Here is a 71,120-nt window from a genome sequence, read left to right as displayed (position 1 = left end):
TTAATCTGTTCCGTAAGTCCGTTCCAAAACCAAAGCGTTCCAAAACCAAGGCGCACTTTCCCATAGAAAGTAATGCAAAACAGATCAATCCGTTCCAGACTTTTATAAACAACACCAAAACAGCAATCTAACATGAATTTTACTATCTAACGAGATCATTGATCCATAAAATGGGCCCTGCTAAAGCAAATAGTCTAATTGGCCAACGTCTAAAAGATATCGAACATCAGAACAACCTGGCCACTATAAGGAAATTCTGCCCTTGGTATGTTCATATTCCACCTCTCCATTTTGATTCTCTGGCCCCATATCTGCACAAACTTATTATCCCAAAATACAGATGTGCTTTCACACTTGAACCATAGAATTGTAGGGCTGGAATGCCCCCCCCCCCGAGGGTCATCTAACGCAAACCCGAATCAGTCATTTTTGACTTAACAGTAAAAACTACTCTGAAAATTTATCATCCTGTAAGATGGCGTCTGAGACAGCAGCCTAGTCAGAGCTCCCGCCTTCCGTTAAGCTTTTAAGTAGTTGTTAGCCACTTCCTAATTCTAATTTTATATTTTTAACGTTTTACTGGCTGCCTCATCACCTCTCCTTGTTTTTTAGTTTATTGTTTTATTGTTTATATCATCCCCAAAATGAAACCTCCATCTGGTTGTAAAATTAAGATTATACTAGCAAGAACGAGTCTTTCTGTAAAAAAAAAAAAAAGATTTAAATCAAGTCTTACTGACTAGTGATTTAAATTGTGATTTAAATCAAATCTGTCAACCTGCTCAATGAGGGAGACTGCCAGTGAAAAAATCAAAAGCTTCTGGAACACAGTGTATAACGAGCTTAAGTGTAACTTTATGAAAAATACAGAAGCTTTTCTACTAGGGATAACGAACACAGGTATAGCAAAGAAGATGAGAAGGTATTCCTCTATGCCACAGGAGCGGCAATAATCCTAATTGCTAAAAACTGGAAAAAAGAAATTGTGCCAACAAAAATGGAATGGCAAGACAAACTGTTAGAGTATATTGAACTGGCTAGTTAACGGAGGCAATTAGCGATCACACTAGACAAGAGTTTCAAAAAGCATGGGGGAAATTCAGAGAATACGTCACAAAACAGTGCCCTAAAATACATACCTGGACTTGTTTCAATTAATGTCTGCAGGAGACTTTGTGGATATTTAAGTTATAGTTAGAAAAATCTTAATAATTATCCATAAAGGAAACAGTTTATAAGAAGTAAATAAGGAGGCCAAGTACAAGATAAAGGAAGTCTTTTAGTTGGTTCTTTGTACTGTTGTATGTTATGCTCATTGTATTTCTGTATTGGGGGTGGTGGTGGGTTTATGTCATGTTGTAAATAAAATTTTCAATAAGAATTAAATTAAAAAACAAAAACAAATCCACCCTGCTTCCAAGTGACCCGTTTTCTGCACATCCATCCTGATTCGCTTGCAGGTTGGTTGCATAACGTTGCATTGAGCAACCGTCTCGCCAGAGTGGTGCATGCTCTAGTTATCTCCCGCTTGGACTACTGCAATGCGCTCTACATGGGGCTACCTTTGAAGGTGACCCAGAAACTACAACTAATCCAGAATGCAGCAGCTGGACTGGTGACTGGGAGCGGCCGCCGAGACCACATAACACTGGTCTTGAAAGACGTACACTGGCTCCCAGTATGTTTCCAAGCACAATTCAAAGTGTTGGTGTTGACCTGTAAAGCCCTAAACGGCCTCCGCTCAGTAGACCTGAAGGAGCGTCTCCACCCCCATCGTTCTGCCCGGACACTGAGATCCACCTCCGAGGGCCTTCTGGCGGTTCCCTCATTGCAAGAAGCAAAGCTACAGGGAACTAGGCAGAGGGCCTTCTCGGTGGTGGTGCCTGCCCTGTGGAACGCCCTCCCACCAGATGTCAAAGAGATAAACAACTACCTGACATTCAGAAGACATCTTAAGGCAGCCCTGTTCAGGGAAGTTTTAAAAGTATGACATATTAGTGTATTTTTGGTCTTTGTGGAAGCCGCCCAGAGTGGCTGGGGAAACCCAGCCAGATGGGTGGGGTACAAATAATAAATTATTATTATAAATTATTATCGAGCAAGTCTACGAGGCGGCTGTGTTTGTATTACAGTGGTGCCTCGCAAGACGAAATTGATTCGTTCCGCAAGTTTTTTCTTCTTGCGAGTTTTTCGTCTTGCGAAGCACGGTTTCCCATAGGAATGCATTGAAAATCAATCAATGCGTTCCTATGGAGACCGTCCGGGGACAGAGGGGAAGCGCCGCGAGCCTTCCCCTCTGTCCCCGGACCTGTTTTAAAGCAAGGGAAGGGGCAGCGGGGAGAATCGCTTCTCCCCGTTGCCGCCCCTTGGTTCAAAAGGGGTCCGGGGACAGAGGGGAAGGCGCGCGTGCGCCTTCCCCTCTGTCCCCGGAGATTGCGGGGCTGGCAACGGGGAGAAGCGATCTTCTCCCCGCCGCCCCTTGCTTCAAAAGAGGCCCGGGGTGCGGGGGCAAGCTTCGTTTTGCGAAGCAAGCCCATAGGGAAATTCGTCTTGCGAAGCAACTCGAAAACGAAAAAACCTTTCGTCTTGCGAGTTTTTTGTCTTGCGAGGCGTTCGTCTTGCGGGGCACCACTGTACTGCGTACTGTTCTGGTTGCCTCACTGCAAAAAGGATAACGTAGAGTTGGAGAAGGTGAAGAAAAGGGCCGCCAAAATGATCCACAGGGTGTTGCAACTCCCCCCGTGAGAAAAGGACGCAGCATTTGGGACATTTTCATTTAGAGAAAGTGTGAGCAGGAGCCGACATGATAGAAGTTTATGAAATTATGCCTGGCATGGGGAGAGTGGATGAGAAAATATTTTCTCCCTCTCTCATCAGCCAGCTGGAGAAAGGCGGGAATAAATGGAAGAGTGCTGCCCCCTGTGGCCAATAGATGACAAGCCTCCAATGTGTGGTTTTCTTATACAGTGGTCCCTTGGTTCTCAAACTTAATCCGTTCCGGAAGTCCGTTCCAAAACCAAAGCGTTCCAAAACCAAGGCACACTTTCCCATAGAAGGTAATGCAAAATGGATTAATCCATTCCAGACTTTTATAAACAACCCCTAAAACAGCAATTTAACATGAATTTTACTATCTAACAAGATCATTGATCCATAAAATGAAAGCAATAATCAATGTAAAAAGGTAAAGGGACCCCTGACCATTAGGTCCAGTCATGGCCGACTCTGGGGGTGTGGCGCTCATTTCGCTTTACTGACCGAGGGAGCCGGTGTACAGCTTCCGGGTCATGTGGCCAGCATGACTAAGCCTCTTCTGGCGAACCAGAGCAGCGCACGGAAACTCCGTTTACCTTCCCGCCGGAGTGGTACCTATTTATCTACTTGCACTTTGACGTGTTTTCGAACTGCTAGGTTGGCAGGAGAATAATCAATGTACTGTACTATAAAATAAACAAGACAGCATTGTAGATGATAAAAATTAAAATTGTTATTATTTTCTTACCGACCTGATGATAGTCATTGTTTGGATGGGGGGCTTTTATCCATTTCTGTAGTCACACAATCAATCAATCAATCAATCAATCAATCAATCAGTAGCTGAACTGGGCTTGCTAATTCATAGACTCATAGAATCATAGAGTTGGAAGAGACCACAAGGGCCATCGAGTCCAACCCCCTGCCAAGCAGGAAACACCATCAGAGCACTCCTGACATATGGTTGTCAAGCCTCTGCTTAAAGACCTCCAAAGTAGGAGACTCCACCACACTCCTTGGCAGCAAATTCCACTGTCAAACAGCTCTTACTGTCAGGAGGTTCTTCCTAATGTTTAGGTGGAATCTTCTTTCTTGTAGTTTGGATCCATTGCTCCGTGCCCGCTTCTCTGGAGCAGCAGAAAACAACCTTTCTCCCTCCTCTATGTGACATCCTTTTATATATTTGAACATGGCTATCATATCACCCCTTAACCTGCTCTTCTCCAGGCTAAACATGCCCAGCTCCCTTAGCCGTTCCTCATAAGGCATCGTTTCCAGGCCTTTGACCATTTTGGTTGCCCTCCTCTGGACACGTTCCAGTTTGTCAGTGTCCTTCTTGAACTGTGGTGCCCAGAACTGGACACAGTACTCCAGGTGAGGTCTGACCAGAGCAGAATACAGTGGCACTATTACTTCCCTTGATCTAGATGCTATACTCCTATTGATGCAGCCCAGAATTGCATTGGCTTTTTTAGCTGCCGCGTCACACTGTTGGCTCATGTTGACTGATGCTGTTCCATGGGAGACCGGTGATCGTCCGGAGCCAGCTGGGGGCCTGCCTGATGCCCCCGTCTCCCTGGCAGTATCCCAACAAAAACGTCCCTTCCTCCTTTGCAGCTGATCACCCTTGTACAGTGGCCGCTGGTGTCCTCTGGGGCTGGTGGGGGTGTAATGGTGGAGGCCAACAGTAGGGGGCGCCAGAGCCACTTCACTTCACCCTCCTCTTCCCTTCTGAGTCCTGTGAAAAGGCAGCACTGAGACTAAGCAGGAAGAAGCCGACGGCCAGGGCACCCCTAGGACGTAGGCAGGTGGGGGCTGGCCGAGGTTGGTGGGGCAGCGCCCCATTCACTCTCATGGACCAGCCCCCACTACCTTTGCAAACAGGCCTTATTACAGACTGTGTGGGGGTCTGTGGGCAGAATTCCTGCAATGTGGGGGGTTGGACTACAGGACCCATGGGGGTCCCGTAAAACTCTTTGATTCTAGGTGTCTGTGTAACTTCTCTGCAGTGCTGGATTTACGTATAATAATACAGTGGTGCCTCGCAAGACGAAAAGAATCCGTTCTGCGATTCTCTTCGTCTAGCGGTTTTTTCGTCTTGCGAAGCAAGCCCATTGAAGGATTAGCAGATTAGCGCTATTAGCGGCTTTTAGCGGCTTATTGGCTTATCGGATCAGCTGATAAACGGATTAGCGGCTTAGAAAAAGGGGGGGGAAGGAAAAAAACCCCACAGGAACTCGCAAGACATTTTCGTCTTGCGAAGCAAGCCCATAGGAGATTTGTTTTGCGAAGCACCTCCAAAACGGAAAACTCTTTCGTCTGGTGAGTTTTCTGTCTTGCGAGGCATTCGTCTTGCGGGGCACCACTGTAATAATAATAATAATAATAATAATAATAATAATAATAACAACAACAACAATAATTTATACCCCGCCCATCTGGCTGGGTTTCCCCAGCCACTCTGGGCGGCTTCCAACAAAATATTAAAGTACAATAACCTATTAAACATTAAAAGTTTCCCTAAACAGGGCTGCCTTCAGATGTCTTCTAAAAGTTTGGTAGTTATTTTTCTCTTTGACATCTTGTGGGAGGGAGTTCCACAGGGCGGGTGCCACTACCGAGAAGGCCCTCTGCCTGGTTCCCTGTAACTTGGCTTCTCGCAGTGAGGGAACGGCCAGAAGGCCCTTGGCGCTGGACCTCACTGTCCGGGCAGAACGATGGAGGTGGAGACGCTCCTTCAGGTATACTGGACCTGAAGCTAAACAAGCAATAGCTTAGGGCCCCAGTCTCTTGGGCCCCCCAAAAAATTTAAAGGGAAAAAAACAACTGGGTGTACATTTCCAAAACATAAGATAAAAAACAAATAAAATAAAGCCTACATACAGCAACAGTGTTTTGTGCCATGTAGGCTCCTATGATGTAAGTCATGGGCCTCGCCTGCTAGCCTGCTCCCTAAAATATCACTGGTTTGCTCCTTTCTATATATAGGGTGCCTACATTCTGCTGTTTATGATTATTAGTAGTTTGCACCATATATTTGCACCTATTATTATCTCAAGTTTCTAGAGACTAGATTATGAGTCTTTGTAAATTGTGTTTCTAAAGGGACTTTTGTTACTGCCAGCCGCCAATGTGTTTGCATTATTACAAACTACTTTATGTTAGAGCTTAATAAATATTTCACTATTAATATACTTCTTAATTGCATTTCAGTTCAACAATCACTTTGATAAAATATGTATTTTGTTATGTGTGAATGGCTTTAGTTACCTATTAGGTCTATAAATTACCATCTAGCATATATTCAACGCAAAAAACAGCAACAATTTGTCGTTGACAAAGGACCATAGCTGTCAACTTTCAGATTTGAAAATAAGGGATCAGCAGCCTCGAAAATAAGGGATCAGCAGCCTCACCTGTCCCGGGGACAGTCTACGGGATATCTAACAATCCGGGATAGCTGCGGGAAGCAGCGGGAAACAGCACTGGAATACGGGAATTTCCTGCAAAAAAAGGGAAGGCTGACAGCTATGCAAAGGACAGCTGGACATATAAAGGGCCCCATTATCTTCAAACCTAAATCCAGCCCTGATTCTGTGCTTCATGTCCTCCTAGTGCCCAGCTTGACAGACCCTTCAAAACAGAGCCAAGCAGATTTGCGGAGCCCCTGTATTCTCCGTCACCGTCTGCGGTGACAGTCTAGATGCCGACTCCCAAATACAAGAGAGTCCCAATTTGTTCCCCTTCATGGATCACTGCCTTGCCGTGGCGAAGGGGCTTGAATAACTCAGAGAAGCTATGAGCTATGCCGTGCAGGGCACACAGTGGAGAGTTTTGACCAAACGTGATCCACCTGGAGCAGGAACCAGCAAGCCACTCCAGTATCCCTGCCAAGAAAACTCCATGGACAAAGACAACAGACATATAAAAGTTATGACGCTGGAAGATGAGCCCCTCAGGTGGGAAGGCGTCCAACATGCTACTGAGGAAGAGCGGAGGACAAGTCCAAGTAGATTCAAAGCTGATGAAGCGGCTGGGCCAAAGCCGAAAGGACGCTCAGTTGCGGATATGCCTGGAAGTGAAAGGAAAGTCCAATGCTGTAAAAAAAAATATTGCATAGCAACCTGGAATGTAAGAACCACGAACCTTGGTAAGCTGGATGTGGTCAAAAATGAGATGGCAAGAATAAATATTGACATCCTGGGCATCAGTGAACTAAAATGGACGGGAATGGGCGAATTCAGTTCGGATGACCATCGTATCTACTACTGTGGGCAAGGGAATCTTTTTCTGTTAGCAGCGTGGCGGCTTTGACATCAAATGCCCACTAGGGGGAGCTTTAGAACAAAGGCTGTGGCTACATGGGAAAATATTATAGTCAAATGAAATAATAATAATAATAGCAGCCAGGATTGGAAATAAAAGCAAAGGAATCATAGAGTCATAAAGGAATATAATGTAGGATGCATGTTACAGAAATAAGTATTACATTTAAGGCAGTAGATCAATTTGAACATGGTAGTAAGGATGAAAATTCAACACGTTAAGCGAATATTGCACTGAATCTGAATCGAATTTGTTATATGAATATCAATTAAAAATTATGGGGGGAAAGAACAAGTTGTCCTCTTGCTCTCTTGCACAACTGCAATGCAGAGATTGCAAGTGGGAGCTGCAGCCATGAGTGTATGCAGCAGATTTTAAAGGTTAATATCCAACTGAAGGTGGGACGCGGGTGGCGCTGTGGGTTAAACCACAGAGCCTAGGAGTGGCGGATCAGAAGGTAGGCAGTTCGAATCCCCGTGACGGGGTGAGCTCCCGTTGCTCGGTCCCTGCTCCTGCCAACCTAGCAGTTCAAAAGCACGTCAAAGTGCAAGTAGATAAATAGGTACCGCTCCGGCGGAAAGGTAAACGGCGTTTCCGTGTGCTGCTCTGGTTCGCCAGAAGCGGCTTAGTCATGCTGGCCACATGACCCGGAAGCTGTACGCCGGCTCCCTTGGCCAATAAAGCGAGATGAGCGCCGCAACCCCAGAGTCGGCCACGACTGGACCTAATGTTCAGGGGTCCCTTTACCTTTACTATCCAATTGAAGCGAGAACGTTTTCCTTTTAGGAGTGGAAACACACTTGGAAAAGGACTTGGAAAAGACTATGGGAGATTATTTCAATACATGATTGCAGCGGCGAGATTCTTATGGGCCCCACAAGCAGTCAAACACTCCCTCTTGTTCTTCCAGCATGACGTTCTGGTGAGCTTATTTCATTCACCTCCCAAACAGTCCTGCAAGGTAGATTAAGCAGAGATGATGAGTGGCCTTCATTTAGCAGCGCCTCCGCCCCCAACTAAACTTCGTAGCTGAGTAGGAATTTGAACCCAGGCCAGCTTGGCAAGTCCAACATTACATCTATTCTCCCATACATGGTAGTTGGCGTGACATGAGAGTGTTGTGTTCTGGCTTTGGCATGCTATGAGATTTGCTTGCTGGGATGCTAACATTGTAATCGCGACCATTTTGCTTCCTTCTTTCCCTGTCTCTCAAGTTTCGGAAAGGGCCACCAAAACAGTTAAGCAGATGGAGGAAGAAAGGCTGCAGCGTTTGGAGAAAAGGTGAAAAAGAAGAGACACGACAGGAATTTATAAAATTATGACCAGCATGGAGAACGCGGATAGAGGAACAATTAATCCCTCTCTCATAACATGAGAATTCACGGACATTTGATGCAGCTGAATGTCGGATGATTCGTGACAGAGAAAATGAAGTTTTTTTCTGTTCAGCACAGTTAGACTGCGGAACTCCTTCCCACAGGATGGCCACCAACTTGGATGCCTATATTTATTCAGTTTTAAATTCAGTTTTACAATATACATTTGAATTTAAACATTAATCATAAACATATAGGATTATCTGAACCCTTAGAATTTCCTCCACCCCTCCATGGTTTCCATTGTCAAACTTTTTCTACTGCATCTGATCGTTTCTCCATTTATCTTAAAAAATTCATGATTTTTTTAACCTTGGTTTTTCATACATTACAAGTGTTGCTATGATCCTACCAAAGTTTTTAGTTGTTTACAGTGTTCTCTTGGATAACTTATAATTGTTCCCTATTCCTTGTTAAATGTTTTATCTTCCTGGTTTCTGATTTTCCCGGTCTTTTTCGCCATTTCGGATGTAATCCATCATCTTGATCAGCCATTCGTCTCTGGTTGGGACTTTATCGTCTTCCCATCTGCTCTGCTGTCCCAACTTGGATGGTTTTAAAAGGTGACAAGGCAAATCTTTTTCTTTCTTTCTTTTTTAATAATAATTTTAATTGAGTTTTCCATATTTATCCTAATCACATTTTGTTACGTACAACAATAACCTTAAACATTGCTCGACTGAGCACCGACCTCCTTCGTTCCCTCTTTCTGACTTCCAAACATCTTTACTTCTTAGCATCTCTATAACCCCCTTTTTACTTTCTATCTTCCTTTTACATTTCACCTCATTATATGTAAATCAGCTCCTTATATGCACGTTACAAACATTTCAACTCAAACCTACAAATGTTTTCAAACTTTTGCAATTTTCTGCATTTTAATGTTTCATTGTTTCAATGTTGTATTTTAATCTTGTTTTTAAGTTGTATTCATTCAACTTGTTTTTATTATTGCTTGCTAGCCACCCAGAGCCTGGCCTTGGCTGGGGAGGGCAGGGTATAAATAAAATTTATTATTATTATTATTATTATTATTATTATTATTATTATTATTATTAAAAATATAAATTTGCTCCAGTCCTTTTCAAACAGTTCGTCAAGCCGATTCCGTATCTTCCCCGTCAGCTTTGCCAACTCTACATATTCCACCATCTTTATCTGCTATTCTTCCAATGTTGGAAGTTCCTGCTGACAAATTCATGGGGGAGCTATTAAGGCTACGAGCCGTGATGGTTTTGCACTGCCTCCACGCTCAGAGGCACTTACCGTATTTTTTGCTCCATAAGGCGCACCGGACCATAAGGCACACCTAGTTTTTAGAGGGGGAAATCAAGAAAAAAAATATGATCCCCCCCCAGCCCCAAAGAGCAGCAGACAGGCTGTGTGCAGCCTGTCCACTTCTCCCAGAGCTTCTGGGGGCTGCCAGGGAAGCCTGGGTCGTCCCCCCGCAGCCCCAAAGAGCAAAGAACCCAAGACAGTGAGCGGGTCCATCTCGCTCGCTGTCTTGGCTTCTGCCATAGCTATGCGCAACCTCTCCGGCTGGGAGGGGCTGCGCGCGGCTATGGCAATAACCCCACCTCCCGCAAAAGCCCACAGGACCCACGCACCCTTTAAGGAGCGCGCGGCTCCTGCAGGCTTTTCTACGAGGAGGGAGAAGGGACTGACCGGTCGCGTCAGTCCCTTCTCCCTCCTGGGGAAAAGCCCGCAGGAGCCTCGCGGAGCTTGTGTGCGGCTCTTGGGGGCTTTTCCTGCCTGCCTCCCCCCTGCATTCGCTCCATAAGTCGCACACACATCTCCCCTTACTTTTTACGAGGGAAAAGGTACGTCTTATGGAGCGAAAAATACGGTAGGTTTCTGTCAGGGAACTGACATCAGAGCGAGAGGCGAAGGGGAGGCTCCCAGATTCTGCGGGCGAAGGACCCAGCACCAGGGGGAGAAGCAGCTCGGTAGAGGGGGAAGGAAATCAGCGCAACACCCGGGATATGCGGGAGGCGGAGGGAGAGCTCCGGGATTCTTCTCTGGACATCAGTGAGGAGAGCACAGGTCCTCCACTACCCACGCCCTCCCTGCGCAGAAGACTCCCGCGCAGTGAGAGAAGGCGGCGTTTGGGAGTCAGACAGCTTCTATGCTGGAAGAGGTTTAAGAAACGCCCACAGACAGATTCTGCCAGCGACTGAGACAGCCGCGCGGAGATGGGCTGTGCAGTCAGAACGGTTTAACCAAGGCAATTAAGCCTAGAGAGGCGGCAGTTTACGCACGAGTAACTCATACCCATTACAGTTTCTAAATACCAGTTTCTGGAAACCTCAGGAGGGGAGAGTTGCTCACAAACATCTGACTGGCCACAGCGAGAAGAGGATGCGGACGAGTTGGGTCACTGGCCTGATCCTGCAAGCTCTTCCAAGCTCGCCCACCTCTTTAGGGCCGGTTTCCTATGTTGCATGGCAAGCTAAACTGCAACCGGTGTCTGCCTCGTGCTTCAAACTGGTTTTCATATTGCATTTACAAGTTGCTGCAACTTGCCCTGGGTAAGGGCAGGTAAGAAATCAAAGAAACAACAACAACAACAACAACTCATGACACACACAGGCAGCAATGAGGAAAAAGCAGGACCATGAATTCCAATTCCATTTTCCCGTCTCCTATTAAAATGTGCTTTGCAGAGATCTAACTGGGCAGGGTCTGATGCAAACATACATTAGTATTCTGAAATGCAAAGCAGCTCTTAGTACGGCAATTCAAGTCAATTGAATTGAAATTAATACATACTGCGTCTACTTAAAAAGATCAAGAGGATGTGCTGTATAAGAAGATTAAAAAGCCCTGCCCGATCGGAGCAAAGATCCACTTAGCCTGACAACCCTCTGCGTGAAACCATGGAGGGCTGCTGCCAGTCAGAGTAGACACTATGGAGCTGTGGACAGCTGGCATAAGGCAGGTTCTTTTGACCTCAGGCCAAGGTGCACATGCCAGGGCCATTCTCACAACAAAGCTGTATGGTAGACTAGAATATAGGACATAGCCTTATACTGTCTGCACTGACTGGCAGTGATGGTTTGTTGGGATTTCAGGCAGGGGTTGTCCCCCCCCCCCAGCTTACCAGAACCTGGTATGCCCTGCCGCTGAGGGGTATGTTCACATTACCACCTTTGAGCACAGTGAAGTTGAAGCTGATGTGTGTTCACATCAGCACAGCTTATTTAGTGTCAGATTCGTTTCTGTTTGTGTAGTCACCAGGGGCCATTGACAGGGCAGGGGTGTCTTCACCCTATGTTTGCATAGGAATGAATGTTGGAAAAACGCCTCCAGGAAGGGTGCCAACTTCCCGAGACACCGGGGCCTCTCTCCGGTGGTCACTCTCTGGCTGGAATCCTCCCTCAGTCCAGAGAGACCAGTAATAAGCGACCCATCCATCCTGAGAGGAGCACACTCGTCTTCTGGCATCCCATCACAGAAGAAAGAGACAGTCAGTAGCCTACACACTACTTTATTCAGACTGTACACGCAGCTCTTACAAGCATGTCTGCTCTCCTGAGCAGCAAACACAAGAGTCTACGACTCGACTCTTCACACTTCGACTCAGAAGCGAAAGCAACCCTCTGGTTACATGAGAACTAGCAGAGACTTCCTGTCTCACGCTCAGAGATAGATAGATAGATAGATAATACTTTATTCGGCTATAAGCCCACAAGGTAAAAAAACCATCAATAAATAAAATAGCATTTTACATTCTAAAATATCAACTAAAATATTTCAACGCATACTCTCCTTGACCTTACATACAATCTCTAGATGTACCATATTGTGGCCTTGATTATAAAGATGGTGGATAGAGGTTACTAGATTTTAATAGTCATGCAGCATTCCATGAAGTCTTTTATATGAAAGAACAGAATTCAGGAATCTGGCAACCTGTAATGTTCTATAAGAATCAATGTCCTGGAGTAGATAGGCTAGATGTGATTCAGGTGGTTTTGCAAGAGTTTCCAAAATGATTGAACTCAGAATCCTTGATCGGAGAACAATATATAAAGGACAATTAAACAAGATATGATGAAGGGATTCTATTGATTTGTTGTCACATGCGCATAAAACAGAGGTTTTACCATTAGAAAATCTATTGTTCAGCACATTTGAGGGGAACACATTAAATCTGGCTCTAACAAAAGCGAATCTATGCGACGCAACCGATAAGGTAGACAAATATCGAGGTATCTGGGGCATAAATGTAATGCCCTGGTTTATCAGGGAACATGTACCTCCACCTGTAGTAAGATTTTGTTGCAAATCAACCTCCTCTAATCTTTGTTTGATGACCTTTTTTGCTGTAATTAGATCTAAATTTAGTATATCGGAAGGAGAGATTCCATATGTCAACAGTTTGGAATGGATTTTTGTTGCCCATGGGCTGGTAAATTCATCTCTCCAAAGACACTGAATAATATGGTAATTGGGCAATTTATGCCAAAGGGACAGCCAGTAATTAAAAGCATGTCTCCACATCAGGATCTCTAAGGAGGGGGTCTTAAGTTCTAAGCGAATAGCAGAATTACTTACACAGGAGGGTAGCTTCAAAAGGCGTCTGAGAAAAAGATTTTGCAATGTCACCAGAGGCATGAGGTTTACAAAAGTGCCCCATAAAGGGACCGCATAGGCCATAGTTGCAACCACTTTTGCCCTATAAACTTTTAAGGCAGATGGAACATGCATAGCCCCCTCTGTAAACAAAAAGCGTAATAGAGCGTAGATAAGGTTGTTGTTGTTGTTTAGTCGTTTAGTCGTGTCCGACTCTTCGTGACCCCATGGACCAGAGCACGCCAGGCACTTCTGTCCTCCACTGCCTCCCGCAGTTTGATCAAACTCATGCTGGTAGCTTCAAGAACACCATCCAACCATCTCATTCTCTGTCGTCCCCTTCTCCTTGTGCCCTCCATCTTTCCCAACATCAGGGTCTTTTCCAGGGAGTCTTCTCTTCTCATGAGGTGGCCAAAGTATTGGAGCCTCAGCTTCATGATCTGTCCTTCCAGTGAGCGCTCAGGGCTGATTTCCTTCAGAATGGAGAGGTTTGATCTTCTTGCAGTCCACGGGACTCTCAAGAGTCTCCTCCAGCACCAGAATTCAAAAGCATCAATTCTTCAGCGATCAGCCTTCTTTATGGTCCAGCTCTCACTTCCATACATCACTACTGGGAAAACCATGGCTTTTACTATACGGACCTTTGTTGGCAAGGTGATGTCTCTGCTTTTTAAGATGCTGTCTAGGTTTGTCATTGCTTTTCTCCCATGAAGCAGGTGTCTTTTAATTTCGTGACTGCTGTCACCATCTGCACTGATCATGGAGCCCAAGAAGGTAAAATCTCTCACTGCCTCCATTTCTTCCCCTTCTATTTGCCAGGAGGTGATGGGCCTTATTTTGTAAGTATGCGCCTTCCATCCCATATTATTCCATCCCATATTATTCCATCCCATATTTTGTAAGTATGCGCCTTCCATCCCATATGCGCCTTCCATCCCATATTATGCTGGAAGTAAATTCCTAGATATTGAAATTTGTAGACTTGTTCATTCACGCTCAGAGACATCACACTGTAGCTGCTCTTCGCAGCTGGTGAGATATAAAAATCCCAACAATGAATTTGGAGCCGCTTAAGGGCTCCAGAGCTGGTTTGATAAACAAGACATCAAACAGTAATCATAGAAGGAAGGAGAGTCGGCCACAGTCCGAGGAAGTCTGTTCCACTGCCAAACAGCTCTTAATGCCAGAAAAATCTTCCTAATGTAGAGTTGGAATCTCATGCAATATAACGAAGTACAGGGTATCTATCATCTCTCTCTCTCTCTCTCTCTCTCTCATCTATCTATATCTATCTATTTTTTTATTGGAAATTTTATTTACAACATAACATAAACCCCCACCTCTCCCAATAAAGAAAACCACCCTCATTAAATGTGAACATAACATACAGTGAGCATAACATACAACTATACAAAGAACCAACTAAAAGCCTTCCTTTATCCTGTATCTGGCCTCCTTATTTACTTCTTATAATAATAATAATAATAATAATAATAATTTATTATTTGTACCCCGCCCATCTGGCTGGGCCTCCCCAGCCACTCTGGGCGGCTTCCACAGAAACCAAAAAACACTAAAATATCATACATTAAAAGCTTCCCTGAATAGGGCCGCCTTAAGATGTTTTCTGAATGTCAGGTAGTTGTCCATCACCTTGACATCCGATGGGAGGGCATTCCACAGGGCGGGCGCCACCACCGAAAAGGCCCTCTGCCTGGTTCCCTGTAGCTTCGCTTCTCGCAATGAGGGAACCGCCAGAAGGCCCTCGGCGCTGGACCTCAGTGTCCGGGCAGAACGATGGGGGTGGAGACGCTCCTTCAGGTATACTGGGCCGAAGCCGTTTAGGGCTTTAAAGGTCAACACCAACACTTTGAATTGTGCTCGGAAACGTACTGGGAGCCAATGTAGGTCTTTCAAGACCGGTGTTATGTGGTCTCGGCGGCCGCCCCCAGTCACCAGTCTAGCTGCCGCATTCTGGATTAGCTGTAGTTTCCGAGTCACCTTCAAAGGTAGCCCCACGTAGAGCGCATTGCAGTAGTCCAAGCGGGAGATAACTAGAGCATGCACCACTCTGGCCAGACAGTCAGCGGGCAGGTAGGGTCTCAGCCTGCGTACCAGGTGGAGTTGGTAGACAGCTGCCCTGGATACAGAAGTGACCTGTGCCTCCATGGACAGCTGTGAGTCCAAAATGACTCCCAGGCTACGCACCTGGTCCTTCAGGGGCACAGTTACCCCATTCAGGACCAGGGAGTCCTCCACACCTGCCCGCCTCCTGTCCCCCAAAAACAGTACTTCTGTCTTGTCAGGATTCAACTTCAATCCATTAGCCGCCATCCATCCTCCAACCGCCTCCAGGCACTCACACAGGACCTTCACCGCCTTCACTGGTTCTGATTTGAAAGAGAGGTAGAGCTGGGTATCATCTGCATATTGATGGACACCCAGTCCAAACCCCCTGATGATCTCTCCCAGCGGCTTCATATAGATGTTAAAAAGCATGGGGGAGAGGACGGAACCCTGAGGCACCCCACAAGTGAGGGCCCAAGGGTCTGAACACTCATCCCCCACCACCACTTTCTGAACACGGCCCAGGAGAAAGGAGCGAAACCACTGTATAACAGTGCCCCCAGCTCCCAACCCCTCTAGACGGTCCAGAAGGATGTTATGGTCGATTGTATCAAAGGCCGCTGAGAGATCCAGCAGAACTAGGAAACAACTCTCACCTTTGTCCCTAGCTCGCCGGAGATCATCAACCAGTGCGACCAAGGCAGTTTCAGTCCCATGATGAGGCCTGAACCCTGATTGGAAGGGATCCAGATGGTCCGCATCCTCCAGGCGTGCCTGGAGTTGTTCAGCAACCACACGCTCAATCACCTTGCCCAAGAATGGAAGATTTGAGACTGGGCGATAGTTGGCCATACTGGCCGGGTCTAAAGATGGTTTTTTAAGAAGCGGTTTAATGACCGCCTCTTTCAGCGGATCTGGGAATGTTCCCTCACAGAGGGAAGCATTCACCACCCCGCAGAGCCCATCGCCCAGCCCTTCCCGGCTAGCTTTTATAAGCCAGGATGGGCAAGGATCAAGGAGACAGGTGGTTGGTTTCACTCGTCCAAGCAGCCTGTCCACATCCTCGGGGGTAACGGATTGAAATTGATTCCATGCAACTTGACCAGACAGGGCTCTAGCACTCTCCCGCCCCAGCCCTGCTCCCACGGTGGTGTCTAGCTCCTTCCGAATATGAGTGATTTTATCTGCAAAAAACTTTGCAAAATCGTTGCAGGAGATCTTGGGGTCTTTACAAGGCCCCGATGGTAAAGGTGGTTCCGTTAAATTGCGGACCACCTGAAAGAGTCTCCTGCTACTATTTTCTGCAGATGCAATAGAGGCGGTGAAGAAAGTCTTCTTCGCCGTCGCTATCGCCACTTGGTAGGCTCGACGTTGAGCTCTAACCTGTGTCCGGTCAGATTCGGAGTGAGTTTTCTGCCACCGACGCTCTAGCCGTCTCAGCGATTGTTTCATCGCCCTCAGCTCCGAAGAAAACCACGGGGCTGTCCGGGCTCCATGCAATCGGAGAGGGCGCTTCGGAGCCAGACAGTCGATAGCCCTGGTTAACTCCGCATTCCAGCGGGCCACCAGGGAATCAGCTGAAAGGCCATCAACATGGGATAAAGCATCCCCTACCACTCTCTGGAAACCATTTGGATCCATTAAGTGGCGGGGGCGGACCATCCGAATTGGTCCCACCTCCCTGCAGAGGGGAAGGGTCGCGGAGAAGTCCAGTTGCACCAGGAAGTGATCTGACCATGGCACTTCTTTGGTTTCATTTTTACTTAGTGTCAGATCACCCACGTCGCTAGAGGTGAATACCAGGTCTAAGGCATGTCCATGACTATGAGTTGGGCCCAACTTATTCAGGGACAGCCCCATGGAGGCCATGCTTTCCACGAAGTCCCGAGCGGCCCCTTGTAAGGTCGTGTCGGCGTGGATGTTAAAATCCCCTAGGACGACCAGGCTAGGTGTCTCCAGGAGAACATCCGCCACGACCTGAAGCAGCTCGGGCAGGGAATCCTTGGTGCAGCGGGGAGGTCGGTACACCAAAAGGAATCCTGTACTGCCCCTATTGCCCAACTTCCAGAACATGCACTCAGAGAACTGGGTCTTCCCAATAGGACGCCTGGTGCAGACTAATGACTTCCTAAAAATCACTGCAACCCCCCCTCCCCGCCCACATGACCTGGGTTGCTGTGCGTAAGAGAAACCTGGTGGGCAAGCGGCAGCAAGGACGGGCCCATCTGTCTCATTCAACCAGGTCTCTGTCACACAAGCCAGGTCAAATCCTCCATCCACAATCAGGTCGTGGATGGCAGTGGTTTTATTCACCATTGACCTGGCATTACACAGCAACACCTTCAGGTCATGTGGGTTTCCCCTGTTGATTCCAGTATCCATCTGGTCAAGGCCAGACCCGGAGGCAGGGATAGTCTTCAAACAACGACTAAACCTGCCTCCTCGGTAATGACATGGTCTGGTCTTAGCGTAACTCCGCCTCCTGCCCATGATCACCGAGATCGGATGTCCCAGTGCTTCCCCCCCTGTGGAACTTGTCCCAGCCATCGTGTTGGCTGGGGCCTCACTCCCAGGCAGCCCTGATCCCGCCCCTTAAAAACAAAACACAAACTATACAGAACCAATAAAACAACAGAAAACAAAAACAGAACAATTACACTAAAATTAATCCCCAACCAAATATCCATTACACCCACCCACCCCCAACAAGAGAAAAAAGGAAAAAAAGAAATACAAATTTAAATTGCCACCGACTGCTTGAGGACATTATAAGCTGTTTATGAGTAATTATTAAGATTTTTCTAATTCTGACTTAAATCTCCACAAAGTCTCCTGCAGACATTAATCGGAACAAGTCCAGGTATGTATTTTAGGGCACTGTTTTGTGAAGTATTCTCTGCATTTCCCCCATGCTTTTTGAAACTCTTGTCTAGTGTGATCTCTCATCGCCTCTGTTAACTAGCCAGTTCAACAGTTTGTCTTGCCATTCCCTTTTTGTTGGCACAGTTTCTTTTTTCCAGTTTTTAGCAATTAGGATCCTTGCTGCTCCTGTGGCACAGAGGAATATTTTCTGATCTTCTCTTGCTATACCTGTGTCCGTTATCCCTAGTAGAAAAGCTTCTGTATTTTTCATAAAGTTATACTTAAACCTATTTATTTTGGATAATGTCGTGTGAACACGGATGAAAGACCCAGCACTCGAAAATCAGGGGGTTAAAGGGAGTGTGAACACACCCCAAGCTGCCCAAAAGCAAATAAGTGGCCCAGTAAAATCCAACGCAGTGTAGCTATTTCACCACACTGCAAAAGGCAGGGACCTTTCTCTCCCTGGAGAGGATTAATGGCTCGCTCTAAGAGGGTAATTTACATTGCAATTTGCATGCAATCGCGTTAAGCCCCATTATGAGTTTCGGGGCGTCTCCCAAACACCACCTGCTAGGCATTCTGACTCAATCACACATGAGCTATGGGGACACCTTGGGAGCGAGAGAAACCGGGTGCAAATTGATGCTAAATATAGCTTGTGCCAATTAGGGAGTCGGGAGGAAGAGTTGCAAAACCAGAAGGCCCATGCAATGAAGGCATGTTTTATTTGCATAGGAACACACCAAGCGCCTGCAGGATCAGGCCAACCCGATGCCTGTGGGAAACCAGCAAACAGAATTCGAACTCAAGGGCAAATATCTCCTCTTGTGGCTTCAGCAACTGGTGTTCAGTAGCAGCATTTACTGTCTCCTGGCTAGCAGCCATTGATAGCCATGAATTTCTCCAAATCTGCTTTAAAAGACATCTAGGTTAGTGGCTGTGGCGATCACACAGGGTCCCCGGACGTTTATCGGTCTACTGATCCCTGTGCCACCACTGTGCTCGCTTCCCCACTGCCACCAACCAGTTACTCTCTGGTAAAACACTGAGTCCAGACAGTTGTTAATAGTGAACCAAAGAAACCCCAAGTTTATTTTACAGTGGTGCCTCGCAAGACAAAAAGAATCCGTTCTGTGATTCTCTTCGTCTAGCAGTTTTTTCGTCTTGTGAGGCAAGCCCATTGAAGAATTGGCGGATTAGCGCTATTAGCGCTATTAGCGGCTTTTAGCGGCTTATCTGCTGATCGGATCAGCTGATAAGCGGCTTAGCGGCTTAGCAAAAAGGGGGGGGGAACCCCAGCAGGAACTCGCAAGACATTGTCGTCTTGCGAAGCAAGCCCATAGGAAATTCGTTTTGCGAAGCACCTCCAAAACAGAAAACTCTTAGGTCTAGCGAGTTTTCCGTCTTGCGAGGCATTTGTCTTGCGGGGCACCACTGTACAAACATTAACAAGTTTATGGTTTCTCCGATAATATTCCTGTCAGTACCTTAACTTTAGTTTCTTTACTGGCCTATACCTTCCTAATATCTTCTGACTGATTACAGTGGTATCTCTGAATGCGAACAGGATCCGTATTTTAATATTCTGTTGGAAGCTGCCCAGAGTGGCTGGGGAAACCCAGCCAGATGGGCGGGGTATAAATAATAAATTATTCTAATAGTTAGTCTGCATGGAGGGATTCCAGATCTTACAGCATAGTCATTTCAAGCGGGGCTTGTCCCTCACTGAAGTGCAGTCAGCCTTCAGACTGCCTGCCCAAGATGACAACAACAACAACAACAACAACAACAACAACAACAATTTATTTATACCTCGCCCATCTGGCTGGGCTTCCCCAGCCACTCTGGGCGGCTTCCAAAAAAACATTAAAATACTGTAATACATCAAACATTAAAAGCTTCGCTAAACAGGGCTGCCTTCAGATGTCTTCTGAAAGTCTGGTAGTTGTTGTTCTCTTTGACATCTGGTGGGAGGGTGTTCCACAGGGAAGGCGCCACTACCAAGAAGGCCCTCTGCCTGGTTCCCTGTAACTTGGCTTCTCGCAGGGAGGGAACCGCCGGAAGGCCCTCAGAGCTGGACCTCAGTGTCCGGGCAGAACGATGGGGGTGGAGACGCTCCTTCAGGTATACTGGACCGAGGCTGTTTAGGGCTTTAAAGGTCAGCACCAACACTTTGAATTGTGCTCAGAAACGTACTGGGAGCCAATGTAGGTCTTTCAAGACCGGTGTTATGTGGTCTCAGCGGCCGCTCCCAGTCAGCAGTCTAGCTGCCGCATTCTGGATTAGTTGTAGTTTCACCTTCAAAGGGATCCCTGTCTTCCTTCTTCCTTCTTCCCAGCACATCTTGACCCAGAATATCTTTTCCTGCCACCTCACACCCAGTTACCCTGGCAGCCTTCCAAACCCCTGTCTCTTTTCACACCACAGGGCAGGGCGAAGGACAGTTCTCATGCATCGCCAATGGCCCTCAATAGCCTGTATTGTTTCTTAATGGCCCTTGCTTGGCTATGTTGTTTTGCAAGGGCTAGCCCAGGAATTTCTCTGCAGCTTCACATCCCACGTAATCAAAACCTATCTATTTATTAATTTCTAGGGCTTATTTATTTTTTATAATAATTTTTAAATTATAATCCAATGATAGCCTCATTATAACAATGCCCATTTAAAATACAATTACTACTTTCAATTATTCAAATATCATGAGAGGAGTCTGGAAACTTGCCAAGGAACTGATAAGGTTTATTATTAAGGCACTGGAAGTATGACAGATCACTCTTCTTCCTAGGCTGGGAGGGAAAATGGCAAAAACAGGTTACTGACTGGGACAGAGTGACGTTAGCAGCTATTGTTAAAGTTGCAAAAACAAAGAAGCACAGGACTGAGTGAAGGAAATTTTTTGGGAACAACATTGGGATATCAGCTCTGCTCAATGCATGACGGATAGCAGCAACAACTGAGAAAAGATAGAGATAACTTTTTACATGGACAGGAAGAAACAATACGGACAGAATAAATGTCACACACAAGGAGAACAATGATACAATATGAGATCTTCACTTGCAGTCTTATAATTCATTTAATGTGTCAACATGCATAGAAGTTATAAATATTACAGCTGTTGTATAAGGGATTATTATTATGACTGGGATGTAACTGAAATGAGTAAGATTTTGGAATGCAGAAATAAAGAAAATCATCAAAATCATTAATTTGTAGCATGTGGGGGGTCACAAATATATAATTTGGTATTAATTTCTAGGGTTTAGGGGGGTCCCCCTCCTAAATCTGTATCAATATATTGGAAGCACCCAGAGTAGCTTTATTACTTACTACTACTACTACTAATAGGGATGCGGGTGGCACTGTGGGTTAAACCACAGAGCCTAGAACTTGCCGATCAGAAGGTTGGCGGTTCGAATCCCTGCGACGGGGTGAGCTCCCATTGCTCGGTCCCTGCTCCTGCCAACCTAGCAGTTGGAAAGCACGTCAAAGTGCAAGTAGATAAATAGGTACCACTCCAGTGGGAAGGTAAACGGCATTTCCGTGCGCTGCTCTGGTTCGCCAGAAGCAGCTTAGTCATGCTGGCCACATGACCCGGAAGCTGCACGCCGGCTCCCTCGGCCAGTAAAGCAAGATGAGCGCCGCAACTCCAGAGTCGGCCACGACTGGACCTAATGGTCAGGGGTCCCTTTACCTTTACCTTTACTACTACTAATAATAATATAGGTGGATGAACTCCTAGGAGGGATGTTCTAGTCAGGGACCTTCTGTACTGGCAGGGGCTTGGATGAGAGGACTGTTGAGGTCTAACTGCATGATTTTGCATTATTAGGGGTATCCCATGAGTGAGCCCATCTCTGTGGACATCACAAAGGGCTAAGGAAAATGAAAAACAGGCAGGCAAGCTAAGCTTCTGTGCAGGTTTAGTGTAAACAACAAACAATGCTACCATAAAGTGAGGCTTGGGAAATCAGTTTCCTCCACCGTGGCCGTAAATGAGCAGATCAAACGAAAGGGAGTTCTTACCAGTTAGTTTCTTTAATAAACACAGCGAGGGACCAAACAAAGCGTCTACCCAGAATGGTGGTGCTCCCAATTAAGGATTACACCTCCTCCGTCCCTAGTAATCTACGTCACTCTTACATCTTGTACTCTGAGTTTGTAGCCTCTGCGTTTTCTGTTCTGACACTTTCTGAGCTCTCCATGACTTTGGGGAAGGGGGGCGGATACTATCCAGAGACTGTAAATTGGGGTTGGAACTTAACAGGTTAAGTTGTTCCCATGATGCCACACCATTCTGACGTCAGCTTTCGAAGCTGGGAGGAGATTGGGAGGAGTTAGCCATTCTCACTCTATGCTGTGAGGGGAAAGGAGCAGTCTTATAATGGCTGCAAGCAGTTCCGGTTTTTCCGGAGTTTTGTTGGAATAAACTACTGTAAATAGACAAACCTGTACTGTGTGTGTTTGTCTGGAAGCTAAACCAAACTACGAGACAGTTTTACACCGCTGTGTGAAACTCTGCTGAGGCGTGACTGAGAGCTACGCAACGGAAGTGTGCCGGGCGGCCATAAATCGCTGATTGAGGATCGCAAATCAATTAGCGAGAGTCACGGCTGGACAATAAAGTCCAAGAGGTTATGGGTAACCTTAATCACCGATCGTAAAACTGTCACGGGAGGCTGCCGGGAGCTTTGAAATCTGCGGTGTCGAGCAGAGAAGCACGGCAGGAGGCGGAGGCAAGCAAGCAAGCAAGCTGAAAGACGCAGAGATTTGCCTGTGTTGCTGAGAGCTGAGAGCAGCAAGGTGTCGTTTCTCCAGGGACAGAAGCCAGAGGAGCTGGTGTTTTTGTAAGTACAGCTTGGGGCCCCTTGGGAGAACGGAAGAAGATGGCGGACGGCCATGATTCATTCTCCGTGCCTTTCGAAAAGTTAAACGGCCAGAATTGGGCGGAATGGAGCAGAAAGCTGAAGGCCTGGCTGGTAGCTAAGGGTCTTTGGGAGGCGGTCTTAAGGCCTCCACTGCCTCAACCAGCCGCCGGAGCTGCAGCTGCAGTAATTGCAGATGCACATGCTTCACAGAGGAAAAATCAGAAAGCCCTGGGAGCTATAGTGCTCAGTTTGGAGGGTTCACAGTTGCCCCATGTGGAGGGGTTGGAAACTGCGCATGAAGCTTATGCCGCTCTTGAAAGAGTGCACCACAGGACCACGGCTCGTGCAAAAATCCACACCACCAGGCATTTGTTTGAGATGAAGCTGCGTCCAGGTGGGGACATAAGACAGCATGTTACAGAGATGCTCTCTGTGTTTAATGAGCTGCGGCTGTTGCAGGTGCACTTTACAGATGAGCTGAAGGTTTATATTTTGCTGAGCTCTCTGGACAAAAGTTATGACAATTTATGTCTAACTTTGGAGTCTATGAGTCCGCAGGATCTGACTCTGGCGTACGTCACAGGACGCTTGGCTGACGAACAGGAAAGGCGCCTCAGGGAGAGCAAGTCTGGCACAGGGAGCTCCACCGGGAAAAAGGGGGGGGGCCAGGCCAGATGAGAGCTTTGTTCAGGCTTTTTCCACTCGTCGGTGCTACGTGTGTGGATCCAACGGTCATTTCAAAAGAGACTGCCCACAGAAAGCGAGGGCAGCTGCACAGGAAGGCTTCAAGGACACCTTCCATGGGAATCAGTCGGGTTTCCATGGGAACCAGTCTGGAAGAGGAGGCCAGCGTGGGAACGCAAGAGAAGGACGTGGAAAACAACGTGAGGAGACGTATCAGATCACGGCTAGTCTGGTGTTGGCTGAAGACAGCTGTGGGGCAAGCTCAGAGCTAAGTTTTGTTATTGACTCTGCAGCTAATTGCAATTTGATTCCAGAGACACCTGCTGTCGAGAGATGGAATTGCAAGGCAATTCCGGCTGGGAAGACTGTACTCTTTGCAAATGGACAGAAAAGAAATGTGACTAATGCTGTAAATGTGTATTTTTCTATTTTACAGGAAACGTTGAAGTGTTGTACTGTTCCTGGGATGCACCACTGTCTTTTATCTGTGCCTTATTTACTGAAAAAGGGATTTAAGGTTTGTTTTCAGGATGATGTGTGCACAATCTCCAAAGGAGGGAGGATGCTTGCCAAGGTTAAAAAGGGGCAGAATGATCTCTTCATTCTTAAAACGTCTCTGGAGGGTGATGGGAAGGTTGAGAAAGCACAAGCACTGCGAGCTACAATTCCCAATCATGATTCATGTGTCCATGCTTGGCATGCACGAACAGCTCATGGTTCTTTAGAAGAACTACAGGTGCTGCCGGAGGTTTCCAAAGGTTGTCACATCGCAGAATGTGGGTATACGATAAGTTGTGAAACATGCAAACTGGCGAAGGTAAAAGGATGCAGTTATCCAAAAGTAGAGAGGATAACCACAAAACCTTTTGAACTGGTCCACGTGGATTTGTGGGGTCCTGTAAAGGAACCAAGTCTGGGAGGGGCCAGGTATCTGCTCACGATGCAGGAAGATTTTACGCAGAATACCTGGACTCTTGGTCTCAAATCCAAGGATGATGCAGCACAGCTGATCAAACGTTGGATTGAGGAGGTGGAACAAAGGTTTTCCACCAGAGTGCAAGCTGTCACAAGTGACAGAGGAGCTCAATTTACAGGTTCTGCTTTGCAGAAGTTCTTTCGCAAGAAAGGGATACGTCACACAGTGACTTCACACAATCAGAGAGGAGTGTCAGAGCTCCGATGTGAGGCTCTGGTCCAGGCTGCACAGGTGTTGCTGAAAGATTCTGGGTTACCTCCAAGGTTTTGACTGGAGGCAATCAGGTATGTGAGCTTCACCTGGAATCGTACCTACAATTCAATGGTAGGTGACACACCCTTTAGGCTGTTGCATGGCAGGAAACCCCAGATTCATTTTTTGCGTATGTTTGGGTCACGTGCATCTGTGTCAGTCCCTGCTGCTTTGCAGGGGCCAGATGGATCCAAGTTCCGGAAAATGATCTTCTGCGGGTATGAGCCAGAAGCACGTGCATGGAGGTTCGCCTTTCCATCAGGTGATCAAAGTAAGTTACTGATCAGTAAACACGCTGAGTTCTATGAGCAGGATAAAAAGTCACAAACTGCTGTCATGCGTGATGTGCTCTCAGAATGTCTTTCTGATCCAGAACAGGAAAATTCTGAGGGGGAGGAAGGAGAGGCTGAGTCTGATGATGACGATCAGGTCACTGACCAAAGTCAGGAACAGGAGGAGGTATCGGTAGTTTCTCCACAAGATGTTAAGAGAACACCCAAAAGCGAGCCCAGTTCTCCTGTGAGTGTAATGGAGAGGATTCGAAAACGTTTTAAATCAGAGGGGGAATCCCGTGATGCTGAGGACACACCTGCTGGTGATGGGGGGGGGGCATCTGAGTTTGTGCCCAGAAGGTCTAGTCGCACAACAAAGGGCATTCCACCTGAAAGATACCAGGCAACATGTGCGTGGGCAAAATTCGCACAGTGTGATTCTGGGAGTGTTGAAGGGGTTCAACAGGTGCCTGGGAAAGATGCCGAGAAGGGGCACAAGGCAAAGGGGAAGGTGTTGAACTCAAAAGGGTCTTGTCAGAATGGGCGGCAAAGGGGGGTGTTGGGGTTGGAACTTAACAGGTTAAGTTGTTCCCATGATGCCACACCATTCTGACGTCAGCTTTCGAAGCTGGGAGGAGATTGGGAGGAGTTAGCCATTCTCACTCTATGCTGTGAGGGGAAAGGAGCAGTCTTATAATGGCTGCAAGCAGTTCCGGTTTTTCCGGAGTTTTGTTGGAATAAACTACTGTAAATAGACAAACCTGTACTGTGTGTGTTTGTCTGGAAGCTAAACCAAACTACGAGACAGTTTTACACCACTGTGTGAAACTCTGCTGAGGCGTGACTGAGAGCTACGCAACGGAAGTGTGCCGGGCGGCCATAAATCGCTGATTGAGGATCGCAAATCAATTAGCGAGAGTCACGGCTGGACAATAAAGTCCAAGAGTTCCCTTTCTCTCTTCTGGTTTTTCTTCTTCTAGCTGTTCCCCATCCAGTGTTTCCCAGCTTCTTCCTTCTGAACTGTGCCCCTCTGCAAACCGCTGTTCCAAATCTATACTGTCCTCCTGCTCCTGGGAAGATTCAGGATCAGGATCAGGGTGGAGGGAAGGATCCTACCATTCTTCCTCAGTGCTGCCCTCCTCAGCATGGTCCCTGACACACAAGGTCACAGAAAAGACCCCACCCAATACATTGTTCTTTTAATAAAAAAGAAATCTCCAGACGGGCATCACTTAAAGGCAATGCTAATTATGAAGGCAGACAAGCCACCATTGAATGTTTTGCACCCAGTGCCGCAGGTGAAGCTGGGTGTGTGTTTGGTGCAAGGATTTGTCTAGGATAGAAAACAGAGGAAGATGGAAAGGAATTGCTGAAACAATTAACAGAAGTGGAATACAAAAAGGGAGGTGTGAGGTCGTTGAAATAAGTGAATGAAAGATAAGATATTGAAATTGTTTGATGTGTTTTAAATGGTTTTTGTTTTGTTTTGTTAGTTTAATGTGTTAGTGTTATGTAGTGTTTTTGTATTGTATTGTATTGTTCTCTTTCTTTCTTTCTTTCTTTCTTTCTTTCTTTCTTTGTAGTGTTTAAATTGTTGGAAAAGTAATAAATATTGGTTTTTTTTTTTAAAAAAAGGATTTGTCATTGCCCGAAATCCAAGGTGACTGACCTGAAGAAGCTGAGCAAGACAGGCCGGTCAGAGGATGATGCTATCAGAGACAAAGTAGAGAGATCTCATGTGTAGGCAGACAGTTCCTTGGCTGCTATTGAGAATGGGAACTTTGGCTTTGCACAGAGAGAAGGAAATGTCCTTTAGAAGGGACTCGTTCATCAGAAGATGACATTTCCTCCTCCTTATTCCATTCATGTTTCCGCCTCGCCTCCGAGGAACTCAGGATGACACCTCTGGTTCTTGTCCTCACAATAACCCTATGGATATAGGTCAGGCTGAGTGTCTCCCCCAAAGTCACCCAGTGAGTTTCAGGGCTGAATGGGGATTTGAACCACACTGGATTTCTCATGCCTTGGTGTGATGGCCTGGGGCTCGGACTGGGACTCGGAAACAGAGGAGACTCAGTCCGCACCGGATCCTTTGCCTCAAGCATCACCTGAACCAAGTCTGGGGCCTGATCCTGAAGAGTCCCAGTCTGCACAGGTTCCCCTGCAACAAACCCCAGCTGGGCTGAGTCAGGGGCCTGAGCCTGCCCTGGCTCCAGATGCGGGGATGACCTAGTTGCCTCCAGCTGGGCCATCACTTACAGCTGCTCCACTACCAGCTTGGTCAGGAGAGGCTGAGGCGGCCCCTGGGTCTAGTAACCCACTGACGTCTCCCGAGCTGCAGAGACTCAGGTCTGAGAGAAGGAGAGACCTGAGTACTCGCAGGAGGAGTGCTCGCCTTCAGGTGAGACAGGGAGGTGAGTCGCCGGGGGATCAGGACCGGCCGTTACCCCAACAAAGATAAAAGGCTGTCGGACCCCGACCCAGGTAGTGGGAGCAACATTGCTGTATGCCAGATCCTGCCTGAGATCCTGTACTTGTCCTTGCCTGGTTTCCTGCCTCGTGTCCTGCCTTGGCCCTGTCAGACTGACTCCCAGTGGAACCTTCTGATTCTGGACAGGTCCTGGACCACATTTCACGGGTTACCCCGGGGCCCAGCACACTTGGATTGTGGCTCAGAACTACAATACCTCAAGGCCTGCCTCTCTCCATATGAGCCTAGACCCTGAGACCATCCCCTGAGCCCTTCTTTGTGTGCTTCCGCCATGAGAGGTCCAGAGGGTGGCAACACAAGAACAGGGCCTTTTCTGCAGTGGCCCCCCGTCTGCGGAATGCTCTTGCCAGGGAGGTTTAGCTGGTACCTTCATTATACAACTTTAGTCGCCAGGCAATAATGTTCCTCTTGACCCAGGCCTTTGGTTGGTTGTCATCCTATACTCTTTTAAATGTGTTTGTTAGGGGGAAGGTTATTAGTTTGGTTTGTTCTTGTTATGTATTCTGTGTTTGTATCTTGTAGTTTCATGCTGTGAACTGCCTTGAGTTCTATGGATGAAGGCCGGTATACAAATTTATTAAATAATAATATTACTGGTATGCCCCGCAGAGGACCTTAAGGTCCATGAATAACCATAGTTTAGAGGTCCCGGGCCATAAGGAAGTCAGACTATCCTCCACTAGGGCCAGGGCCTTCTCAGTGATGGCTCCGACCTGGTGGAATGCTCTGTCCCATGAGACTAGGGCTCTTGAGCATTTAACCTCCCTCCGTCGGGCCTGTAAGACAGAGCTATTCCACCTGGCCTTTAATTTGAATTCAGCCTGATCTTTTATTTCCCTTCTCTTCCCTCCCCCTCCCCTTTTATGAAGATTACCCGCTCTGAGACCCCACAGCTAATTCTCCCCTGGCCTCCTCGCTGGCCCAAATAGGACCAATTCAGCCACCTAGCCCTGTGGATTATCTAATTGATTTTTGGTTTTTATTGTTATTCATGTTTTTATACTGTACTTTATGCTGCTTTTATAATTAAGTGTTTTAAAGTGTTTTAAATTTGTTGTTAGCCGCCCTGAGCCCGGGTTTTGAACCGGGAAGGGTGGGGTATAAATAAAAATTTATTATTATTATTATTATTAATAATAATTTGTTCTAGGGACATGGGGGGGGCAGGGATTTTGGGAATGCGCAAGTCTGTGTGTGTTGACTATACAGAGAGTTGCTTGCCAGAGGCAAAAATATTGGGCATTGCACATTCAGGACCTCAGAGGAACTGTGAGGAATGAGTCTATGCTTGTTCTCTCTGTCATTTCGACATCAGTGGAAATCAATACGGCTTGGTTTCTGGATTAAGGATGATGAGCTTTGCTCTGGCCAACAATAGGCGTGAAGGTGACATGGGAAAGGGTACAGGGGTGCTGACTTGCCCTCAATATTTTTTGGGGGGGCTGGGCCCCCAGCTTCAAAATATTGAGAGGGCTGGAACCCCTTGCACCCCATATATCTGGTGCCGCTAGAAGAGTGAGTGTGGCCAAGACCGGATTTAGGTTTCATGAGGCCCTAAGCCAACCTAGCAGTTCGAAAGCACGTCAAAGTGCAAGTAGATAAATAGGTACCACTCTGGTGGGAAGGTAAACGGCGTCTCCGTTCGCTGCTCTGAAGCGGCTTAGTCATGCTGCCCACATGACCTGGAAGCTGTACACCGGCTCCCTCGGCCAATAAAGCGAGATGAGTGCCGCAACCCCAGAGTCGGCCACGACTGGACCTAATGGTCAGGGGTCCCTTTACCTTTACCCTTAAGCTACTGAAGATAATGCGGCCCTTTCTATGTCCAGCTTTCCTTTGTCAACAACAAATTGTCGCTTTTTTGTGTGTTGAATATGCGCTATATGGTAATTTATGGACCTAATAGGTATCTAAAGCCATTTATCTAAAATATCTAAAATATTTATTTTATGAAAGTAATTGTTGAACTGAAGTACAATTAAGAAGTAGTATATTAATAGTGAAATTTTTGCCCCCCCCCAAGAGAGTGGGGCCCTAAGCTTAGCTTGTTTAGCTTATACGTAAATCTGGCACTGAGTGTGGCCTTTGAATCATAGACTTGTCAAGTTGGAAGCGATCCAATGGGTCATCTCGCCCAACCAATTGCAGCTAAACCACAAGCCAGTAATTTGCGTGGCAATTACCGTCTAAATATTACACCTCCACCTCCTTCGTTCTGCCCGGACACTGAGGTCCAGTGCCAAGGGCTTTCTGGCAGTTCCCTCACTACGAGAAGCCAAGTTACATGGAACCAGGCAGAGGGCCTTCCCGGTAGTGGCTCCTGCCCTGTGGAACGCCCTCCCACCAGATGTCAAAGAGAACAACAACTACCAGCCTTTAGAAGACATCTGAAGGCAGCCCTGTTTAGGGAAGCTTTTAATGTTTAATAGGTTATTGTATCTTAGTGTTCTGTTGGAAGCCGCCCAGAGTGGCTGGGGAAATCCAGCCAAATGGGCGGGGTATAAATAATAAATTATTATTTATTATCATTATTACACATTTTGCACCATATTCAAAGGACTCTAACCTCTAGTCTTGGAGCGAAGAGGAGAAACAGGCTTGAAACAAATGTCATCCTGCGGTTTGATTTCCACAACTGTGCGAAAGGTAGTCATGAGGTCCTGGAAGTGGGGGGAAAGGGCAGTGTCTTCAAGTCTGGGGTCTCTAAGCCGTCTGTTCAGAAAACCTACCAGCTCTGTGTGGGGGGGCCGCAAGAAAATCAGAGCTGGGGAATCCCAGTTCATGGATGCAACAGGAATGTGGGGAAGGAAAGGTTTAGATTTCTTGCGCACTGGGGATGGTTTTTGGGGAAATCCAGCCCTATAAAAAAATCCAGCTGTGCTGGAATGGAACTGGAACCAGACAGCTGGCAGCAGCGGCGGAGCAAGCCAAACAGGTGCCCAGGGCAGGGCGCATGCCCTGTGCCCAGGGGTGGGGCTAGCCGCTGCAGGGCAGGGCCAGCTGGGGCAGGACAATCCGTGGGGCCTCTGAGGAGTCTGTCTGCCTCCTGTCACTCAGCCCCCCTACAGCTGAGGGGGAGGTGGCAGGTGGACCGTTTGGGGCACCACGGAGCCTGTGGGTGCCCAAGCCACCATGTCACTTTCAGTAGAGATAATAATAATAATAATAATAATAATAATAATAATAATAATAATAATAATAATAAATTTTATTTATACACCGCCCTCCCCGGCCAGAGCTGGGCTCAGAGCGGCTAACACCAGTAAAATTACAGTGGTACCTCAGGTTAAGTACTTAATTCGTTCCGGAGGTCCGTTCTTAACCTGAAACTGTTCTTAACCTGAAGCACCACTTTAGCTAATGGGGCCTCCTGCTGCTGCCGGAGCACGATTTCTGTTCTCATCCTGAAGCAAAGTTCTTAACCTGAAGCACTATTTCTGGGTTAGCGGAGTGTGGAACCTGAAGCATATGTAACCCGAGGTACCACTGTACAGTAAAAACATAATAGGGGAAAAAAACCACCAATTTAAAGTACAATTTAAAATGTAGCTTCATTTTAATAGTAGCCCATAGATCAAAACCATAAGGGAAGGGCAACATGAGGGTCAGACTGAGTCCAAACCAAAGGCCAGGCGGAACAGCTCTGTCTTGCAGGCCCTGCGGAAAGATGTCAAGTCCTGCAGGGCCCTGGTCTCTTGGGACAGAGCGTTCCACCAAGTCGGGGCCAGTACTGAAAAGGCCCTGGCCCGAGTTGAGACCAATCTAGCCACCTTGTGACCTGGGACCTCCAAAATGTTGTCATTTGTGGACCTTAAGGTCTCCCATGGGGCATACCAGATGCATGGCTCGGGCACGCTACAGGCCCGGCCGTGAGTGCCACCCGACATTTTGTCACCCCCCTCAGTGGTGACACCCGGGTCAAACCACCCCTCCTTCCTCCGCCCCTGGCTGGCAGTCAAGATCAAAAAGGATGCAGGGCAGCTTTTAAATTAATTTCAGGATGAAATGCCACTGAGAGCCTCAGGCTGGCAACTCATCCCTTCGGAATGAGAGTGTCAAGGCTTAAAGTTGTTCTACTAAGGATAGGGTAGAACATGACAATGGGTGTATATGAATGTGTGTACCTTGCAAAGGATGGTTACTCCCACACATTTCAAAACTGACACCACGTGTTTCATGGGAATTGGTGTTTCTTGTGTGTAAACCTCCAGCCGTTCCCAACTGCTTGGGGTGGTTGCGTCTTTCCCCGGCTGAGCAGCCCTCCTGCGCTGCTGCTCAGTCGCTGGCAGAATCCGTCAGTGGGTGTCTCCTAAATTTCCTCCAGCATAAGAGTTCCTTAACGGACAACCTTCACCTCGCCTCCCTGCGCGGAAGCCTTCTGCGCAGAGTGGGCGTGCCAAGCGGTGGTCCTCCACTCTCCTCACTGACTTCACTGGAAGAGTCTCGGAGCCTCCCCTTCGAAGTGCTCTCTGCCTCTCCCTTCTTCCTGGTGTCACCGGGACTTCTTTCCCCAGAGGACGTTCTCTCTCTTCCCTTACTAGTCCCCTCTCCTGCAGAATCTGGGAGCCTAGCCTCTCCTCTCTGCTCCGATGTCAGTTCCCTGACAACGTGTCTGTGTTTAACCACAACAGATGTAATGCTCTCCCCAGGGAGGCATGCCTGACACCATCTTTGCCAAGTTTTTGGTGCTCAACAAAGACTTTTCTCTTTCCCTGGGCTTTCGGCTCATCATCAGGCTCTTATAGGCCCTAAGGAAGTCACATTATCCTCCCCCAGGGCCAGGGCCTTTTCAGTGATGGCTCCGACCTGGTGGAATGCTCTGTCCCAGGAGACCAGGCCCCTGCAGGATTTAACCTCCTTCCGCAGGGCCTGTAAGACAGAACTATTCCACCTGGCCTTTAATTTGAATTCAGCCTGATCTTTTATTTCCCTTCTTTTCCCTCCCCCTCCCCTTTTATGAAGATTACCCACTCTGGGATCCCACAGCTAATTCTCCCCTGGTCTCCTCACTGGCCCAAATAGGACTAACTTAGCCAGCTAGCCCTGGGGATCATCTAATGTTTATTGGATGGATTTCCCTCCTAAGTTGATTTTTGAATTCTGAATTTATTGTTATTCACGTTTCATAGTGTATTTTATGCTGTTTTTTGTAGCATCAATTAAGTGTTTTAAATTTGTTGTTAGCCGCCCCTGAGCCCGGTTTTCTGAACCGGGAAGGGCGGGGTATAAATAAAAAATTATTATTTATCAGAAAGGTGGTATCGTGGTCTCTCATAGTGGAGCTATAGCGCTGCCTTTGTCCCTTAGCTGTCTTTTTATCCTTTCATTGTATTGCTGTGTTAATTAGCTTTTTATTGTTGTGGAAACGTCTCTCTCGGAAGGTTGTGGACTTTCCTTCCTTGGAGGTTTTTAAGAAGAAGAAGAAGAAGAAGAAGAAGAGTTTGGATTTGATATCCCGCCTTTCACTCCCCTTCAGGAGTCTCAAAGCGGCAAACATTCTCCTTTCCCTTCCTCCCCCACAACAAACACTCTGTGGGGTGAGTGGGGCTGAGAGACTTCAAAGAAGTGTGACTGGCCCAAGGTCACCCAGCAGCTGCATGTGGAGGAGTGGAGACGCGAACCCGGTTCCCCAGATTATGAGTCTACCGCTCTTAACCACTACACCACACTGCCTCTCACAGAGGTTGGATGGCCATCTGTCATGGATGCTGTAGCTGAGATTCCCGCATTGCAGGGGCTTCAACTAGATGACCCTAAGGGTCCCTTCCAGCTCTACGATGCTTTGATTCTAACTACAAATCCCATCATCCACCAGGCTAAGGAAGGCTGCCATGTACTGATCCTTTTGGGAAGTGACTGCTAAACACTGGGAAGAAGGATATTCTATCCCTGTAAGCTGCTCCTTCCTTTGACAGCAGTTGCTAAATGTAGTGATGTATGGAAGTGAGAGCTGGACCATAAAGAATTGATGCTTTTGAATTCTGGTGCTGGAGGAGACTCTGGAGAGTCCCACGGACTGCAAGAAGATCAAACCTCTCCATTCTGAAGGAAATCAGTCCTGAGTGCTCACTGGAAGGACAGATCCTGAAGCTGAGGCTCCAAGACTTTGGCCACCTCATGAGAAGAGAAGACTCCCTGGAAAAGACGCTGATGTTGGGGAAGATGGAGGGCACAAGGAGAAGGGGACGACAGAGGATGAGATGGTGGGACAGTGTTCTCGAAGCTACGAACATGAGTTTGACCAAACTGCGGGAGGCAGTGGAAGACAGGAGTGCCTGGCGTGCTCTGGTCCAGGGGGTCATGAAGAGTCGGACACGACTAAATGACTAAACAACAACATGTTAGGCTGAAGGGTCTGTAGTGCTGTTACGGTAAAATCTGGGTGCGGGGCTACTTTGCCACCCAGCTTGTCGGACTAGGTCCGTGGGTCCCTGCGGAAGAAAATGAGCTCAGCCGGAGACAGGAGCAAACTGCAGAAGATCCAAGTTTATTGCGCAACAGGTTCAAGGCGAGATTGAACAGCGAGAAAGGGGTGACATGAACTTTTGAAATTTCCCTCCATGTCCCAGAATACAGTGCAAAATACATCCCAGTTACATCATGAATACATTAAGAAGAGGTTGGGTCACACAGGATTAACATATGGAGGAGGGAGGGGGGAATATGCAGAGCTGGAGATATGTGCAGATAAGCACATCCTGAGTACCTGATGAGAAGACAATGGTCCATGTATGCATGGTCTGCCACCTGGCCTTGCCCGGAGGAAAGGCTTGGCAGAGTGGTTTGACAGGATTAGGGTCTTGACACCTTGCTTGAGGGATTATGGAGGACAGGGGAGGTGTCACGGAGTCCTAGAGAAATTGAGCAAATTGGCACGTTGATTTTCTATGAATTTTATAGATTTTAGTCCCTTTTGACATTGACAATTGGAAATAAATGGATATATTGTAGCGAAGAAGGAGGTGAAGAAGACATGCCCCCCTTCCGTATCAAGTGCAAAACATTTGGACCACTTCCCCTTATTCATCCCCTCCCATTTTCATCTACCACCCTGAAACCGCTTGATTTGTTCCAAAACAAAAGTGTCCTTTTCGTTTTAATTTATGAGGAACCATGAGATTCCCATGAGGCACCATGAAGTGATTCTTCCATATTAATAAGAGCACACACGGAACATTTGCAAATGTGGAATCCAACACAGATACCAACATATATAATTTCATTCCTTGCATAACCAGTCTCTGGCACATGATCTGGCACACGAAGAACAATTCATCCTCTTATTCGAGGCTGACGTAACCTGTTTGTAGCCATCAAGGCTTCCACTGGTGAGAAAACCAGTCCTGGAACTCTCTGTTTTCCCAACAAGTGAAACTTGGAAATCAGGGAGTCAAATGAATGTGAAGAAACCAGTCCTCACTTCCGGGCTCCAGGACTTCATTGTGGCGTTAAATGTCCAGTTTGTTCCTAGAATTACTTTTAAATGGAAGGATTAGAAAATAGCCACTGTGGTACAGTGGTCAGCGTGTTGAACTATGACCGCAGAGACTCAGATTCAAATCCCTGCTCAGTCAGGAAACTCGCCTGGGGAATCAGGCATGGTGAGGTAGAAGGATCTACTCTGACGTTGTTGTTGTTTAGTCATTTAGTCGTGCCTGACTCTTCATGACCCCATGGACCAGAGCACGCCAGGCACTCCTGTCTTCCACTGCCTCCCGCAGTTTAGTCAAACTCATGTTTGTAGCTTCGAGAACACTGTCCAACCATCTCATCCTCTGTCGTCCTCTTCTTCTTGTGCCCTCGATCTTTTCCCAACATCAGGGAGTCTTCTCTTCTCATGAGGTGGCCAAAGTATTGGAGCCTCAGCTTCAGGATCTGTCCTTCCAGTGAGCACTCAGGGCTGATTTCCTTCAGAATGGAGAGGTTTGATCTTCTTGCAGTCCATGGGACTCTCAAGAGTCTCCTCCATCACCAGAATTCAAAAGCATCAATTCTTCAGCGATCAGCCTTCTTTATGGTCCAGCTCTCACTTCCATACATCACTACTGGGAAAACCATGGCTTTAACTATACGGACCTTTGTCAACAAGGTGATGTCTCTGCTTTTTAAGATGCTGTCTAGGTTTGTCATTGCTTTTCTCCCAAGAAGCAGATGTCTTTTAATTTTGTGACTGCTATCACCATCTGCAGTGATCATGGAGCCCAAGAAAGTAAAATCTCTCACTGCCTCCATTTCTTCCCCTTCTATTTGCCAGGAGGTGATGGGACCAGTGGCCATGATCTTTGTTTTTTTGATGTTGAGCTTCAGACAATATTTTGCGCTCTCCTCTTTCACCCTCATTAAAAGGTTCTTTAATTCCTCCTCACTTTCTGCCATCAAGGTTGTGTCATCTGCATATCTGAGGTTGTTGATATTTCTTCCGGCAATCTTAATTCCGGCTAGGGATTCATCCAGCCCAGCCTTTCGCATGATGAATTCTGCATATAAGTTAAATAAGCAGGGAGAAAATATACAGCCTTGTCGTACTCCTTTCCCAGTTTTGAACCAATCAGTTGTTCCATATCCAGTTCTAACTGTAGCTTCTTGTCCCACATAGAGATTTCTCAGGAGACATGAGGTGATCAGGCACTCCCATTTCTTTAAGAACTTGCCATAGTTTGTAGGGCGATCCAAAGTGAATCTGGTCAGGATTATAAATACCTGTGGGCTAACAATGAGAAATAGTGGGAGCACCAGGCACACAATCTAATCACGACACATTGGATCGGAGTTCCCCCAAATCTCTCTGAATTACCTTATATTTGCGTTCCTGTAAGGTAACAGGAAACATCAACAAGAAACATCAACAACCTCACAAAGAGTCGGACAAGACTAACAACAACAACAACAACAACAACAACAACAACAACAACAACAACAAAAGGTAACAGGCCCTTACTCAGTCCTGATCACCTGGAAGTAGAGATGGGCGAATCTATCAAGCTTCTCATTTTTCCAATCTCAAATTTTGTTCTCCACATTTTCACAGCAGGCTGATGATGATGATGATGGTGATGATGATGAAATACAATCTTCATAACAATTCACAAGCATTTTAGTGTGAATTTTTCCTATTATACGCATTTTCATATGTGGTTTTTTCACCAGTGTACATACTTGCACGATGAATTTTCATTATGCATTTTTGTATGTTTTTTTCACGCACACCTTACTCTAGTACATTCATTTTAGCACATAGCTGCATTGCAAAATTCGGGGAACTGAGAATTTCGAAGGACACCTGTGTTTTGGTTCATGTATTGTTTCAGGAAGTGCAAATGTGGTCAATTCTGCTTTAAAGGCAAACGGAACTGAATTCCTCCCACAGTCCTATAAGGGAGCCCCAGGTGCCTACAGATGAATGTGTGCAGCCCATCTTTGCAAATATACAGTAGTATTTGAGGGTGTTCTAAACATACATCTAAATGCCCCAAATTTCTGTGTTTTAGGGTTCTGTTTGTTGCAATAATGCTGCTCTTCCAATTTCCCTCCTCCCCAAGGCTGGGTATTCCATTTGCTGGTGTGACATTTTGTTCCATTCTTTACTCAGAGCATTTGTACCCTGCTCTTCAGCCAAGCCGATTCCCCAGAACAGATTAAAAGGTAAAGGGACCCCTGACCATTAGGTCCAGTCGTGGCCGACTCTGGGGTTGTGGCGCTCATCTTGCTTTATTGGCCGAGGGAGCCGGCGTACAGCTTCCGGGTCATGTGGCCAGCATGACTAAGCCGCTTCTGGCGAACCGGAGCAGCACACGGAAATGCCGTTTACCTTCCCGCCGGAGCGGTACCTATTTATCTACTTGCACTTTGATGTGCTTTCGAACTGCTAGGTTGGCAGGAGCAGGGACCGAGCAACGGGAACTCACCCCATTGCAGGGATTCGAACCACTGACCTTCTGATCGACAAGTCCTAGGCTCTGTGGTTTAACCCAAAGCGCCACCCATGTCCCTTCAGATTACATGCAACTGAAACAAGACAGTCAAGAACAGAGGTCGGCAAACTCAATCAGAGGATGGGCCGGTCGACGTGCCGTCCACTGGAGAATGCGCGCTCTTTCGGGTCGGAGGAGCGCCCATGCGCATGCGTCCATGCTATTTCGGGCGCTTCTCTGTCCCACACACGCTATTTCTGGTGCACATCCGGGTCGGAGGAGTGCCAGTGTGCATGCGCACAGGCACCATCAACCCAGAAGTTGGTATCCATGCTGCGCCACACCACAGTGCGCCACAGTGTGCTGCACCTGTAAAAGCAGGTGGGGGTGGGGGTGGGAGGGGTTGCCATGGGCCGGTTAGACAAACCTCACAGACAGCTACCAGCCCATGGGCCTTAGGTTGCCAACCCCTGGTCAAGAACGTCTACCACTTGGAAGATTGGGAAAGGTTGTGGAAGAAAGGGGTTAAGTTTACTGCATGTATGGTTCTAAAGGAAAACATTATGAAAATGATGTATGTTGCTGTTGTTTAGTCGTTTAGTCATGTCCGACTCGTTGTGACTCCATGGACCAGAGCACACCAGGCACTTCTGTCTTCCACTGCCTCCTGCAGTTTGGTCAAACTCAGGCTGGTAGCTTCGAGAACACTGTCCCACCATCTCGTCCTCTGAGGTCCCCTTCTCCTTGCGCCCTCCATCTTTCCCAACATCAGGGTCTTTTCCAGGGAGTCTTCTCTTCTCATGAGGTGGCCAAAGTCTTGGAGCCTCAGCTTCAGGATCTGTCCTTCCAGGGAGCACTCAGGGCTGATTTCCTTCAGAATGGAGAGGTTGGATCTTCTTGCAGTCCATGGGACTCTCAAGAGTCTCCTCCAGCACCAGAATTCAAAATTGCCTAAAAAAGATGTTAGATTGTTTTTGTATGCCACAACTGCAGCGAGAATTTTACTTGCCCAAAATTGGAAACCGCAGGAAATACCAACAGTGGAAGATTGGCAGATGAAGATGCTGGTCTTTTTGGAGCCAGCCAACCTTACTGGAAGAATCTGCGATCAGAAAGAGGAGGAACATCAAGAAGAAAGGAAGAAATTTAAGGAATATTTAGTAAAATATAAGAATATAACATTAGTGGAAATACTTGCAAGTACTACATTTGGTTTAGGATTAAATTATGTTGAATGGTGTAAGATGATGGATTGAGAATATTGTGAAAAGAAAGGAAGTTAGTAATTTGAACAAGTTAATTTTATTAGAAAGAGGATATTGGAAAGTTGCTAAAATGAGATTTAATGAAAATCAGTTAGGAAGGATTTGAGGAAGTCACCCAATAATGGAATGCAATTTGGATTTTTAACTGTAAGAAGCTTTGAATGTATGTATGTTTTTTTATTTGTTTGTTTGTTATTTTGTGTTGTGTTAAATTTGGAAAATTAATAAAAAAAAATGAAGAAGAAAAAAGAACATCTACCACTGAGAGTTTCCAGGGATCTTCTGCAGGCAGATCTCCTGCTCCAGACCTGAAGCCTCTCCCCTTTGAGGTTGTCACCTACATGTGAACTCCTCCCTCTCTTTCTCTCTCTCCTGCATAATGATGAATTGCCTTTGGTGATCTCACAGGCCCACACCCATTCCCACATGGACCAACTCCTATGCTCATTCCTCAGCCAAGTGTGTCCCTCCCCGTCCTCAGCTTCTTGAACCCTAAAATTATGGTGACCATGGCAACAAAAGTCAAACACCTCAGGGGTGTATATAACCCTAGTGGCCAGCAGTCTGGGATACAGTTCCACAGATCACTGCAAAGATGAAGACTCTGCTGGTTGCCTTGCTGGTGGCGATCTTATGCGCCGGAAAAGGTAAGGCACATTTCTCACCTTTGCTTAGGAAAAGAGCTGCAGAAAAGGACGGGAGACTTGGAGACTCATAGAATCGCAAGACTGTAGGGTTGGGATGGATGCGAAGCACTATCTAGTCATCTAGCATAAGATGTAAGCATCAGAGCATTATAATCTCAGGGCTGTGGGTTTGAGCCCCACACTGGGTGGAAGCATTGCAGGGCACGATCCTAGATGACTAGATAATCCTCGTGGTCCTTCCAACTCTACAATTCTGCAATCTAAAAGGGGGACTCTAATATGATGCTCAGACCAGTGACTAGTGTTTAATACTAAATGCCCCATTAAAAACCCCACACCTAAGTTTCTAACACCATGGAGAGGTTTTTATTGAAGATTTATGAATGTATAAGAGGAGCCCTGCTGGCTCATATCTATGATCCATTTGATCTATCATCCTGTTTCTGTTAGTTCCCAGCCAGATGTTTTCAGGAAAGAGGGCACGAAGGCAACAGCTGTTGTCCCACCTCAGCCAACGGCATCTTGAGGTATACTGCGCTAACTCTGGGGGTTCCATTTGGCCAGTGGAATTGTAGAAATTAATTAAGCATTGGTGCAAAGAAGTTTTGTTTCCTCTTTTTTCGTCCCGTCTGTCTGATGGTGGAGGGTTTAGAGAGGGCAAGTCAGATGAGGGAAGGTGGAAGGGACTGTGTGAATGAAGGCTTGTGTGAGTAGCCTTTCAGAAACGTCTAAAAGGTGATGGGAGAAGAAGCGACCACATCCCACTCAAACAAAAGATATGCAATAGACTATTGGATTAAATAACAGAAAAGCAGGTTTAGGTTGTCCCTAGCCCAGCTGAATGTTGTAAGATTCTTATCCCTGCAGAAAAGTTTCCTAAGAAAGGTTGGCTCACCCAGACACGCTTCAGATACACAAGGTGTACCTGTGGCAGGAACAAGTATCTGCCTAATGCACCGTCATGCTCTCCCCTGCTCCTGCGCATAGAACATGTTACGTGATCTGACATTAGTGTACGGAAAGCTGTGTATATGAACAATCTGCCTAGGCGTTCCAGCCACCCTGCAGGTTTTTTGCATCAGAAAGATTGTAAGGGTGGACAATTCACATACAGGTATGGCTCTCTGTCTGTGGATGTTGAACGGCACGCATTTTGCACAGTGTGCCGAAAAGTTGCACAGGAGAATGAAATTTCTCAAGACATGCATAGCTTTTATTCTGGGCCCTTCAGGAGCCTTCATGCTGGGCCCTTTAGGAGGAAAATGGGGAAAATTAGGGATGTGATATTTTTGGATAATATGTTTTGTTCAAATTTCTAATAAAAATTTATTTTAAAAAATATTTGAGGTCCCATCCTCCAAATTACAATCCAATAGGATTGTAAGACTATAGCTGGGAAGGGGTGGGGACACACGAGGGGACTAGATTGAAACCAAACAAACAGTAAACAAAGGAAGAGATTTGGGTTGAAAAACTGCCCCTCTGGGCTTCCTGTTTCCTGTGCGCCAGGGGGTGGACCCCTCTCCCAATGCCGCAGGAGACAGACAGACAGAGATAATCAGATAATGATGAGGGAATTGCATTTTCTGCCTTTCTCTTTGGTTGCAAGAGGAATCTGGCTCTCCCCCTTTGTTTGGCTGTCCGGCACTCGCTTCCCCATGGCATGCGAGTACAGACAAAGGCACTGGGTGCATGGAACACTCTGGCTGCCGCGACCCCCTGATCCCATTCCTGGAAGCACAGGTTATCCTACTAATTGGGTTTTTAAAATTGGAGTAAACCACAGGCATGTGATAGAGATGATGAGATAAGAAACTGCGAAAACAACCCAGCTACAAGGATTTTAAAGGTTTGGCTTGAGAGGGGATTTCATTCGGTGAAAGAAATGAGGGGCACACGGCTTGCTTATATTAAAGTTTTTCTCTACATTTATGATATGGCAACCCTCCCAGGAATGCAAGTTAAAAACCCCCACATCTGTAAAAGCGAGGATAGAAGAAATTGGAATATAAATATTTAAGAAAACTGGAACTGCGTGTGTGAGAGAAAGGAACTGAGAGAGAAGGGGGGAAAACATTACGCTTTGAAAATATGGAGCAAAGTTTTCCCTAACATCTGTTATCCACAAAAGAATGCTTTTTAAGATAAGGATAATTGACCATAAATCAGTGGCAGGGAAGAAAGGAGTCTATCAGCTGCAGGAATAGAAGCTACGTGAAGTCTGGATTCAGACCATTATTTCTAGGCTGGAGAAATGGCGAAGATGGCTTGTTTACTGGGAGCCAAATCATGGGATGAAGCAATGCAGTGACTCTGGAAACTGTGAGATAACTGCTTCTCTCGAGGCGTGTCGGGAACCATCACCAGTTGTAGGAATGAAGGCTATAACATCATATATGGATAGGAAAATATCATGGGCGTGGGAACTATCACATGCAGGAAAGAATAAGGATTACACTTAGAGTTCCTCACTTGAAACTTTATAAATTACCTAATATACCAACACAAATGAAACCACAAGATTGGAGCTGTTATATAAGGGATTATTATATCTGAATGGAATGTAATGGAATTATTTGGAAGGCAGAAAAAATGTAGAAGAACGAAGCCATCAAATCTAGCACATGGAGAGTTTAATACAAATTAAACTGTATAATTTGACATTTGAATAATTGGCATTAATAATTGTATTAACTGGATAAAATTGAGGCTGTTATATAATGAGGCTGGATATAATGAGGCTGTTATTGGAATGATATTGGAAAATCAATGAAAACATATTTAGAAAACGAAAAAGAAAAACCGCCCCTCCATTTTGCCAACATGTCAGGGGCACAGGGCTGTGAAACAAACCATTGGTCATATTTGGCTTTGTGACGTCCACCACATTGCTTACAAGCTGTCACCAGGAAGCCTATTCAGAATGAAGGCAAAGTTTCCTGTCCTCACTCGGATTTGGCTTCCTTGGTCCATCGCAACTTCTCACAGAATCCTTCAGCTGCAGGGCGGTGCGAGATAAGGTCTAGGTGGCAGGTTGCCCCGTACATTTTAATAAAAGCCAGAAAGAATTACAAACCGAGAGCTGTAATCCTGTGGGAATTGAGGTGGGCAGAACCTTGCTCTGTGAACATGGCAATACTTGAGAATAAATATGCAATGAAGTGTGCTTTGTGGGAGCGGCCTGGCCTGTTTGTCTCCTACTTTTCTGCGGTCGTTCGCTGGGTGCGTAGAGCAGCCTTTGTGCTGGGTGGGGCTGATGATAGACATAGTACAAAACATCAGGAAGGCATCAGACTGGAAAAGCCTGCTTTGCTTTATTATTATAATTCTTATAATCATTATTGCTATTATAATATAATAATAATAATAATAACAATAATTTATTATTTATACCCCGCCCATCTGGCTGAGTCTCCCCAGCCACTCTGGGCGGCTCCCAATCAAGTATTAAAAACAATACAGCGTTAAATATTAAAAACTTCCCTAAACAGGGCTGCCTTCAGATGTCTTTTAAAGATAGGATAGCTACATATTTCCTTCACATCTGAAGGGAGGGTGTTCCACAGGGTGGGCGCCACTACCGAGAAGGCCCTCTGCCTGGTTCCCTGTAACCTCACTTCTCACAGGGAGGGAACCGCCAAAGGTCCTCGACGCTGGACTTCAGTGTCCGGGCTGAACGATGGGGGTGGAGACGCTCCTTCAGGTATACTGGACCGAGGCCGTTTAGGGCTTTCAAGGTCAGCACCAACACTTTGAATTGTGCTCGGAAACGTACTGGGAGCCAATGAAGATCTCTCAGAACTGGTGTTATGTGGTCCCGGCGGCCACTCCCAGTCACAAGTCTAGCTGCCGCATTCTGGATTAATTGCAGTTTCTGGGTCGCCTTCAAAGGTAGCCCCATTTAGAGCACGTTGCAGTAGTCCAAGCGGGAGATAACTAGAGCATGCACCACTCTGGTGAGACAGTCCGCGGGCAGAGAGGGTCTCATCCTGCGTACCAGATGGAGCTGGTAGACAGCTGCCCTGGACACAGAATTAACCTGCACCTCCATGGACAGCTGTGAGTCCAAAATGACTCCCAGGATGCGCACCTGGTCCTTCAGGGGCACAGTTACCCCATTCAGGACCAGGGAATCCCCCACACCTGCCCTATTATAATAATGATTGGAAGCCTTCAGAAGTCAAATATTTCCATTTGCAAGTCAATTCAACACTGGCCATTTTGTATTTCAGCAGAATCTTGGCTAGGTTGCAAATTAATGGATCACTTTACCCAGCCAGATGGGTGGGGTATAAGTAATAAAACTATTAAAATTATTACTGTCATTTTTCCTGACTAAGGAAACATCCCCCAACCCTTTTTTGTCTCCTAGTCCTGCTCTTTTGCTAGGAGGTGTGTTGTGTGCAAGTCCCAGCAACAGAGGTGTTGCCAGTGAAACTGCTCTGCCTTGAGGGCATCTCAGTAGGCTGTCTGTTTGCCAAATTGCTTGGCATCTTACCACCAAGAGGTTGCAACGCCCATGCCGTAATTTGCGCTTAATGAAGGCTTTGGAGATGTGCAGAGCAGAATGTCAACAAGGTCCTTATCTATGCATCTAGATTTCCACAGCGCATTGCATAGAACCCTACAATGTACACCTCTAAGGCTGGTGGCTGGAGGAATCCCAGAATCGTAGACTTGGGACCCAATGGGTCATCTAGTCCAACCCCCTGCAATGCGGGAATACCAGCGAAAGAATCCCTGACAGGTGACCACACAACCTCTGTTGAAAAAGGAAGGAGAGTCTACCACCTTCTAGCTCAGGGGTCAGCAACCTTTTCCAGCCGTGAGCCAGTCTACCGTCTCTCAGACCATGTGGTGGGCCAGACTATATTTTTTTTTGGGGGGGGGAATAAACAAATTCTTATTCCCCACAAATAACCTGAAGGAGCGTCTCCACCTCCATCATTCTGCCTGGACACTGAGGTCCAGCCCTGATGGCCTTCTGGCGGTTCCCTTGCTGCAAGAAGCCAAGTTACAGGAAACCAGGCAGAGGGCCTTCTCGGTGGTGTCACCCGCCCTGTGGAACACCCTCCTACCAGATGTCAAAGAGAAAAATAACTACCAACCTTTAAAAGACATCTAAAGGCAGCCCTGTTTAGGGAAGCTTTTAATGTTTAATAGGTTATTGTATTTTAGTGTTTTGTTGGAAGCCACCCAGAGTGGCTGGGGAAACCCAGCCAGATGGGCGGGGTACAAATAATAAATTATTATTATTATTATTATTATTATTATTATTATTATTATTATTATTACCCAGAGATGCATTTTAAATAAAAGCACACATTCTACTCATGTAAAAACACACCGATTCCCAGACCGTCCGTGGGCTGGATTGAGAAGGCGATTGGGCTGGATCCGGCCCCCGGGCCTTAGGTTGCCAGATGGGTGGGGTATGAATTATAAAAGAATAATAATAATAATGCAAGCAGTTGACCTGCTTTCTCATTGATGCTTCTTAGTGTGTTGTTGTTTTCATGGCTGCTCAGAGGTAAACTCTGGTCTTAATAGCCTCATTCAGAACCTCCTTCTTAGAAGGAAATGTGCTTTGCGCTACTTACTTCAAAATGTGTTAAGCCAGTCCAGCTCTGTTTGGGGGTGCCCTTGTGTTAGAAGTAAAAATCCTGCTCCTTATGGGGCAACCCAGTCAGATGGGTGGGGTACAAATTATAAAAGTCATAATCACTGTGGTCTAAACCAGTGTTCCCCAACCTTGGGCCTCCAGCTGTTTTTGGACTACAACTCCCATCATCCCTCGCTAGCAAGACCAGTGGTCAAGGATGATGGGAATTGTAGTCCAAAAACAGCTGGAGGCCCAAGGTTGGGGAACACTGGTCTAAACCACTGAGCTTGCTGATCAGAAGGTCGGCGGTTCGAATCCCTGCGACGGGATGAGCTCCTGTTGCTTTGTCCCAGCTCCTGCCAACCTAGCAGTTCGAAAGCATGCAAAAAAAGTGCAAGTAGATAAATAGGTTCCCCTCCGGCGGGAAGGTAAACGGCATTTCCATGCGCTGCTCTGGTTTCAGTGTTCCGTTGTGCCAGAAGCGGTTTAGTCCTGCTGGCCACATGACCCAGGAAAACTGTCTGTGGACAAATGCCGGCTCACTCGGCCTGTAAAGCAAGATGAGCGCCGCAACCCCAGAGTCGTTTGCGACTGGACTTAACTGTTAGGAGTCCTTTACCATAATAATATTCAAACAGTCCTCTAACCAGGAAACACCTGCCCCAATAGAACAGTCTGAATTTGGTCTCTGGAAGATCTTCATCCTCTGGTTTGGGTGAACCTCAGGATTCAGAATGTGGGAGCAACCACTTCTCCATGGGACCTTGAGAAAAACACCTGGGCATTCTATCCGATGAGGATCTCTCAGTTAATTTTGGAGGTATCCATACCTCTAAGGTGCCAATGTGGAACCTGTGGTCTTCCAGATGTTGAATGACAGCTCCTGCTATCTCTGACCTATGACTACGCTGGCTGGGACTGATGGGAGTTGAGGTGAAACAGTATCTGGAAGAGCAAAGTGTTCCTCGCTCCCTGCTCCAAGGCGTGTTGCTTTGCCCCAAGGTGCTCACAGCCTTGAAGGTCACAGCCAGACTGAGACAAACGTTGATTGACGTTCACCTGGGAGAGAGATGCCTTTGCTTGACATTTGCTTCTCTCTTTTCTTTCCGCACAGCCCACGCCTTTTTTTGCTACAGGTGTGAAAACGAGCCTTCCAACTGGAACTGTATGAAGGCAGTTAAGTGTGCAGAACAGGACCAGTTCTGTACCACCATCACTTCCACTTCAGGATCGGGTAGGTAGCAAACCTTTATTATATTCTCTCTGAAGCTACAGTTGCTGAGCGTGAGGTGAAGCCCTATCCCGCAAGGTCGCTAGCCAAGGGCACTGGCAGTTATGACAGATCACTCTTCTTCCTAGGCTGGGTGAAAAAAGGGAGAAAACAGGTTACTGACTGGGACAGAGTGGCGTTTGCAGCTATTGTTAAAGTTGCAAAAAACAAAGAGCAGGGGACTGAGGGAGGGAGGATTTTTTTGTAACAACATTGGTATACCAGCTCCACTCAAGGCATGACGGATAGCAGCAGCAACCGAGAAAACACAGCCACAACATTTTACAAAGACAGGAAGAAAGAATAGGGACAGAATAAATGTCACACACAAGAAGAACAATGATATAGTATGAGGTCTTCACTTATAAATTGTTGAATGTGTTAACACAAATAGAAGTTATATACAGTGGTACCTCGGGTTACATATGCTTCAGGTTACATACGCTTCAGGTTACAGACTCTGCTAAAATATTACCTTGGGTTAAGATCTTTGCTTCAGGATGAGAACAGAAATTGTGCGGCGGCGGCACAGCGACAGCAGGAGGCCCATGAGCTAAAGTGGTGCTTCAGGTTAAGAACAGTTTCAGGTTAAGAACAGACTTCCAGAACGAATTAAGTTCTTAACCCGAGGTACCACTGTATATTGCAGCTGTTGCATAAGGGATTACTAACACCCTCCCACCAGATGTCAAAGAGAACAACATTTACCAGACATTTAGAAGACATCTGAAGGCAGTCCTGTTTAGGGAAGCTTTTAATGTTTGACGGACTACTGTATTTTAATATTTTGTTGGAAGCCGCCCAGAGTGGCTGGGGAAACCCAGCCAGATGGGTGGGGTGTAAATAAATGATGATGATGATGATGACTGGAATGTAAGTGAAATCATTAAGATTTTGGAACGCAGAAACAAAGTAAATAATCAAACCATCAATTCTAGCATGCGGGGGGGGGGGGGACCTAAATTATATAATTTGGCATTTGTATGATTTGTATTAGGAATTGTATTATAATCTGGCAATGTTATAATGAGGCTATTATTGGATTATTGTAATTGGAAAACTAATAAAAATTATAACCAAAAAGAAAGAAAGCTAGCTGTCACCTATAGCCCATCTGCAAGCTCCAAACCCAGCTCCCATTGCTCTGTCCTAGCTCCTGCAAACCTAGCAGTTTGAAAGCACACCAGCGCAAGTAGATTAATAGGTACTGCTGCGGCGGGAAGGTAAACGGGGTTTCTGTGCGCTCTGGTTTCCATCACGGTGTCCTGTTGTGCCAGAAGCGTTTTAGTCCTGCTGGCCACATGACCCGGAAAGCTGTCTGTGGACAAACATCGGCTCCCTTGGCCTGAAAGCGAGATGAGCACTGCAACCCCCTAGTTGTCTTTGAGTGGACTTAACCGTCCAGGGGTCCTTTACCTTTTACCTAGTAAAAGGGGACCCCTGACCATTAGGTCCAGTTGTGGCCGAATCTGGGGTTGCAGCGCTCATCTTGCTTTATTGGCCAAGGGAGCCGGCGTACAGCTTCCGGGTCATGTGGCCAGCATGACTAAGCCGCTTCTGGCGAACCAGAGCAGCACACGGAAACGCCGTTTACCTTCCTGCCGGAGTGGTACCTATTTATGTACTTGCACTTTGACGTGCTTTCGAACTGCTAGGTGGGCAGGAGCAGGGACCAAGCAACGGGAGCTCACCCTGTCGTGGGGATTTGAACTGCCGACCTTCTGATCGGCAAGTCCTAGGCTCTGTGGTTTAACCCACAGCGCCACGCGCCAAATAAGCAAATAAAATCCCCAAACGACAGTTTGAAATGTCGTGACTTAAAACTCAGGGAGCATCCTCACGGTCTTTATTTTAACGATGGTCTCCAGACATTTTGCTGGGCGTGGAAAGACCGAGCAACGGGAACTCCCCCTGTTGCGGGGATTTGAACCGCCGACCTTCTGATCGGCAAGTCCCAGGCTCTGTGGTTTAAACCACAGCGCCAACCGCGTCCCTTACCTTTTACCTACCCGTGTATAATCACCCCCTTTCATTCCTGTCCTCCAGGCAAGAACGCCGTGTACCAGCTTAGCAAGAGATGCACTCCTACCTGCACGGAGAACTTCATTGACACAGGCCTGACGAGTGTTTCGACCAAGTGTTGCAGCCATTCCCTCTGCAATATCAGCGGGGCCACCAGTGTCAAAACCAGCGGCCTGCTGACGGCCGTGGGCGTCCTGGCCAGTTTCTTCTACATCTTCCAGTCCCTCTTGTGAGGAGGCTCTGCGGAGCAAAGGTCACAGTTCTCCTATCCAAAACTGTCAAATGTCGCTCCCCTTTCCCTTGTTCGAGATCAAGAATCCCATTGTGGACAGCAAACGCCACCCCACGGAAGCATCGCGGAAGAGCTTGCTCACCTGGTTCATTGCCCTGAATGCTAAAATTCCTGACTTCTTGCTTGGTATTGCAGAGTGTGGAGTTCTCTCCACCTGCCCAGAAACCTCTCGCCCCTTTTTGGTGCTGCGAGGCACCATCTTCTCCTCCCCAGTCCCTCGACAAAGCGGCTGATGAGTCTTCTCCTCCATTTGGCCCCCCCAAAAAGCCTCAGGTCATTCCCAGACAACACTGGTTTGCACAGAGTTTGGTTTCCGACTGGTTTGCACAGAGTTTGGTTTTGTACAACCTTTGCCATTCCCAGACAACCCACGTGCAAAATCAGTTTGCACAAAGTTTCGGAGGAAGTTAAATAATATCAGGTGTTTGCTAAGCATTTGTGGCACAGGGGAGATCACAAGAAATTGCATCAAGCAAATGCCATCTCATACGTTCCTTTATCATTCCCCATTGCTTCCCTTATTGCAGGGAGTCCCAAGGGGGGGGGGCAGATTGGTTGCACAAACCAATTTTTATTTTTCTGCCGGAGTTTTCTTTTATGTTAGAAGAGCAAAAGGCTGGAAGAAGCCGCAGGTCTTGGTGAGCTCAGAGCAGGTCTGCAGCACCGGCTCAAGCTGGTTCCACGATCACTTTTCCTAATTTCCCCAGGCATTCAAAGAAGTCTATTTTTTAAAAAAATGTGTGTATGTATTTTGGGTGGTGAGATCTCTAATTTAAAAACAGAAACAGAGGCTGTGCCAAGCTACAGTTCCTGGGGATTTCATTAGAACTGAGATCTTTTGATCTTAAAAAAATCTAACAAATAAATTAAATAAAAATAAACCAGCCTTATAGTAACTGGACCAGGCCAGCCCCATTGATTGGCTGGGCACAAGATCAGAAGCTGGGATTGGCATTTGTCGGGTGGAGAGAAGGCAGAAGCAAAGGGAGTCATCAGCTGATGGAGGTGGAAGGTACATGTACCAAACAGGATGTTTTTAAAAGTCTCTCCCACTTTGCACCTTCCTCCACATTTGATGCTCTGTTCTGCTCTTTCGCGCCTGTGATTTGTAAAGCTGGAGCGCATGTTAATAAAGTTTTGCCATTTAAGATCTGCAGCCTCAGTCGTCATTGATTTTCTGTTTCAGTAGCCATGACAATGTTATAAACTGAAGAATAGAATAATAGAATTGGGTCACTGGGTTATTGCTTTTGGTCTTGCTGTGAACCAAAAGTCTCCAAATGAATCTGAACTTCAATGTCTAAAATCCCTGGTAGAGGACAAGGATCCTGAGATCACGTTAAAGGCAGCCAAATTCTGTGCAATTGCCATAAAACTTAGGGAACAAGCTGTGCTATCATAATGATTAAGGTTTTAAATTATAATTTTAGGTTATATGTTAATGACTAAGTTTTAATTTAATTTTATATATTTTTTAAACTGTTGCTATATCTAACTGCAAATTCAAATGTATCCCTGTCATGTTCTATGACTACCTTGGTATTGTATGTGGGCTGGAACTGGTCTGTGACCGAAATAATAAATTCAAATATTCTGTTTCAGTAACCATGACAATATTATAAACTGAAGAATAGAATAATAGAATTGGGTTATTGGGTTATTGCTTTTGGTCTTGCTGTGAACCAGCCTGAGACCTCTGGACATAGGGTGGTGTATAAGTTGAATAAATAATAAATAATAAAAATAATTGCAGAGTTGGAAGAGATCCCCAAAGGTCATCTAGTACAACCCCCACTCCAATGAAGGAATCACAGCTAAAGAATCCCTGACAGATGGCCATCCAACCTCTGTTGAAAAAACTCCAGTGAAGGAGATTCCACGACCTGCTGAGGAAGTCCCTTCCACTGTGGAACAGTTCTCACTGCCCAGAAACTTCTTCCTAATGTTTAGTCGGAATCTCCTTTATTGTAATTTGAATCCGTGACTTGTGTCAGACGGCAGAGGAAACAACCCCACAGCAGGCTGCCAGGAATAGATAAGGCAAGGAAAAGTCCTTACCACCTGCTTTTTAATCAATATTTCTGAGCCCTTTGCTCTCCTACTTTCAAGGCTCGCCGGGTTTTGGGAGATGGAGGGTCTGGAATGCTTTCTAAAGACACTGTGTCCATCAGTTGTTGCCCTCCTGGAGGATCCTCTTCCTTCTCCTGTTCTCCCATTATTTCCGAGCTTTCACGTTGCCACTCCCACGGGCCCGACCTGCCCGGGCTAAGAGGGCACTTGTGCCCACCACCTCCCTCCGCGCCTGGCCCAACCCAGCCTCACCCCTTTGCCACGGCGCCGTTGCCGGAGGGAGGGAGGAAGGAAGATGGGGAAGGCCACGCCAGGATCGCAGGCTGGGAGCATAGCTGTCAACCGTCCCTTATTTGGCAGGAAACTCCCTTATCCCAGCGCCATGTTCCGCTGCTGTCCCTTATTGATGATGTCCTTTAAATTTCCCGGGTTTCATGCTCGTCCGGCTTGGGAGGCAAGCAGCGGCTCGGGGTCCTCTGCCACGAGAGAGAGAGCGCGCGCATGAGCTGCCGCGTCTCTGTCTCTCCCTTTTCCCCCTCAAGGGCGCGTCGTGAGGAGACAGGTGGCGGTGGGCGGGCAGGCAGCCCCTCTCTTGCGAGACTTTCGCCGCACTGCCAGGGGAAGCTGGAGGCGGCTGAGGAGGCAGCCTGAAGGAAGAGGAGGGGATGGGGAGGGACGCAGAAGGGAGGCACTTCAGCGGCCACCGTGGCGCCGCAACCGCCTCATGCCGGGCTCGCGGGTGAGAGTCTCTCTTCCTCTGTCTCTCTCGGGCGGGAAAGGGGCGATGGAACTCTTCGCGCCAGGACGACGGGAGCCCTGGCGTGCATAAGCTAAGCAAAATCCCTTATTTTGGCTGCTGATCCCTTATTTTCAAGGCTTTGTTGTTGTTTAGTCGTTTAGTCATGTCCTACTCTTCATGACCCCATGGACCAGAGCACACCAGGCACTCCTGTTTTCCACTGTCTCCCGCAGTTTGGTCAAACTCATGCTGGTAGCTTCAAGAACACTGTCCCACCATCTCGTCCTCTGTCGTCCCCTTCTCCTTGTGCCCTCCATCTTTCCCTACATCAGGGTCTTTTCCAGGGAGTCTTCTCACTATAATATTTTACTATTTTCTAATACTAATAATGTGAATGTTTATTTAAATCCTGCCATCAAATCTATTGACTTTCTTTGTTTCTGCAAATATAATATAAATGGTTCCCATTCTTTTTCAAAGTCACTGTTGTCTTTTTCTCTCAATCTATCTGTCGTTTTTGCCAGTTCTGCATAGTTCATCATCTTCTCTTGCCATTGTTCTTTAGTTGGTATGTCAATGACAGAGAGAATGATTGGGTAGAGAAGTTGGCGTTGGCGGAATTTGCCTACAACAATGCGGAGAATGTGTCCACAGGGATGAGCCCCTTCCCTTTTTGGCTAATTATGGGTGTCATCCCAGGGCATTTCCCGGGGGAGGAGGGGAGAGATGGAGCGTCCCGGCCGCCGAACAGTTTGTAGAAGAAATGGAAGCGATCCATCGTCAGCTCCAACTTAACTTAGACAGGGCCAAGGAAGAATATAAGAGACAGGCAGACAAACACAGAAGGGAAGGTGAAACCATTAGGGTCGGGGATCAGGTGTGGCTGTCAACCCAAGGGTTGCCGTTCAAAGGGGGTTGTAAGAAATTAAGACCCAAAAGATTGGGTCCATTTGAGGTCATGCAACAGGTCAACCCAGTGGCTTTCAGGCTCCGGTTACCGAACCACATGAAATTGCACCCAGTATTCCACAGGTCGTTGCTGTCACCGTATAAGGGGGAACGAGAAGGGAGGTCCACATGGGGGCCAGCAATGGAAGAAAGGGAACACAGCAGCCATGTGGCGGAAATCATTGACTCCAGGTGGAAGGGGGATCAGGTGGAGTATTTGGTAACGTGGGAAGGGGAACCGGAGTCAGAAAACACCTGGGTAATGGCAGAGGATGTCAATGACGAGGTCTTAATAGAAACGTTCCATCAAAGGTTCCCAAGGAAACCTCAGCCTGTAGCGAGGTTCCGGAGGGAATACTTTGGCCCCACCGACGAGGAGGAGGAGTTGGAAGGATTCACGGACTCGGAGTTGGAAGGAGGGATAGACTCCGATGAGGAGGAGTACTTAGAGAGCAGGAACAGCAACCGGTGGAGGGAAATGTTCGAGACGTCGGAAGATGAAGGAGGTTCTTTCCGGGGTTTTGCCTCCTCACCGCCCATAGAGGAGGGAACGGGAGGGGGTGAAGGGGGCCCTGGAGGGGAGGTGGATGTCAGGGAACTGCCATCGGAAGGACAGGAGGTGGAAGGGCTCACGCAGGTTGGGAGAGACTCAGCAGCTGAAGAGGGAACCAGCAGGGGGAGAGGAGGGGCTCCGAGGGAAAGTGAGCAGGAGGGATGGCTCAGAGACACTTCCAGCAAGGACAGTGGGGAGGTTTCAGGACCTCCTATAGGGACACCCACTCCTCGCCGGAAACTGTCACGCTGAGAGTCCAGAAGACGCGTTTCCGTTAAGGAGCTTTTATGTTGGAAACGATTCCGAAAGCAACCACTGTCGGAATCTGCCAGCGACTGACGGAGCCATGCTTAAGGCGCTCCGTCACAGACAGAGGTTTGCGGACTTGACCAAACTCTGAGGGACTAGGATTTTACGCACAAGCAGCTCATCATCCCATCACAGCATTCCGACAGTCCTTGAAAGCAGCTTGTGCAGGGGAAAGCATCATGAGCAACCCAGCCGGAACCGGAGAAGCAGGAGGAGCTGGAGCGGGTCCAAGCCTGGAAGAAAGGTACAGGATGTTGGAGGTCCAGCTAGCGCTGCAGATGGCGAGGCTCGAGGAGAGGAGGGCTCAAGATGCAGAAAAGGGAAAAACCACCCCGCTCGCCAGAAAGGTGCCAGGATTGGTGCAGAAGTTTGGGGGGGAGCCCAGGAACTATCATGCCTTTAGGACAGAGATGCAATATGCCCTTAATCTGCAGTTTGATGACTTTCCAGACGAGGAATCGCGGGTGGCATTTGTGATTGGACATCTCGAAGGGGGGGGGGGCGAAAGACTGGGTTAGGCCCCTGATGGCAGCGAATAATGACATCCTAAAGGACACGATGAAGTTCTTTCGTGCCATGGACCTGATGTTTTCCAGCGATATTGAGCAGGGAGTGGTATGCAGACAGTTAATGGCTTGTAAACAGGGGAGCCGATCCGTCCGTGAGTACTGGACTGAGTTTACCATGTTGGTCCATAAATTGGGGTGGGATCTATCGGCGTAACCCATACAAATGCTTTTTGAAGAAGGGCTTTCTTTGGCTGTGAAAGACGAACTTTCCCGGGCGCCCAGGGCGGAGTCTATGGACCAGCTGACCAAATCCGCGCTGACCATAGGAGAACGCCAGGAGGCGAGAGCCTTGGAGAGGCGGGAAGGGAAGGGGGAACGTTGGAGGGAGTTTCGCATTCCAGAGATTCCAGAGCCACCTTTCCCGCCAGGAGAGCCGATGGAAATTGGAACAGCGTGCGCGCGCACAGTTTCAAAGCCCAGTGAAGGGGGAAAGAAGGAGGGGAAAGGCGCCAAGAAATGTTATCTCTGCCAACAGCCAGGTCACTTTGCCAGAGTCTGCCCCCAAAGAAAGGAATGGCAAGGGATGGCGGGAGCTGTTGGGGAGAGAGAGGAAGAGCGCCAGCAGCAAGTAAAAGCCAACGCCTGGCTGCCACCGTCGGGGTACAGCAGCCAGGCCAAAGAGCAGTGAAAGTGCCCACGCCGGAACCTCCTAGACCCGCCCTAGTGATAGAGGTGTTGCTAGAGCTGCCAAACGGACACCCACTAAAGATAAAGGCGCTATTGGACTCAGGCAGCTCCTGTAATTTCATGAGCAAGGAGTTTGCAGCTGAACACCAGATACAGACTATCCCTTTGAGCTACCCTTTGCAGGTGACCACGATCGATGGGAGGGAGCTGTTGGGAGGAGAAGTCAGCCAACAGACCGTCCCAATGATAATGAGGGTGGCAAGGCACACTGAGCTAATAGCGTTCAACGTGGCCACCTTGGGAGGAGCTCCCATTATTTTGGGGATGAGCTGGCTAGCGTTACATGATCCGCTAGTAGGCTGGCATCAGAGAGTGGTCTCCTTTGGGTCAGCACATTGTCTAGAGCACTGCAAAGAGGAGAAAGCTCTGGAAGGGGCCAAGGCCACTCTAGCAGGGACGGAAGTAGCGGACAAGGGGAAGGTGCCCCAACAATACGCCGACCTGAGCAACGTCTTCAGCGAAAGGGAAGCTGACAAACTACCTCCGCATAGACCCTTTGACTGTCAAATCAATTTACTCCCTGGGGCTCAACTCCCAGTAGGCAAGCTGTACACCATGTCAGACAGGGAGATGCAGGAGTTGAGGGAGTTCATTGACAAAAATCTGAAGAGGGGTTTTATCCGAGAGTCCAGAGCGGTGGGTGGCAGCCCAGTGTTTTTTGTGGATTAAAAAAACACGGACAAACCGAGACTTGTGGTGGACTTTAGGGCATTAAATGCAGTGTCAGAACCAGTGGCTTTCCCTATGCCTAGAATTGATGACATCTTGACAAGGGTCAGGAAGGGAAAGATTTTTACCAAACTGGACCTGAGGGGGGCGTACAACCTGATACGAATGAGGAAAGGGGATGAATGGAAAACCACCATGTTCACCCCTTTGGGGGCATTCGAATATCTCGTTATGCCCTTTGGTCTGCAAGCAGGCTCAGCGTGTTTTCAATCGTTTATGAACCACGTCCTGGGACCTTTGCTTTACAAGAATTGCGTGGCATTCTTAGATGACGTGTTGGTATATTCAGAGAATGAGGAGCAGCATGTAAGAGACGTCAGGGAAGTGTTGGGCAAACTGCAAGCGAATCAACTGTGGGTGAAACTGGAGAAGTGTCAGTTTCATACCAAGGAGGTGGAATTCCTGGGGTACCGCTTGTCAGACAAGGGATTGGCCATGGATCCAGGCAAGGTCCAAGCGGTGCTGGAATGGAAGACACCGAAAACGAAGAAGGATGTGCAGAGATTCCTAGGGTTTGGAAACTTCTATCGGAAGTTCATCAGAAACTTTGCCCACTTGACGGCTCCCATTACTGACTGTCTCAGTAGTAAGAGGAAATTTGTTTGGACGGCGGAGGCGGAGCGAGCATTCGAGGAACTGAAAAGGGCGTTCGCTTCTGAAGAACAGCTCCTACATGTGGCTTTACAAAAACCGATGAGAGTAGAGACGGACGCATCAGACCGGGTGGTAGGGGCGGTGCTTCTGCAGCCTGGGAAGGAGAAGTCGGAGTGGAGACCGTGTGCCTTTTTCTCGCAAAAGCTGAACAAATCCGAGAGGAACTACACGGTGTATGACCGAGAACTACTCGCCATTCACGAAGCGTTCCGAAGATGGAGGCACCTATTAATTGGCGCACAACATAAGGTGCAAGTGTGCACTGACCACAAGAACCTAGAGTATTGGAGAACGGCACGAGTACTCAACCAACGGCAAGTGAGATGGGCCCAGGAGTTCTCCAAATTCCACTTTGAAATTTGTTATGTGCCAGGCCCAGAGAACGTTAGGGCGGATGCTCTTTCACGTAAACCTGAATATTTGGAGGGGGAGGGAGCACCCGAAGAGAGACATGTCATCCCAGAGGACCGCTGGGTGTGTGGGGCGGCATTGGTGGGGCAAAGAGAACTGGTAGAGGGAACAGAGAATGATGAATACGCCCAGGACAAACTCAGAGGTCTTAGGAGGGAGGGAGAGAAACCCGGAGGGTTTGAGGAACGAAATGGGGCATTGTATTACAAGGGGGCACTGTATATACCCGAAGGAGAATTGAGGGGGAGAGTACTCAAGCAGTTGCACGACAGCCCCACAGCGGGGCATTTTGGGCAACACAAAACCATGTGGTTGGTCACCAGGGAATTTTGGTGGCCCAAGGTGAGGGAAGATGTACGGGAGTATGTTAGAGGGTGTGACCAATGCCAGCGAGCCAAAGGGGAGAGGCGGGCGCCGGCGGGGTTATTAGAACCATTACCCACACCAGAACGACCATGGGAGGCAGTGTCGATAGATTTTATGACTGATCTGCCGAAGTCCAAGGGGAAAACAGCCATCATGGTAGTAGTAGACCTATTAACAAAGATGTGCCACTTTGTAGCATGCTCGCATGCAGTCACGGCGGAAGAGACAGCGAAATTGTTTGTAGAGCACATTTTTAGGTTGCATGGCGCCCCCTTGAGGGTGGTCTCAGATAGAGGGAAACAATTTACGTCCAGGTTCTGGAGGAAGCTCATGAGCTTACTGCACGTAGAGGTCAATTTTTCGACTGCCCGGCACCCTGAAACCAACGGGCAGGAGGAAAGAGCGAACGGTATCCTCCAGCAATACCTGAGGTGTTATGTCAATGACAGGGAACTGCCATCGGAAGGAGGGATAGACTCCGATGAGGAGGAGTACTTAGAGAGCAGGAACAGCAACCGGTGGAGGGAAATGTTCGAGACGTCGGAAGATGAAGGAGGTTCTTTCCGGGGTTTTGCCTCCTCACCGCCCATAGAGGAGGGAACGGGAGGGGGTGAAGGGGGCCCTGGAGGGGAGGTGGATGTCAGGGAACTGCCATCGGAAGGACAGGAGGTGGAAGGGCTCACGCAGGTTGGGAGAGACTCAGCAGCTGAAGAGGGAACCAGCAGGGGGAGAGGAGGGGCTCCGAGGGAAAGTGAGCAGGAGGGATGGCTCAGAGACACTTCCAGCAAGGACAGTGGGGAGGTTTCAGGACCTCCTATAGGGACACCCACTCCTCGCCGGAAACTGTCACGCTGAGAGTCCAGAAGACGCGTTTCCGTTAAGGAGCTTTTATGTTGGAAACGATTCCGAAAGCAACCACTGTCGGAATCTGCCAGGGACTGACGGAGCCATGCTTAAGGCGCTCCGTCACAGACAGAGGTTTGCGGATTTGACCAAACTCTGAGGGACTAGGATTTTACGCACAAGCAGCTCATCATCCCATCACAGGTACGGATGATGGGAGATGTAGTCAGCAACATCTGAATGGTCAAAGGCTCCTTGGCCCTAACTTTTACCAGCAAATTGCGAGCAGTCATGGAGCAGAGTAAAAAAATAAGGCATGGATGGCAAGTATCTAGGATCTAGTCCCCAAATCGATTCCAGATTAGCTTGGGGTATAGGGAGCCAATCTCCCCGCAATCAAAGGTGGCCATATATCAGAAATCAATATCAGTGTGAATGAAATATACTCAGAGTCGAGAGTGGATTTCATGCTTTTTATTCAGCTCATAGTAGTGAGGAATGAAAGTTCCTCCAGAATGTCTGCTTTATATACATTATTTACACAATGGGCCCCACATGATTGGCTAATTCCGGGATTCTCCTGTAGGCCAATCAGGTTGCGGATTCACTTCCACCTGGAGTTGGATTGGGTGGCTCCTGTGGACCAATCAGACTGCTGCATTCTGGGTCCTATTGTTCCAGGACCAATCAGATTGCTGCCTTTTGGATCCTATTCAACTCAGTACATAATAGAATGTCTGCCGGTGCTACACTACTCTCAATGGGATGTGCATTCCCAACTCCAAGTAGAAAATCTGGAGGAAAGTACCAGTACTTTTGAAAGGGAAACAACCCCCCAAAAAATAATTGTTCGGATATCAGAAAGACTTGTGGACTTTCAATGACTGGGGAGAAACAGACTGTTTTTACGTATTATTAGATCCAGTTTCACATGGATCTGTGTGCTCGAATGAGAACCAGAGGGCCCCTCCCCCAGCATCATTATTTCTGAGAATTATGGAATAAACATGAAAATAAATTTAATGCCTCCTACAAGTAGCGAAGCGTCTCCTCCAGACTGGGGATTTTCAGTTGGTATATTTTCTGTAACATCTCATTGACCCACGAACTACTGCATTACTGCCATTTGCACATCATTGTGTTTTATTGTTTTTATTTTTTATTGTTTTTATTGTTTATTTTTTATTGTGTTTTATTGTGTTTTCTGCAGTGCTTCCCCCAGTGTTGTTTCACGATTGCCACCTGCCAGGGCACTTTTGTAGGGGAGAACAACAAAAGCGGCACAAGCTTTGCAGTGTGGAAAGTTACAGGATGTCAGCAGAAAGTTGCGGGGCAAGTGCAGATTGGAAATGAAGTGGCACGTCCACCCCAAAATTGTTGCAAGCGCACTCAGTATTTAAGGACAGATCCTGTTGATATAGAAAAAAATAGGGGTGGTTGGCTTTTGCTGCCCAACTCCCCAAGGGACTGTGTTACAGAAATTACAGGGAGGGGGGGCACATCTTTAAAGTTGTTAAATGTTACAAATATTATGCATAAATGTATCCTTTTGACTTGACAGCTCAGGGAAGTTACCTAGCTTTAAAAATAATATAAAATCAACTCCTTTGACAGTTTCCTTCATTCCAAAGCTATTTTTCCCCTTGAAAAGGGACTCCAGGAAGTTCCCAGAGGTGACAATTGCTGAGCTGGTTGTTGGCCAAGGAAAGCCTAATCCCACCAGCAGACTTGCCAAGGGGTCCAGACATGCAAAGGAAGTTCTATTGTACTTTTGGGTAGTGGGACTTCAGAGGTGTTTGCCTATGCTAATCTCATACCTGGGTCTTGCCCTGCCATGTCTGCTTATGCTAATCTTGTACCAAGGACTTGTCTGGACATGTTTGCCAAGGTTAAACTAGTGTAACCCCTGCCTACCCCTCCCCTTTTGTGACATGTCAGTGATGTAGCAATGATGCTGTACGAATTGTATTCTGGGATATGGTGGGAAAGATTTAAAAGTCCTTGTCACCCCATCCTCGGGGTTCAAAATTCCTCTTTGAACCTGTTGCGCAATAAACTTTGGTCTACAGCTATTTGCTCCTTACTTTATTCTGTAGGGACCTGTGGGCTCTGCCCGATGAGCTGGGTGACTGAGCAGCCTCACACCTAGATTTTTCCATAACAGACTGAGTCCCCTAAGTCCACAATCAGTCAGAGATAAAGGGATGGAGGCAGGATGCAGTGAAAGCAAGGCAGATCTTTATTTTTCTGTTGCAACAGAGTTCCTTCGCCTCTTAGCAAGGAGGGAAGACAGACCCAGAACCCAGAAGAAACATCTCTTTTAAGGGTTTTGCATTTTGGAAGTGGAGTAGAAGCACATCTAAAACAGTCAGAAATTACATCACACAGAAGGTGGGGTTACTGTGGCTTAGGCTGGCCAAGGTGTGATACTCCTGAGGATTTAGCAAGTTTTACATTGTTCCAGACACAGTTTACACAAAACGTTAGCATTTGATAAGACAGTTGGGATGCCCGTCAGACATCCCTCAATGCAGAGCATCTGGGCAAACAATGACAATTAATACGAAGGAGGTTCATAGATATAGGAGAGGAAATCCTTCAGGGACTTCTCCTGATTGCTCTCGTCCTACCTGCTCTCAGGCAAGGGGGATTAAGGAGGCAGAGGAAATATTGAGAGCCAAGATGGCTTTGGATTGCTCTCCGATACTATTTTAGACGTATGGTTTACTGTACGTATGTGTGTTTACCTTGTGCAATTATCAACATTTATTCTATATTCAAGGCCTTAGAATCCCCATAACAATGTATAAGCCCCTTGCCAGGTACCATCACTGAGTACAAACCATCATGAATCCACAACATATCCACTCCACTTTCCCGCGGGGAGGAGTTGCGATGCACCGCGTGGCCACCCACTTACCACCGGGGGTGGGGGAATTTGTCCCCCATTGCCTGGGGGAGGCGTGGCCGGGACCGTTTAAACCAAGGAGCGAACTGGAGGGCTTCCTCTTTGGCTTGCTTCCTCAATCACCCTCCCTCCCTATTTTGCAGGTTTTAGGCACTGGCCTTGCTATGGACCTTGGTTGGTCACCTTGATTGTCCAAGGGGCCTGGTAGGAATTTTTCCCACTTGGCAAATTGGCACTGGCCATTTGGTTTCCGCCTCCCTCGTAGCAATCGTCACAACTTTGTTAGGGTTGCTGTTAGGCAGTGTTTGACCTTGTGATGGGGGAGGGTGTTGGGATACTGCCAGGGAGATAGAGTCCATCATGGCCCCCAAGCCGGCTGCCGGACGATCCATCGACCTCCCGTAGACACGCAGTATCAGCAATTAGCGACATGAGCTCCAGAACATTCTAGAGCCGATGCACACTCTTTATCAGCAGTTAGTGCACAGCCAAAAGTTGCACTCAGGAGAGCACTATTTACAAGTTTTATTCAGAGTTGATCAGAACAAAGAAAGACATGACTGCCTGCGTCAGTGTCTCCGACAGAGAGAGAAAACGAAAGCAACAGAAAACATAAACATCCTGTGAACAGGAAATACGCAGACTCTGTGACTCACAGCCTGCTCCCTTTTAAGGTGGAACGGAAATATCCTAACAGAGGGGAGGTGTGGCCATCACCTGCCCCTCCAAACTTAAGGGTATTCCATTAAAGGAATCTGGGGGTGTAGATCTTGTCCGAAGCCCGGGTTGGGGGCTAGGGCCATGATATGACCCCGACAGGAACACCAGGGGGAGCTTGAGTTGGTCTGCACCGACGGGGCTCCCGCTTCTGGTGGTTTACCCTTACCGGACTCCCTGCACAACAGGCAGGAGTCAGATATAGTGGGGTCCAATCAATGCCTAAGCCAATACCGCTCACATTCTGTAATTCATTAAAGTTGTGGCCAAATTTGCCCAATAACATAAACCTAATATCCGTGTCCTTGTGTGAGTTATTTCCCAACGAGGGGGTGGCTGCGGGGTCTCGGCACACAAATGGCTCCATTTATTCAATGGATTGACGATTCGCCACTTAAGAGCAGGTCGCTTATAGACATAGACCAGGGTTTCCCAAGCTCTGGTGTCCAGCTGTTTCCGGACTACAACTCCCATCATCCCTAGCTAGCAGGACCAGTGGTCAGGGATGATGGGAATTGTAGTCCCCCAAAACAGCCGGAGACCCTGACATAGACTTTGCATGGACAAATATAACAAAATTTGAAACTCGTCGATACAAAACGCAGTAGGTTAAGAAATTGCTAACAATTGTTGCAGGAATATGCGATTTTATTTTTCTTCTTTCATTTCTTTTGCTTAAAAAATGCAGAACCTTTCATGTAAAGAAAAAAAATTGAATAAACAGGGTGCCTGGAGGAGGCCAATGCTTGCCTGGTGTTGCAGGGTCAAAATGTAGCCAAAAGGGATCATTATACTTTCTTTGCAGAACACAATGGCTGAGCCCATAGAGAATGCAGCTTACTTCAAGGGCATTCCAGACTGGCCCTTCCACTCAGCGTGGACCAGACACTTTTTATTTTGGGGGCCACAGGTTGCACCAGTTGTGTTTGCAGCAGAAGACCGACTTGGGTGCGCTGCTTGAATTATTGCTTTCGGTGGGACATGCCTGGCCACACTTCTTGGTGATGAGAACCTTGGCATCGTCACCTTGAGGCAGGAAGGAAATTTAAAAAAAAGCACATATGAAGCTCTCGCCCAATACAGAATCCAAGCCTAATTACAGATACCGACATATTCATTCTCTGCTGTCTCCACAACTGCCAGAACTTAGCTTGTAAGCTCCTTGCAGCAGGGACCTAGGTGTTTTGGTTGTGGTTCATTTGAGTTTTTGACTGCCTATGTTAGTCTGTAAAAGTGCATTGATGATCCTAGATAAATAATTGCCGTTGTAATGAAGATTTGTCCCGAGGGCAGCATGACTGGGGTGGTGGTGGCCAGGGCCGGATTTAGGTTTGATGAGGCCCTCAGCTACCGAAGGTAATGGGGCCCTTTATATGTCCAGCTGTCCTTTGTCGTCAACAAATGGTCACTGTTTTTTGTGTTGAATATATGCCAGCTGGTAATTTATGGACCTAATAGGTATCTAAAGCCATTTGCACGTAACGAAGTATGTATTTTATCATTATAATTGCTGAACTGAAATACAATTAAGAAGAAGTATATTAATAATAATAAAAAAGGTAAAGGACCCCTGACAGTTAAGTCCAGTCGCAAATGACTCTAGGGTTGCGGAGCTCATCTCGCTTTACTAGCCAAGGGAGCCGGCATTTGTCCACAGACAGTTTTTCTGGGTCATGTGGCCAGCATGACTAAGCCACTTCTGGCGAACCAGAGCAGCGCACGGAAATGCTGTTTACCTTCCCGCCAGAGTGCCATCGAACCAGTGAAATACAATTAAGAAGTATATTAATAGTGAAATAATGATTAAGCTCTAACTTAACATGATTGGGGGCCCATGACTTACATCATTGGAGCCTACACAACACAAAACACTGTTGCTGCATGTAGGTTTTATTTTATTTGTTTTTTATCTTATATTTTGGAAATGTACACTAAACCGTTTCTGGTGCAACGGGACACTGTGAAGGAAACCAGAGTGCACAGAAACACCGTTTACTTTCCCACCACAGTGGTACCTATTTATCTACTTGCTTCTGAACTGCTAGGTTGGCAGGAGCAGGGACCGAACAACGGGAGCTCACCCTGTTGTGGGGATTCGAACAGCCAAACTTCCAATCGGCAAGCCCTAGGCTCTGTGGTTTAGACCACAGCACCACCCGCGTCCCCTGATGAAAATAAGGATGTCCTATTCAATCATCATCATCAGTGCTTTTCAATAAGAGTAGGAAAATTAGAATAACCCTGATAAAATTAGAATAAGCACTGATGATGATGATGATAATATTTTTTATTTTTCATTATGTATTTTTATTTTGTACTTTTCAAGTTTATATATTTCACTAATTTTATACATTTCACTAATTTAACCCAGTGGTACCTTTTTTATCTACTTGCTTTCGAACTGCTAGGTTGGCAGGATCAGGGACTGAGCAACGGGAGCTCACCGTGTCGTGGGGATTCAAACCGCCGACCTTCCAATCGGCAAGCCCAAGAAGCTCGGTGGTTTAGACCACAGTGCCACTTGCATTCCTGTCCTCCCTCTACCCATCCCAGGATCTGTGCATGTGGAAATTGCACAGAATTTCCATAGGGTTTTTGTTTGTTTGTTTGCTTAAGAGGAGGGAGAAAGGTTGTTTTCTGCTGCTCCAGAGAAGCGGACACGGAGCAATGGAGCCAAACTACAAGAAAGAAGATTCCACCTAAACATTAGGAAGAACTTCCTGACAGTAAGAGCTGTTCGACAGTGGAATTTGCTGCCAAGGAGTCTCCTTCTTTGGAGGTCTTTAAGCAGAGGTTTGACAACCATATGTCAGGAGTGCTCTGATGGTGTTTCCTGCTTGGCAGGGGGTTGGACTCGATGGCCCTTGTGGTCTCTTCCAACTCTATGATTCTATGATTCTATTCTATGATTCTATGAGGGCAGGCCAGTCTTGAGATCCGTTCAAATGTGCAGCTAAGCAGCTGATCGCAGAACTAACCTGTTTCGTCAACATCCCTCATTGTTAGACATGCATTTTCCTGGTCAGGACAAATAGTCATTTGCAGACACTTCCAATTAGAGGGCTGTCTTTCGCAAGTGAAACAAATAATCGAATCAGCTGCAAAGCGAAGGGAGAGAGGGAGATAAAACTTTGGGGGCAGGAAATTCCTGGACAGCACAATCACTTTAAATACTTGCTTTTAGCTTTTAGCTTTTTAAAAAGCAACAACTGATAACTTCATTGTTTTCTATTTTTGGTAAACTGATTTGAGGGTGTGTTTCCCCCTATTTTGGCTTAATAATAATAATAATAATAATAATAATAATAATAATAATAATAATGCATATTATTTATATCCCACCCTCCCTAGCCGAAGCCGGGCTCAGAGTGGCTAACAACAATGAAATGATAAAACATTCTAAAATCATTTTATTATAAAATTAATTCCAATCAGATTAATGGCAACCTCCACCTTAGCCATGACAAAGGGCTGGCCTTGCTGGGTGCAATTTTTTTATTTTTTAAAAAAGCCAGCAGGGTGCTCCCCCCAGCCCTCCCAGCCTACCCCCCCCCCCGTCATAGCACAACCATCTTTTGAAACTCTATAGCAGTTTCATATTATGTGGCGCCAGCAGGTGGCATCATCTTGCAAAACGATGCTCCAAACTCCTCCCAGGCACACTGCAAAGGAATTGGATCGTGGTGAAAGCGGTTAGTCAAAACCAGGTCAGCATTTGTGATAGGTCAATGCAAGAAATTCTTGGCCCAGTAAACAGCAAACAGCCTTTGAAGTGTTGCCAATCAAAGGTTGGCTTATTCTTTCGGAGGCTCAGCCAGTCCTCTTCCAGTCTCCTCCACCCCACGCTTTCAGGAATAAGCAAAACAGACCCAGTTTGAAATGAATGCCAACACGATTTCCTTATGGATTTAGCATGCTCCGTTGCAAGTAAATCCCACTGAAGCAAAGAACAGATTCGTGAATTTAGGTTTCTTTCAGTTCCGATTTCCCCCCAGCTCTCCACATTTCTGCAACAATTTGCCTTTAAAAATGCCCTTGCAATATTTCCTCAGTGTTTAAGTGTGAACTTTCCCTAATGTTTTTGCATGCAATTTTGAATGTACGTATTTTTGTGAGTACATTTCTGCGTGTTATTTCCCCTTAATGTATGCGACAGAGAACAGCATTGCAAAATTCAGAAAAGGGTGAATTTTGAAGGAAAGATGTGTTCTGGTCCACGTCTTGTTTTGGGAAGTGCAAATTAATAATAATAATAATAATAATAATAATAATAATAATAATAATAATACTTTATTATTTGTACCCCGCCCATCTGGCTGGGTTTCCCTAGCCACTCTGGGTGGCTTCCAACAAACACATTAAAAACTTCCCTGAACAGGGCTGCCTTCAGATGTCTTCTGAATGTCAGGTAGTTGTTTATCTCTTTGACATCTGATGGGAGGCGTTCCACAGGGCGGGTGCCACTACCGAGAAGGCCCTCTGTCTGGTTCCATGTAACTTTGCTTCTCGCAATGAGGGAACCGCCAGAAGGCCCTCGGAGCTGGACCTCAGTGTCTGGGTAGAACGATGGGAGTGGAGATGCTCCTTCAGATATACTGGACCGAGGCCATTTAGGGCTTTAAAGGTCAGCACCAGCACTTTGAATTGTGCTCGGAAACATACTGGGAGCCAATGTAGGTCTTTCAAGACTGGGGTTATGTGGTCTCGGCGGCCGCCCCCAGTCACCAGTCTAGCTGCCGCATTCTGGATTAGTTGCAGTTTCCGGGTCACCTTCAAGGGTAGCCCCACACAGAGCGCATTGCAGTAGTCCAAGCGGGAGATAACCAGAGCATGCACCACTCTGGCGAGACAGTCTGTGGGCAGAGAGGGTCTCAGCCTGCGTACCAGGTGGAGCTGGTAAACAGCCGCCCTGGTCACAGAATTGACCTGTGCCTCCATGGACAGCTGTGAGTCCAAAATGACTCCCAGGCTGCGCTCCTGTTCCTTCACAGTTACGCCATTCAGGAACTAGGCTCTCCTTAAAATGCAAAGCAAACCAACCCCCCCCCCTCCAGACTTTGGAATGGAAACCAGCAGCCTTAATTTCCCTGCAAAAGCAGCCAGGGCCATTCTATTAAAGCAGACTGTCTCTCTTCGGTTTCCCAAAGCGCCATTCTGCTTTCATGCTTCGGTTAAGGTGGAGGGCAAGACAGGAGCTTACCTATCTGTGTGCAGACGATCACCGCACCCAACAAGGAGAGAAGATAAGACGCCTTCTTCATTGTCGTTGCTCCAGCTGTCTCTGAATGATCAAGTTCTCCTTTGGAGAGGTTATTTATAAAGGGACAAAGGCAGCTCTAGAATCCCCAATTATCTGCAACAGGGTGTGAGCTCTTTGGAAGAAATTTTCCATTGTGGTCTAAAGGAAAGCCCAGCAATGCATTTGGCACCAGCTTGGCTTCAGGAGTTACGGGAAGGAGGCGCGCAAGATCCTATCCAACTTAGGGACTCCACGCCGGATTTTTGTAGGGTTTAATCCTTGACGCAATGGTTCCCATTGGTTCCCTTGACCAACCACATTCTGTCTGTGGCTCCCCTGTGGGAGCCATGCACAATGGGGTTTCCATTTCAGGACATGTGTGGGTGAGGACTCTCCCATTCCGCAACTGCTCTACCACTTCCCGGTGGTGGTTTTTGGAGTGCGTGTAAATGGTATCTGAAGAAGTGTGCATGCACACGAAAGCTCATACCAAGAACTAACTTAGTTGGTCTTTAAGGTGCTACTGGAAGGAATTTTTTTTATTTTGTGTAACTGGGAGTGCATGTTCTGATGGGAAGCCAAGCAAGGCCAAGGCTCTGTAAGGCCAAGTTGGTGCATTCCACCTGGCATTCCCAAGTCTGCCTTTCCCAAAATTAGTGTGCGTGTGGAGGTGGAGAAGATTAAGATTAGGATCAGAAGAAGAAGTGTTTTGTTATTGCAGGGAAGGAGAGAAGCGTGGCATTGCAACAAAAGAAAAACACCCTTTCCCGCCAGATAAATGCCAGTGGATGGAGTCCTTAGCATGTTTGCCTGCAAGTGAATTCCATTGAAACCAGTGAGGGTTACTTCCAGGTAAATATGGCCAACTTGCCAACAACCTTGCCAACTTGCTAACAAAGGTCCGTACAGTTAAAGCTATGGTTTTCCCAGTAGTGATGTATGGAAGTGAGAGCTGGACCATAAAGAAGACTGATCACCAAAGAATTGATGCTTTTGAATTCTGGTGCTGGAGGAGACTCTTGAGAGTCCCATGGACTGCCAGAAGATCAAACCTCTCCATTCTGAAGGAAATCAGCCCTGAGTGCTCCCTGGAAGGACAGACCCTGAAGCTGAGGCTCCAAGACTTTGGCCACCTCAGGAGAAGAGAAGACTCCCTGGGAAAGACCCTGACATTGGGAAAGATGGAGGGCACAAGGAGAAGGGGACGACAGAGGACGAGATGGTGGGACAGTGTTCTCAAAGCTACCAGCATGAGTTTGACCAAACTGTGGGAGGCAGTGGAAGACAGAAGTGCCTGGCATCCTCTGGTCCATGGGGTCACGAAGAGTCAGAGATGACTAAACAACAACAAAATATGGCCAGAGTCAAGCTATTAAAGGTAGAACATCTCTGTTTGTCTAAAGTCCTTTATGTACAGTGGTGCCCCGCAAGACGAACGCCTCGCAAGACGAATTTCCCTATGGGCTTGCTTCGCAAAACGAAGCTTGCCCCGCAAGCTGCGGGGACAGCGGGAAGCGCAGCGCGTCTTCCCCGCTGTCCCTGGACCTCTTTTGAAGCAAGGGGTGGCGGGGAGAAGCGCTGCGCTTCCCGCTGTCCCCGGACCTCTTTTGAAGCAAGGGGTGGCGTGGAGAAGATCGCTTCTCCCCGTTGCCAGCCCCGCAAGCTCCAGGGACAGAGGGGAAGGCGCAGCGCCTTCCCCTCTCTCCCCAGACCCCTTTTGAACCAAGGGGCGGCAAGGGGGAGAAGCGATCTTCTCCTCTCCGCCCCTTGCTTCAAAAGAGGGGACAGAGTGGCGCTTCCCCTCTGTCCCCAGATGGTCTCCATAGGAACGCATTGATTGATTTCAATGCATTCCTATGGGAAACCGTGCTTCGCAAGACGAAAAACTCGCAAGAAGAAAAAACTTGCGGAACGAATTAATTTCGTCTTGCGAGGCACCACTGTACTGCTTTTCATCAATACAACAACAGCAACAGCAACAACAACAACAATTTATTATTTATACCCCGCCCATCTGGCTGAGTTTCCCCAGTCACTCTGGGTGGCTCCCAATCAAGTGTTAAAAATAATACAGCATTAAATATTAGAAACTTCCCTAAACAGGGCTGCCTTCAGATGTCTTTTAAAGATAAAATTGCTGCTTATTTGCTTCACATCTGGTGGGAGGGCGTTCCACAGGGCGGGCGCCATCACCGAGAAGGCCCTTTGCCTGGTTCCCTGTAATTTGGCTTCTTGCAGGGAGGGAACCACCAGAAGGCCCTCGGCGTTGGACCTCAGTGTCCGGGCAGAACGATGGGGGTGGAGATGCTCCTTCAGGTATACAGACTGAGGCTGTTTAGGGCTTTAAAGGTCAGCACCAGCACTTTGAATTGTGCTCGGAAACGTACTGGGAGCCAGTTGAGGTCTTTCAAGACTGGTGTTATGTGGTCTTGGCTGCTGCTCCCAGTCACCAGTCTAGCCAACGCATTCTGGATTAGTTGCAGTTTCTGGGTCACCTTCAAAGGTGGCCCCATTTAGAGCGCATTGCAGTAGTCCGAGTGGGAGATAATCAGAGCATGCACCACTCTGGCCAGACAGTCTGTGGGCAGGTAAGGTCTCAGCCTGTGTACCAGATGGAGCTGGTAGACAGCCACCCTGTACGCAGAATTGACCTGCGCCTCCATGGACAGCTGTGAGTCCAAAATGACTCCCGGGCTGCACACCTGGTCCTTCAGGGGCACAGTTACCCCATTCAGGGTTAGCAAAAATGAAATAAATGCAATCAAACAATAAACAGCAGCAGCAGTGTAAAACAGTGAGAAAAGATTGTGAGGGTTGGTTTGGATGATGTATGTGGATTTGGGGTCTGCAAAATGGGAGTGTGCAGTGGAAGGAATGGTTGAAGTAGCCAAGCCGGTCCCTCTGTTAATATAATGGACCTGGATGTGTCTGTTGAGCATCTCCTTACATGACTAAAGAGTTGGTTGCGTTGCCATAGAAACAACGAGCTGGTGATGCTTCCAGAAGGAGTAGGCCTTTATCCCTCACCTGTTGGAGGCCACTTTGTCCTAAAGGCAGGAAAACAATAGGGCAGGGGTCAGCAAACATTTTCAGCAGGGGGCCAGTCCACTGTCCCTCAGACCTTGTGGGAGGCCGGACTATATTTTTTGGGGGGGAAAGGAACAAATTCCTATGCCCCACAAATAACCCAGAGATGCATTTTAAATAAAAGCACACATTCTACTCATGTAAAAACACGCTGATTCCCGGACCATCCATGGGCCGGATTTAGAAGGTGATTGGGCCTTAGTTTGCCTACCCATGCAATAGGGCATTGCCAGTGAAGTGACTGTGCTGTTTTAATCTGCTTTTAATAATGTTTATTTGTTTTTGTCATAGTATTTTTTTGTACGTGTCTTTGGGACTTCCTTTTTGGGACTTCCTTAATGGGAAGAGCTGCACAAATCCAACAAGCCAGAGGAAGTTTATGGCACTGGAAACCACAAGATAATAATGCCTTGTTTTAAAGAAGGCGAGAGAGAATAAGTTGTTGTTGTTCTTACATGTGTTTCATATATGTCTTCCCTCTGATGTGGAAAGCTTGCAGTCAGAGATATTTTGTTGACACCTGCACATTACTACCTCCTTAATGGGGGCACACGAACCTCCAGTCTCAGAAATGGTTCATGGATGCTGGCTGAGTTGGAGGGCATATCTAATCTGCAGAAAAATTTTCTGGGATTTTTGTGCCTTGGGGAAAACCACACGACTGCTGATGAATGTGAGAAAGGAGATAAAAGATTGGATAGAACGCCAGGACGAATGCGGCAGATCACTTTCTGAACTGGAAAATCACGGGCACTTCCAGTCACCCAACACATTGGTGAAGTAACAGAGTAGGCTGACGTCAAGAGCCTTGTTGCACAACTTAGTCATTAACGAACCCTATGATTTAATTACTTCAGATGGGGAGCTGGAAAACAAGGTTGCTAGCATCTAATGGCTAGAATCGCTTCTGAGGCTATGTTGCAATTGGAACATGTGTTCCGGTTTAAGGTGGCGTGCGCAAAGGAGGAGAGTTTGAGCCAGCGCAACAGAGAAGAAACAGTCCCAGAATTACAAAAGCCACCCCAGATGTGATCCCAGAACATCTCTATTTTCCCCGCCAGTGCTTCTGCCATCAAGCTCAGGAAGGAGAATGAGAAGGCGGTTGTCCCAATCGACAACGGTGGTGGCAACTGTGGCTGCAAGGGAGCATACCCTGGCCTCTCCATGGCCTCTCCATTGCTGCTGTTGCTGGCCTCCTCCCTTGGGTAGCCTGTGGTGACTACTGAAGAGCAGGCAAGGAGGAAGAGAGGCTGCCATTGGTAGGGCCACCCTGGGCGGGAAGAAAGGTGAAGCAGCGTTCACATCTAATCATCTACTGGTTTCCCTATTTCATCTTATCTTTCCTATATACAACATAAATTTTTCCCATTCTTTTTGAAATGTTTCCTCGGCCTGTTGTCTAATTTCCCCTGTTAATTTGGCTATTTCTGCATATTCCATTACCTTCTGTCACCATTCTTCTACGGTTGGTATCTGCTGTTGTTTAATCTCCTCATCTTTAGTATTCCACTTTCACGTCTAATTTTACTCCTTTCTAGTACAGTGGTGCCCCGCAAGACGAATGCCTTGCAAGACGGAAAACTCGCTAGACGAAAGAGTTTTCCATTTTGGAGGTGCTTCGCAAAACGAATTTCCTATGGGCTTGCTTCGCAAGACGACAATGTCTTGCGATTTCCTGCTGGTTTTTTCCCCTTCCCCCCTTTTTCTAAGCCGCTAAGCCGCTTATCAGCTGATCCGATCAGCAGATAAGCCGCTAAAAGCCGCTAATAGCGCTAA

General features: G+C 47.2%; 3 protein-coding genes across 3 annotated transcripts in view; 2 read left to right on the top strand and 1 right to left on the bottom strand.

Annotated features, from left to right (window-relative positions):
* Positions 1-469, top strand: part of LOC308593096 (lymphocyte antigen 6E-like) — a 9,042-nt gene extending 8,573 nt beyond the window's left edge. The window contains exon 3 of the mRNA XM_081205334.1: positions 1-469. This exon is cut by the window's left edge and continues 358 nt beyond it. The gene's annotated coding sequence lies outside the window, so the exon portion shown is untranslated.
* A 38,699-nt stretch (positions 470-39,168) lies between these two features.
* Positions 39,169-48,795, top strand: LOC308593074 (lymphocyte antigen 6E-like). The gene is made up of 3 exons (XM_081205303.1): positions 39,169-39,329; positions 46,046-46,165; positions 48,248-48,795. The coding sequence occupies exons 1-3, from the start codon at positions 39,278-39,280 to the stop codon at positions 48,454-48,456; spliced, it is 381 nt and encodes a 126-aa protein (XP_081061429.1). The 5' UTR covers positions 39,169-39,277; the 3' UTR covers positions 48,457-48,795.
* Positions 48,796-61,645: 12,850 nt separating this feature from the next.
* LOC308593085 (lymphocyte antigen 6E-like) lies at positions 61,646-66,519 on the bottom strand. The gene is made up of 3 exons (XM_081205315.1): positions 66,219-66,519; positions 63,997-64,116; positions 61,646-62,044 (listed from the first exon to the last, which is right to left on the bottom strand). The coding sequence occupies exons 1-3, from the start codon at positions 66,277-66,279 to the stop codon at positions 61,911-61,913; spliced, it is 315 nt and encodes a 104-aa protein (XP_081061441.1). The 5' UTR covers positions 66,280-66,519; the 3' UTR covers positions 61,646-61,910.
* Between the last annotated feature and the right edge of the window lie 4,601 nt (positions 66,520-71,120).

This window comes from Podarcis bocagei (genome assembly GCF_964188305.1).
Source record: "Podarcis bocagei genome assembly, chromosome: 8".
Lineage (NCBI taxonomy): Eukaryota > Metazoa > Chordata > Lepidosauria > Squamata > Lacertidae > Podarcis > Podarcis bocagei.
The sequence above is the reverse complement of the archived record's forward strand: the minus strand, read 5'-3'. Positions and strand labels throughout refer to the sequence as shown.

Coding starts and splice junctions, on each gene's coding strand:
- LOC308593074 (XM_081205303.1), top strand. CDS start 39,278: ATGAAGACTCTGCTGGTTGCCTTGCTGGTGGCGATCTTATGCGCCGGA. Junction 39,330..46,045: donor GATCTTATGCGCCGGAAAAG/GTAAGGCACATT, acceptor CTTTCCGCACAG/CCCACGCCTTTTTTTGCTAC. Junction 46,166..48,247: donor CACTTCCACTTCAGGATCGG/GTAGGTAGCAAA, acceptor CCTGTCCTCCAG/GCAAGAACGCCGTGTACCAG.
- LOC308593085 (XM_081205315.1), bottom strand. CDS start 66,279: ATGAAGAAGGCGTCTTATCTTCTCTCCTTGTTGGGTGCGGTGATCGTC. Junction 64,117..66,218: donor GATCGTCTGCACACAGATAG/GTAAGCTCCTGT, acceptor TTCGCTTTGCAG/CTGATTCGATTATTTGTTTC. Junction 62,045..63,996: donor GAGGGATGTTGACGAAACAG/GTTAGTTCTGCG, acceptor TCCTGCCTCAAG/GTGACGATGCCAAGGTTCTC.